Raw genomic sequence first — 71,317 nt, forward strand, 5'->3', positions numbered from 1 at the left:
CTCTTTCTTTTCTTCCTTCCTTCCTTTCTTTCTTTTTTCTTTCTTCCTCCCTCCCTCCTTTCTCTTTCTTTCTTTCTTTCTTTCTTTCTTTCTTTCTTTCTTTCTTTCTTTCTTTCTTTCTTTCTTCCTTCCTTCCTGCCTCCCTCCTTTGTTTCTTTCTTTCTTTTTTCTTTCTCTCTCTTTCCTTCCTTCCTTTCTTTCTTTTTTCTTTCTTCCTCCCTCTCTTCTTTCTTTCTTTCTTTCTTTCTTTCTTTCTTTCTTTCTTTCTTTCTTTCTTCCTTACTTCCTTCCTTCTTCCTTCCTTCCTTCCTTCCTTCCTTCCTTCCTTCCTTCCTTCCTTCCTTCTTTCTTTCTTCCTTCCTTCCTTCCTTCCTTTCTTTCTTTCTTTCTTTCCTCTCTTTTTTTCCTTTTCTTTCTTCCTTTCCTATACCTATCCCCCTTCTGCTTCTTATGCTAGGGAAATTTCCTTCTCAGGTGTAAAGGGGAGTATTTTCACATTGTTTCTCAAGAGGAGATGGAGGAGTTAAGCTTCTGGGTATCTCTCAGGCTCTGAGCAACAACTGTTTGTGATGGCAAATCTCTTTTCATTGCCGGTTGGCCCCACCTGCTCCTGAGCTGCTGTTTCTCCCTCTTGCCACATATTACTGGTATCTTGACCCTGCCCAGAAAGGGATCAGACCTAAATCAAAGTCACCTCCTTTCCATAGTTGTCTGCTACAGAAGAGACTAGAAAATCACCACTTTACAAAGAAAGGGACTCAGAATCTGCTCCCTAGGTCTTTTTCCTGATCTCTGGGACCTGTAGAAGATTCAACAAGAAGAGTAAAGGAAGCAAAAGTCCCCTTTGGCTGCAGGGCAATTCCAGTTTCAATTGTGGCAAATATGCCATGAGCTGCATGTGTGCATTTTTGTAGTATATCCTGGTTATTTTTTTTTGCATTTCTTAATTCTCACTTAGTTTACTTGGGCAATTTTAAATTTTCTTTCAGCTCTTACTTGAGTTTTGGTATTTCTTAGCATGGTTAATTTTTTCTTAATTTCTTTATATCATCTATCCATTTGAAGACATCTCTTCAGACAGCTTCTGTGGTCTTCATTTTTCACACTGATAGCTAATTCACTCTGATGCTTTTTCATTTTATTGATATTCTTCTTTGCCTTGTTTATCTTTTATTTTGGTGGACTTTTAGTTTCTTTTGCATTTTTAAAGACATTTCTCTTTTGTCTAGGGAATGAGGGGTTACAGTGCTGTGGAACCTGGCTTTCTTTCTTTTTTTTTAAATTAAGATTTTTAATTTTTAGTTTACAACACTTAGTTCTACATGTTTTTGAGTTCCAGATTTTCTTCCCTTCCCCCCAAGATGGCATGGAATCTGATATATCTTCTACATATAGGTTCACATTAAACTTATTTATACAATAGTCAAGTCGTAAAGAAGAATTATGACCAATGGAATAAATCAGGAGATAGAAGAAACAAAATAAAAAAAAAAAGAGAAAAAAAAAAGAAAGCAAATAGTTTGCCTCAATCTGCTTTCAGACTTCATTGTCTTTCTCTGGATATAGATAGCTCTTTCCATCAGGAGTCCTTTGGAGTTGTCTTTGAACCTTGTATTGCTGAGAAGAGCCAAATCTATCAAAGTTAGTCATCACAGAATCAATATATCTGTGGTTGTGTACAATGTTCTCCTGGTTCTGCTCCGCTCACTCAGCATCATATCATGTAGGTCTTTCCAGGTTATTATGAAGTCCTCATCTTCCCCATTTCTTATACCACAATAGTATTCCATTACATTCATATACCACAACTTGTTTAGCCATTCCCCAATTGATGGGCATCCCCTTGATTTCCAATTCTTTGCTACCACAAAAAAGAGCTGCTATAAATATTTTTGTATATACGGGTCCCTTTCCACTTGTGTGATCTCTTTGGGATACAGCCCTAGAAGTGGTATTGCTGGGTCAAAGGGTATGCACATTTTTATAGCCCTTTAGGCATAATTCCAAATTGCTCTCCAGAATGGCTGGATCAGTTCACAACTCAACCAACAATGTAACAGTGTTCCAATTTTTCCATATCCTCTCCAGCATTTGTCATTTTCTTGTTTTGTCATGTTAGCCAATCTGACAGGAGAGATGTGGTACCTAAGAGTTGTTTTGATTTGCATTTTTCTAATAAATAGTGATTTAAAACATTTTTTATATGCCTATAGATATCTTTAATTTCTTCCTCTTAAAACTGACTGTTCATATCCTTTGACCATTTATCAATTGGGGAATAACTTGTATTCTTATACATTTGACTCAGGTCTCTATATATTTTAGAAATGAGGTCTTTATCAGAGACACTGGCTGTAAAAATTGTTTCCCAGCTTTCTGCTTCTCTTCTAAGCTTGGTTGCATTGGCTACTTGTACAAAACCTTTTTAATTTAAAAATGTAATAAAAATTATCCATTTTGCGTTTTACAATGTTCTCTATCTCTCGTTTGGTAATAGTTAGTTGGCTGGTTAGCTGTTCTTCCTTCTCAAAGAGGACCAAAATGACATCACTATGCTAGAGTCAAGTTTCAATGTGTCTGACTGTGGCTGATCAGACCAATAGGAGCTCAGAATGTTCTGTCACAGGTCAGGCACAAATAGTCCATGTGAAATTTGCAGTGGATTTTCTAAATTTGCACATCCTGCATTTCCTTTGAGCTATTTAAATTCTACTTTGCTCATAGAGCACAACACCTTCTCTGATGTGGGCATGCCATGCTGAGTGGTCCTGTGCCAGTGTCTCCTATGTCACACAATCAATTCTAAAGTTATTCTTCCTTTCTCCCTAGATCTGACAGTTAAAATATTCTTTGCTCTCCTAATTTGTTTATAGTCTCCCCCTTTATATCTAAACCATGTACCTATTTTGACCTTATCTTGGTATACAACATAAGATGTTGATCTATGCCTAGTTTCTGCCATAATATTTTCCAGTCTTCCCAACAGTTTTTCTTAAATGATGAGTTCTTATCCCAGAAGCTGGAGTACATACCCTTTGACCCAGTAATACCACTACTAGATCTCTGTCCCAAAGAAATCAAAAAAAGGGAAAATATTTGTAGCAGTTCCTTTTTTGGTGGTGAAGAATTGGAAATTGAAGGGATGCCCATTAATTGGGGAATGTATGAACAAGCTGCAGTAAATAATTGTGATGGAATACTATTGTGCTATAAAAAAATGATGAGCAGGATGGTTTCAGAAAAACTCGGGAGTCTTATGATGCAAAATGAAGTGAGCAGAACCAGGAGAACATTGTAACACAGTAACAGCAGCATTGTAGCAATGATCAACTGTGAAAGACTTAGCTATTCTGATGAAGAAATTGATCTAAGACAATTCCAAAGGACCTATGATGAAAAATGCTATTAACCTCCAGAAAGAGGACAGATGAACTCTGAGTGCAAATCGAAACAGACTTTTTTTACTTTCTTTATTTTTCTTGTTTTTTTTTTCTGTGTGTTTTCTTTTGCAACATGGCCAATATGGAAACATGTTTTGTATAACTTCACGTGTACAATTGATATCATATTGCCTGTCTTCTCAAGGGGTAGAAGAGTGGGAGAGAATTTGGAACTCAAAATTTTAAAAATGAATGTTAAAAATATTTTAAATGTAATTGGGAAATAGTTGATAAAATAAATTAAATATATTTTTAAAAAAACACCATCATCCTTCCAATCACTCAAGCTTACAGCTTTAGACATCCTTGGCTCTCCCCTCTATCTCCCCCATTTCCAGTAGTTACTAAATTGTGTGATGACAGGCAACCCACTTAACCCCTCTGTGCTTCTGTGCCCACATTCGATCAGTTGCCAAGTCTACTGCTCCATCGACAATCCTCTTCTTTCCCTTCATACAGCCTTAATTCTAGTTATCTATCGCCATTACTATTGCAATAGCCTCCAAATGGTCTCCCTGCTTCCAAGCCTTTAATCTCTTAAATCCATTCTCCACATTTCTGACAGATGGATCTGGCTTGGGAAACAGATCTGGCCATATCACTCTACTTCAGAATCTTCAGGGGCCCCTTAGTGCTTCATGGATAAAATCCTAACTTCCCTCCACAAGCTGGCTCCCAGTTTTATTTTATATCATCCCCCTTGATTTACTGTTTGCTTCAGGCAAACTGGCCTGCATACTGTTCCTTGTATACAACATGCTATCTCCCCCTTCTGCACCTTTGCCCAGATGCTCTTCTGTATCAGGAACACACTTCCTTGAACCCCTGCCATCTTTCCATGCACAGTTCAGGTGCTACCTTTTGGGCAGAGCCTTTCTCGATCACACACGCACACACACACACACACACACACACACACACACCCATCCTGACCCATCCAGTTCCAGTCGTTAGTTCTCTCTCCGTCTTGAAATTCCTTGTTTTCTTGGCCTGACTCTGGTTTCTTCAGGGTTGGGAACTTCCTTTGTGTATGTTCTCTTCTACTACTATAGATCGACAAGTCAAAAGATAGCAGTTGTCTGGGGCACTAAGAATTTAAGTCACACACAGCAAGTATGTCAAAAGCAGGACTTTAATCCATCTTTCTTACTCTCAGGCCAGTTCTCTACCCTCTTCTCTAGGCTATTACTTCGCATAAACTTTCTATTTCCTTATCTGTGTATGTGTCTCCTGCCAGTAGAACATAAGCTTCTTGTGGGCAGGGACTATTTCTTCCTTCTGTATCTTTAGCAGCTTGCCTTGCACATAGTACATGTTTATTAAATGTCGGATTTTACTTGGACTCAAACATACCCCTCCAGAATCCCAGCCCCGTTCATTCGTTTAGTTCTATCCCACTGCAGCTACCTGATACCACTCCCCCCTTTTATTTCCATAGTCCAGACTTGGAAGTCATCACTGTAGAAAATTCCCAACATCTAGAATTTGAGGTCTTAGTGAGTTGCCTAGAGCACTGAGTTAAGTAATTTTCCCAGGGTCCTACAGCCAGCATGTGTCAGATGCAGTTTTCTTGTCCCTAAGACTCCAGATTCTATGCCTTCTCAGCCCCCTCAGCTGCCTCTTCCCACTGACAGATAGGAGGGCTGGAGTGGGGGAGTAACAAACTCCCCCCAAAGTCTTCCTTTCTAGAAGGCTGAGAACTTTTCTGCTAACACTTTATTTTTCGTCAGCTGTTCTTGGTTTTAACATCATGCTAGGTACCCCAAGTGGCACCCACCTTCTACCCCTCTTCTCAATTTCCTTTTGTATATTATTTTCCCCAATTAGATTGTAAGATCCCTGAGGGCAGGAACTATCTTTTTTTCTTATTTGTATCCCCCCAGCACTTGGCACAGCACCTAGCACATAGCAGGTGTTTAATAAATCTTTATTGACTATTAAACATCATGCTGCTTCTGGCAGGATACCTATGAAACTAAAAATGCTCATCACATATTTTTGTCCTTTTGACATAGACATCTGAAGTTATGCTTTTTTTTGGGGGAGGGGTTGCCTCTTGGCCATTGTCTCCAAGGAACCACCAGGCTACTTTCCCATTTTTCTATGTCGCACCTGTTGTTTTTTGGTACTAAGAATGGAAGATCTATGTAGACAGTTTTCTCCTTCCCACATCCTTTAAGCTCCCTTTTCACTTTCTAGATCAGATCTCCATTTGTGGGGAGGGGAAAAGTAGGACAGAAGGAGAAGAAGGAGAGTCAGAGAGAATATCTTGGGATGAAAAGAAGGTAGGAGCAGAGAAGAAGGAAGAAAATCTTTTATGCCAGTGCAAGAAACCAGGCCCTCTCCCCATATTCTTCTCCCCACCTTACTTCATCCAATACTACCTGGCCCATGTGGACAAACCAGATCTGGATGATTCAGGCAAAGAAGGAGCCAGTAGGTCCTGGGGCCATTTCAGCAGTCAGTAGGGGAGAAGTGATGGAGAGGGGTTACTGAGTTCACTGCAGCTGTCACTATGGAGCATGCTGGGATCTTCTATGCACTGACAGGTGATGAGGAAGATGGGTAAGGCCTGAGTGTCATGGAAGATGACAAAAATTCTAGGCTTTCTTGTGGAGTCAACAACACTGTCATAGCGCTGGATACCCCGCTCGGTGTCCCTCTGGGGTGGAACCCGTAGCTCTGGATGTCCTCTCCCATAGTCTCCTGTCAGCACTCGAGCTACAAACACCGCCTTGTGCCCCTTGGCGTCTGGGGGTGAGTACCGGTCCTGGATGGAGACCTTAGCCTGTACAGCAAAATATACCCCCTGCCCATACAAGGTGGCTGGGGCAGAGGAAGGGAAAAGATGAGACTCCAGCCCCCTGCCCTCACTGCACCCCAGAACCTTCCCATACCTCTGGGCCTGGCCCCCCATCACTCCCTAATCTCTCACACTTCTCCTTAAATCTTTCACTCTCCCCCACAACACCCCCCAACCTGTATCTCAGTCCTGCTCCTCACTCTCCAATGCACGTTATCCCTCTCACCCTGTTCCCCCAAATCTTTCTTGTAGGTCTCTCACGTTGCCTCCCTGCCTCTCACCATTGCGGCCACAGAAGCTACGATTGAAGCCATGGCTGCAGATATCAGGCACGGCTTGCCAAGAGGTTCCATGGTAGAGGATTCGCTCGACAGGATGCTGGGGACATGACTCTTCCAGGGTCTTCTTATGCAGCTCATACTGACTCTGGAGCAGGGGATGAGACACCCGCTGAACCTAAGGGCAAAAGAAAGACGCAGCCATTCAGTGAGCAATAATCTAACCAGGCCAGAAGCTTAAGGGTTCCCAGGCTGTGACCCCTAACATACTCCAAAGACCCAGAGAATGCTCCTAGAACTTTCTGGACTTGATTGGGACCAAAAGGTCAAGAAGCAATTTCCCTTCATTTCCTAGGCTATGACCTTAGATACAAATGCAGTGAGTGCCCAGCAGCTATAGTGACTTCTCTATGGCCCTAGAAGGCAGCCTTTGACACCTAGTCTGGCCAAGTTGCCTAGAGAACTTAGTAGTGGGCAGGGGTCAGGATAGGGATTGGGGAGAGGGCAGCTGAAGCATTAAGTTAAGCTCCAGACCCAGGGCAGAGCAGGGCTTTCTGGTACCAGCTCAGAGGTGATGGCAGTGTCCCAAGAGACTTGGGTTCAAATACCACCTCCAGCAATTACTAGCTGTGTCATCATGGACAAGTCATCTAACTTCTCTATGCCTAGGTTTTTTTCCCTGGTAAAACACAGCCTGTTTCTTCCTTTGAAAATTGCATTCACTGGAGCCCTACGATAGTTGCAAAGTAAACCTTATGCCACCCGAAATCCTAACATCAGCCTTTGGACTATGTCTATACTCAGAGATCATTTCTCTGGACCCTTACTCAGGAATAGGGAAACCTGGGGGGGGCGGGGAATCAGTTTAGTTTGCTAAGGGTGGTGGCCCAAGCCAGGCCAGGCTGGGGGGAAAGACCTTGAGTCAAGGCTCAGAAATCATAGTGGTAGTGTTGGGACAGGGCCATGAGATTCAAGAGAAACCTTCATAAAGCATCCATATCAGGGTGCCCCCTTGACCTTGGGCAGCTCTTATGGGACCCTTTATCTCCTTAAAGCCTCCTAGAAGCATGCCATGACCTTTGTGCCCTACCCCAGCCCTCCGACCTTGGACTTGGGGAAAAGCTCCAATTTCCTCCCTTCAACCTCCTAGCTTAAACCCCAGGTTGCCATGGGCAGCGGAAGAGAGCTAGCAGGGAGAAGGGATAATAACAGTTAAAACAATAAGAAGTAGTAATTTAAACCTTACAAACAACTTTCTTCACAACAGTGGAAAGATTATTGTTCCCATTTTACCAAGGAAGAAATGATAATAGCTAGCATTTATATTGTACTTTAAGGTTTGCAAAGTGCTTTGCAAATATCGTTATCATTTGATCCTCACAACTAGGATAATTAGGCACTATTAGCATCCCCACTTTACAGATAAGGAAACTGAGGCAGACCTTTCCAGGTTAAGAGACCTTTCCAGGATGACGCAGTTAGTGAGGCTAGATTTGAACACAGGTCTTCCTGTCTCTAGACTCCAAACTCTATAAAATTGTTCAGCTATTCCCCAATTGATGAGCATCCCCTCAATTTCCAATTCTTTGCCATCATAAAGAGCTTCTATAAATATTTTTGTACATATGGGTCCTTTTGCTTTTTCTTGGATCTCTTAGGCATATAGTGATAAACCTGGTTCCAAAGGTATGCACAGTTTAAGAGTTTTTTTGGGTATAGTTACAAATTCCTTTCCAGATTGGTCGGACTAGTTCACGGTCCCAACAACAGGGTGTTAGTGTATCTATTTTCCCACATCCCTCCAGCATTTGTCATTTTCCTTTTCTGTCATCTTAGCTAATTTGATGAGTGTGAGGTGGTACCTCAGAGTTGTTTTAATCTGCATTTCTTTATTTATTAGTGACTTAGGGTATTTTTCATGTGAATATTGATGGCTCTGATTTCTTTAGAAGAAGTTTCTTCATCTGGAGATTCCCTATACTAATGAAATCACAGATTCAGGCCCTTTCCTTGTCTTTATAGTATCATAAATGACTATGGAGAATTTGAAGGCTCTTGGGAAGCTATTGGTACAAGCTACTGGTGCAGGCAGAAGTGAGCGGAGCCGGGAGAACAGAATGAATACAAAAGGCGTGAGAACCCCGGTTAAATGACCAACCTCAATCCTGGACATTTGTCAGTCAAGTATACCCCACACTTATCAGTAGAGAGGTAAGGAACTCCAAATGTGAAATGAGGTATATGCTGAAGAAGGTGATCACTATTTTAAAATCAAACAAAATAGAAACCCTGCTCTAATTTCCAGACTACAATTTCCAGGCAGCCCCAGGCTCTCCCCGTGGTGGTCAGAGGAAAGAGGACCTCTTTTCTGATCTTCCAGACCTGGGTAGAACTGCTGGGAGCTGTTGAAGGAGATAGCTTTTATAATGGGGGAAGAGGGAAGTGCTCAGGAGTGCCTAGGGCAGGGTGGGCTGGACTTAAGGCTTACCTTGATGATGCGAATCTTGTTGCAGGAGTTGCCCAAGGTGCTGCAAAAGGCTCGGACTGTCTCCTGGAATTCCTCACTACTCTCCTCCAGACATTCCAATTCTAGTGGCTGCTGTTCCATCACCTGTGGCACGACTGATGAGGTGTGGGGGGCGGAGTGAAGGGGACCCAGAGTCAAGACATTCATCCCTTCCTCCCCCAAGGTTCTGACACTCAATTGTTGTCGTTTAGGGATGGGGAGAGAGGAAGAAGCACTGGGCATGTGGGCAAGTGACCAAGGGAGATGAAGGTGAAGGTAGTGGGGGAGGGGTTAGTGCCAGCCTTACCTTCTGCTCTGGCAGGGTCTGGGGCCAATATGTGGCTCTGGCTCAAGGGGACAGTCATCAGTGCTCTGAGGTGATTGGCAGCACTGGAAGGCTGGGGACCATAGCCACTTAAGATAGCACAATTTCCCTGCAGGATGATTGTCACATCATGGTGCCTCTCCAGGCGGGACCAGAATGCAGGGGGTAAACACTGGTCCACACCCGTCACCCTCTCCTCTCGTAGCTGTGCCCTGAGAACAGCCTCCAAAGCTTGGCTCAGCTCCCTGAGGTCCTGACCAAGGGCAACATGAACCAGGAGTCTCCCCCTGCTGTCACCACCACCACTGCCATTGGGCTCTATGTCATCCAGCAGGGACAGCATCAGTGCTTGCTTCAGAGTTCTTGTCTCCCACATTGTCAGGCTCTTCTCCTCCAGGGAATGATGCAGGGCCAATTGCAGGGCTGCCTCCTCCTCAAGCGTCTCCTTTGTTCTGCCAAGGGCTGCTACCCCCTCCTCAGACTCATGCAGTTCCTCATCCTCCGTCTCTAAGGGAGGGCATTCTTCTTCATCTGGACCCTTCAGGGTGTCCAGAAACCTCTTGATCTCCTCTAAAGGGCAGGTAGAGGGATAGAGTTGGAGAGGTGAAAAACAGGAGAAGGATAATTTGAAGCTGGAGAGGGGGGATAGGGACAGTAGGAGAGGGGAGGCTGGGTGGTGCCTGTACCCATTTGGCTGGCTGAAGTATCTGGAACAGTGCTGCTAGAGGGCGAGGGGTCATGGGCCCAAGCTGCTGGTAACTCTGGAAGGTCCATGGGGTCAAGCTGTGGGAATAGGATCAGATAGGGAGAAGCAGAGTCAGGACTCTATACACTCACTGCCATACTCCCCCAGCCCCTATGTCTCTTGGGAGCATCAACCTAAGGCCAGAACTGAGACTCAAAGATCAGAATGATGGTAGCAAGATCTGAGATTGGGGGTTGTCAAGGTGAGGTCAACAATTAGCTCAGAGGTCAGGGTCAGGGCTTAGGGGAGAGGGTGAAAGCAGGTACCTCCACAGGGTCTGCATCAAGGGCTGCATCGAGGGCTGCCACCACTTGTTGATCTACTGTGAGGATGCAATGGAACTGGACCTCCAGGTCCTTCAGGAGGCCTTGGCCCTCACTGCCTAACAGGAAGCAGGCACTGCCCGGGTGTTTCAGAGGCAGCGTATGGCACTCAATGCTACCCAGAAGGCTCTGTAGGAACTCTTCAGCAGCTTGGCACAGCTCCAGTGCCCCACTGAGCTGTGGATATAAAGAAAAAAAGTTCAGAGGGAGACTGTTGATTTGGGGGGAAAGGAAAGCTCCCTCTTTCTTCAATGAGGTGTGTCTGCTATCAGAGCCTCTGATGTTACGCTTGTGAGATCGTAAACCTATTCTGGTAGGACTCTGGGAGATATCTCCCCTGGATGGGGGAGACAGAAGAGATATGGGAGAAACCAGGGAAAGCTAGCTGGAAATAGGAATCTGAAATCGGGAAAATGCAATCAGTCCCTTCGCACAGAACCCATTCACAGCCAATCTTCAATGACCCCCTATTGTTTGTAGTACTAAACAGAAATTCTGTCTGGCAGGGTCACACTTGCTCTCACCTACTTTTCAAAGACTCCCTAGTGTCCTTCAAAGTACAAATCAGGGGCCATTCCTAATCCCCCAATTGATAATGCTCTCTACCTCTTGTAACCATTTTGTGGGGCAGCTAGGGGGTACAGTGAATATAGCACTGGCCCTAGAGTCAGGAGGACCTGAGTTCAAATCCAGCCTCAGACACTTGACATTTACTAGCTGTGTGACCTTGGGCAAGTCACTTAACCCCAACTGCCCTGCCGTCCCCCCTCCAAAAACAACAAAAAAATCATTTTGTGTCACCTTGTAGTTACTTACTAAGTGTTTGCTTCCCCCAATAGGATGAATATAAGCTCCATGAGGTCAGAGGTTTGGCATTTTTGTCTCTGTATCCCAGTGCCTAGTGCAGTGTTTGCACATAGAGTAATTTGTTGAATTAAATGGAATCTCTTCTGTCACATTTCAATGTTCCAGAATAAGAATTGTCTATAGCTTTCCTGAAAAGTGTTCATCTAATCTTTGCTTGAAGAACTTCAATGATGGGAAAATCACTATATTCCCCAAAGCAGCCCAACCCATTTGGGGACAGCCCCAGTTGTCAGAATTTCCCTTACATTAAGCCCAAATTTTCTTTCTTTTTCAGTGACCTACAAGTTGGAGGTTCCTCTCAAGTAGGAAACAAGAGGGTGGTGAGTGGATAGACTTTGTAGTGGGGCTTCCAAACATGGAGAGATTAGAAATTCCCACCTAGCAAGGAGATGGAAAGGTGGTTCCTGTCTCTGTGCCCACATGGTTACTTCCGGCCTAGATAATTCATTAATAGTAATAGCAACAGCTGACACAAGGTTTGCAAAATATCTTATATATTATCTAAATTGAGCCTCTCAACAGCCTTTCCAACAAGCAAATTAATAAATACAGAAGAAATTACAAGTAATTAGGTAACACAATATAACCAGGTGAAATCAGGAAAGGGATCCTGAAAGAAGTAGTATTTGAGTTGAGCTTTGAAGAGAGCTAGGTGTTACAAGAGATGGAGGAGAGGATGGGGTATCTCAGGCACGGGAGACAGCTCGTCCAAAAGCATGGAGATGATAAGTGGAATGTTCTGGACAACCCCAGGTAACCCTATAGTTCACACCAGATGGAAGCAAGATCAAGAAATTCAGTCCCTAGAAACGCACCCCCAAAAAGTCAACCAGTAGCCCAGAAGTCATGGGAAAGGAGCCCACCAGCCCCAGCACATAAAGTAGCTTCCAAGTGTGACCAGACCAGAGTCAGGCCAGACATACATGTAGCCTGCAAGACTCTGTGCCTGGAGGTAGCAAGTGCAGAGGACCCTTGAGAAAACCCTAGGGTGGAGACTTGGAAATCCATGGGAATGACCTACACAGCAATGCTTAGACCCTCAGGCCCAGGGACTTGGATATCCCTAACACTTTGTCCTGGGATGCCAGAGGGCCCTGAAGGTCCAGTATTCTGAATATCAAAGGTCCAAGGGAGCCTAACCCCAGGAAGAGGAGGTCGTTGAAGGAACCTGGGATGAGACCAAGTGAGGATAAGCCAAACACATGGCAGAAGGGTGAAATTTAGCCCTGGCACAAAGCTATAATCTAAGAAGTAAAGCTGGAGAGATGATGAAATTAAAGAAAACACTGACTAGAATAAAAATGATTGAAAATCTAGAGATCTCCAAAAGAGAGAGTAATTCTGTCACAACTGCAAGCAGAAATTATAAGAGGAAAAAGTATATTTTCCCCAGAAGACTACATAAGTACTCAGAAGAAATGAAGCAAGAAATAAAGATAAAATAAAAATTTTTGTGGAAAGAATTGGAAAGAGAATAAGTAGCTTAGAAGAGAAAGTGATAAACTTTACCCAAGAAATGGACTCCCTGAAAACTAGAGCAGACCAAAAAGAAATCAATAACTCCACAAGATAGCAAGAAATATTACAACAAAATAAAAAAGTAAAAGATATCTGATACAAAAATAAAAAACAACTGACCAGGAAAAGAGATCAAGAAGAGAAATTTTAAGAATCACTGGACTCCCTGAAAACTATGAGTAAAAAAGATAGGAAGAGGGGAGGGCTTAGGGGAGGACAGATAAGTTCAGTTTTGTACATGTTGAATTTCAAATGTGTACACTGACAGAGGTGTCAAACTCAAGTGTGAGTCCAATCAGATTAAAATGTAATTAGGAAATGTTTAACAGAATATTAAAAATACAACACAACATAGATCATGTCAGTTTGTGGTTTTCTAAGTCAACATATAGCCAACAGGGGTTAGTTTCTATTTAAGGTTGCTACAGGATGATATCCAGTTCAAGATATTCAAAAGGCAATTGAAGATGTGAGACTAGAGGTCAGGAGAGAGGTGGATTAGTAGATTTGAGAATCATCAGTATAAAGATGGTAATTGAATCTATGAGAACTGATGAGAAGGGTATACATACAATCATGGAGGAAGGGCTGGGAGAACTGAGCATCAGATAAGTAAAATCTTGCTCATATCTGAAACGGATAAAGGAGGGTTGAAGGGACCCACAATTTGGTGAAGAAATACATCCTATTCAACCAGGAAACAATCAAGGACAGCTAGGAGGGAAGACTAACAGGGAGGATAATACAAAGGGAGGGAAAAACAAATTTCTTTATCTTGAGGGGGGTAGTACTTAACAGGGTACTTAGCATGGAAGGGGGAGGGAGAAAAGAACTATAATCTAAGGATGTGCCTTAAATTGCCTCCTGCAAACTAGTAAAGGGTTGAACATATTAATGTAATGGAATATTATTTGCGTAAGAAATGATGAGACATTTCAGAGAATCCTAGGTTAATATGAATTGTTGAGAAGTGAAGTGAGTTAAACCAAGAGAACAATTTCTACAAGGATAGCATCATTATAAAGAAAAACAACTTTGAAAGACAAGAACTGATCAATGAAGCAGCCTGACCACCCCCAGAGCCCAGGGAGAGAGTGGGTAGACCACAGGCTGCCATAGAAAGAATTGGGAAACCCAGCAAAGGAGATAAAAGAGTCAAGGACCACTGTAGTGCTGGAACCTCTTTTTAGCTGGTCTATTCTCCTAAAAGATGTCACCGCTCCCTATAGGCTACCAGTATGCTCAGAATAGCCGAGACACAGCATCAGGAGAAACTCACCTGGAAGCCAGTGACATCAGGGCCATCCAGTGTGGAGAGGGTTACTTCATCAAGGCTAGTAAGAAACTCCTGATAATAGAGTTGCAAAAATCGCAAGGCACCTGGCTCCATGGGCAGCAGGATCTCCATGGGCACCACTGCTTTAACCATCTCTTCCCTTCCCTCTCTTGGTACCACCTTCTTGGGCACTGTGTGCCCCACCGGTTCTCTTGATCTCTCCATTGGCACAGTTTCTTCGAGCACTGTGCTCCTCAGGGGTTCTACTGCCCCTGGTCTCTCTACAGTCACTGACTCCTCTGGTGTCTCCCTAGTCCCTGTCGCCTCCATTTTCCCCAAAGGAATTGTCCCTATGGCACTCTCCACAGGCACTGTTACCCCTGGTTTCTTCATAGCCATTGCCGTTTCCAGTCTCTCCACAGGCACTATTTTTCCAAAAGTCTCTCTGAGCACTTTCTCTCCTGGTGTCTCTATGGAAATCATCTCTCCTAGAGCCGGTCTCTCTCCTTCCTCTGGTTTAGGCTCAGGCTCAGGTTCAGGATCCAGGACATCATAGTGGGGGACTATGTTTAGCTCTGAACCGCAAAGCTGGTGATAGTGGTTCAACACTCGCTCTGCCACTGGGAGGGGGAGAAAGTCCTTCAGGGGCGAGCACCGCTTGGGATTTCATGCTAACGGAGACTTAAGTGACAGATAAGCAGACTGGGAAGGTGGGGTATTGGGGTTGGGAGAGAAGCTGGACTCCAGCTAGCATATGGACCTGCTCCTCCCACGCAAAACCGGATCTGGGGAATCTGGAGCAAGTGAAGAAGGGGTACTCACCCTCCCACTGCTGGAAAGTGACAACAGTTCCCTGAGCCCTAGGTAGGGTCCGTAGTCCCTCCAGGGCACCGCCTCCGCTGCGGCGCTCATTCTCCAGGTAGAGCTGAAGCAGAGTAGGATCTGGAGGCTGATCTCTCCCCACAACCCTTATAGCACGAGCTTGGGGCACCCAGGCCAGTGACACCGTTGTACCGTCCAGTGTTTTCCCACTGGACCGCGAAGCCAGCTCTTCAAACTCTGCCATAGGGAAGATGGCCAGGCTGGAGGACTTTGGAACAATTCTCCTCTTCTCTCCCTTACCAGGCCCCAACTCTCTCCCCACAGCAGCACCCCTGCACATACCCTCCCCGCTGTCTTCTCCATATTTCTGAACCTCTCCCGTGTCAGCCCAGCCCAATCAGACCCCTCACCTGCTTCTGAAAGAGTCATGGGTAACTGTACCAGGACCCGGTCTGGCCGGGGGCTGGCGAGGGCCTGACACTCGCCCTTGGTGCTCAAAAGGCTCTCCACATAAAGTTCCAGGAGCTCTGGGGCTGTGTCAGGCCTCAGGCCCAGGAGCAGCAGACGCTGAGGGGCCCGGGGTGGAGAAGGCATCACACTCACAGCTGTGCCCTGCAGCACATGGCTGGCCTGAGCCAGGACTCGCTGGGCATCTGGAGTAAAGAAGGGGGAGGTCAGGGTTCCTAGCAACGGAACACACACACACACACACACACCCGGAACACACACCCGGAACACACACACACACACACACACACACACACACACACACACACCCGGAACACACACCCGGAACACACACACACACACACACACACACACACACACACACACACACACACACACACCCCCGACTCATTCCCCATCACCCTTCCAGCCTCGCTCCTTCTTACCCTCTGGCTTTTGGAAGGTGAGGATCCCGCCTCCGTCCAGCCGCTGCCAGCCTCGCAGAGGGCCGCCTCCCGAGCGCCGCCGGTTCTCGAAATACAATGTCACTAACTCGTCAGACACGAAGTGGGGCAGACCTCGGACCTCCACCTGCGCCTCGGACTCCAGCTCAGTCATACTCCCGGCGTTGGTTTGTGCACCAGCCCCCGTGGCGCTGTCTGGCGCTCTCCTACCAAGCCTAGAAAATCATAGCCGCTTCCTCCCCCTTACAAAGAAACGAAACCAAAAGTTAAAATTTTGGTGACAAGTACCCGGGGCGGGGCAGAGTTGAACTACGTTTCGTTTAAGGAGCAGCTGGTGGTGCAGTGGACAGAGTACTGGGTCTAGACTCAGAAAGAACTGAGTTTAAATCCTGCCTCAGTTACTTATTAGCTGTGTGATCCTAGGCCAGCCACTTAACCTTTGCCTGCCTCAATTTCCTCATTTGTAACATGGGGATAATAGCACCTCCCTCCCAGGGTTGTTCTGAGGATCAAATAAGATATTCTTAATGAGCCTAGCACATAGTAGGTGCTATTTGAATTCTAGCTATTATTGTATATAGACGTGGAACTGGCAAGGACCTCCAGAAGTCATGCAGCTCCACCCCTCATTTCACAACTGAGCCCGGGGAAGCCCTAAGAGGTGAAGGGATTGCTCAAAGTCTTTTAGTAAGTGAAAACTACAGTTTGAATCCAGGACCTCTAATTTCTGAGTCTGCATAGCCTTCTGTAGCATGCTGAAACTGTGCTGTTGAAATCTATTCAATGCAAAACTCATGGAGAGCCATGTTTATCCGAGGGAGACTTCATCAGGAGGTTATTCCAACGGTCTCACCCAGAAGGGATTAGGCTCAGACTCAGGCTAGTTAAGCAAAGTTAGGGATTTTGTGGAGGAAGAATTGACCGGACTTGTCAATCGATTGGGTGGTGAGGGAGAGTGAAGAGGCAAGGATGATTCTGAAGTTGTAAGCCTGGGCGACTGCAAGGATCACAGGACTATAGGTTTAGAGCTGGAAAGGATCTCAGAGGTCACCCTCTGATTTTGTAGATGAGGAAATGGAGGCCAAGAGAAGTGGGGTGACTTGGTCATTCTGTGTGACCACACAGGTAGTAAGTAGCAGAAGTGAGATTTGAACCCTGGTCCTTTGGCTCTACATCCAGTACTCTTCCTGTTGACAAAAAAAAATAGCGAAAGTTAGGATGAGGGGTAGACTTAGGGGAAATGAGAAGTGAGTTCTGTTTTGAACATATTCCTTACATTTGAATTGCCTACAGGACACTCAGGTGTTATACAACCAATAATTATGTGGTTATATGGAATTAGAGGCTGGGAGAAAGATGAGAGCTGGATCACATCCTATTCACCTAGGCATTACCTACTTCCCCCACCCCCTTCACCCCCAACCCCTACACACTTCCATATCTTGCTCCGGAATCAGATCAATGTTACCATTGCTTTTAGAAAATGCATGTTTTAATGTCAGTTTCCTGCACTATGATCAATTCACTGTCCCCATGAGACTTCAGATCAAACTTCCCTTCTTTGGCCACCACTCTCCTTTATGTGTTGTCTCTGTCTGTTAGAATGTAAGTTCCTTGATGACAGGTACTGCCTCTCTCTTTGTAAATTAAAAAAAAAATTACTGATATCTTTTGTTTTCCCATTGCCTAAATTTCTTCTAGCACTCCTTTCCCTTACCTCTCCCAGAGGGCCATTCCATACACCAAAGAATATTTTTAAGAAAAAGAAAAAGAAGAGAAAAAAAATCAGCCAAACCAATCAATACATTAAATGGCCATACACAATGTTCCACAACCATGGGCTTCCTACCTCTGAAAGAGCAGGGGAGGTGTCTTCGTACATCTCTTCTCTCTGGCCATGCTTGTTCTTTGTAATTCTGTAATATTCACTTTCGCTTGTTTTGTGGTTGTTGTTTTTTTTTTTCATTTAAATGGTAGAAAATTCAACAGCGTTTTCCCAGTCCTCGTCTTCCCTTGGTCTCTCTGCAGTATTTGACATCGTTGACCCCCCACTGCCCTCTGGAATCTCTCCTCAATGGCATTTGTTGATCTGCTCTTTATGCTTCTCTTCTACAAGCCAGACCATTCCTTTTCAGTCTCCTTTATAGGACTATCATCCAAATTCTATCTTCCTCGTATGTGGGTATACCCCAGGGCTTTGGCCTGTGCCCTCTCTTTCTTGGTGTTCTCATTAGCTCCCGTGAGTGAGGTGATTGCAGCCTGCACCAGGGCGTTGACAGTGTCAGAGGAGAGAAGGGGATTTATGCAAGAGATGTTATAAATCTAGGAGTGACAGGATTTGATAATTGATTTGATAGGGGAGTAAGAGAGCATGAAAAGAAGAGCATGGCACCTAGATGACAAAGATAACGATGATGATGACAATGATAATGACAGCTAGCTTTCATATAGCACTTTAAAGTTTGCAAAATGCTTTGAAAATATTATTTCATTTGATATTCAGGACAACACTGAGAGGTAGGTACTATTATTAACCCTATTTTACAAAAGAGGAAAATGGGGCAAAGGATAAGTGATTTCCCCAAGGTCACACAGCCATTAAGCATCTGAGGCTGGATTTGAACATAAGTTTTCCTGACTCCAGGTCCAGCACTTTATTCATGGTACCACCCAGCTGCCTCTAGGTTTCAAAGCTGAGTGACTGTGAAGATGATGGTTCTCTCAACAATAATAGGGAAGTTAGGAAGAGAGGATGGTTTGAGGGAAAAGAAAATTAGTTCAGTTGTAGACATATTGAGATTCAGATGTCCAAGGGATATCCAATTCAAGATGTCTAATATACAGTTGGAGACATGAGACTGGAGGTCTTGAGAGAGATTAGGTGGGAGAGGGGTTAGGGCTGAACAAGCAGATCTGAGAGTCATCTGAATGGAGATGATAGTTAAAACCATGGGAGTTGATAAAATCACCAAGTAGTGTATAGGGAGAAGAGCAAAGGGACCAGGAAAGAGCCTTGGAGAACATCCACAATTAGCAAATACAACATAGATGAAGATCCAGCAAAGGAGACAGAGAAGAAGTGGTCATACATGTAGGATGACAAGCAGGTATCATGAAAACCTAGAGAAAAGAGAGTATTAAGGAGAAGAAGGTGATGAACAGTGTCAAAGGTTGCAGAGAAGTCAAAAAGAATGAGGACTGAGAAAAAGCTTAGCAATTGAGAGATCACTAGTAACTTTGAAGAGAGCAGTCTCAGCTGAATAATAATGTTGGAAGACAGACTGCCAAGAATTAAAAAGAGTGAGAGGAAAGGAAGCGGAGGCATTTATTATAATTGGCCTGTTCAAGGAGTTTAGGTAGGAGAAATATAGGATGGTAGCTAGCAAGGATGGATGAATCAAGTTAGTTTTTTGAGGGTTGACATGGCCATGTTTGCAGGCAGTGGGAACGTAACCAGTAGGCAGAGAGCTATTAAAGATTAATGAGAAAACAGGGACGATAGAGGAGGATAGAATGGAATCCCTTGTGAATTCAGAGGAGGTTCCCTTGACAAGGAGAAGGCCCACCTCTTCATGTAAGACAGGAAGGATGAAGGAGATGCTGGTGGAAGGCATCTGAGTGAGGCAGGACAACGAAAAGGGGAGAAGAGGGAGCTCTTGGCAAATGGCCTACATTTTTTTTTCAGTGAAATATGAGGCAAGGTTCTCAGTCTGGAGGTTGGTTAGAGCTATGAGAGGTTGGAGGAGGGATGAACAGCTTTGGAAAAGCCACTGTGGTAAATGGGATAGTGAACTGATCAGGAAGGCATAAAAGGATTACCTTGCTGCAGTGAAGTCCCAGCTGAGCTTACGTAACATAAACCTGTAGTGGACCCAGTTTGGACAGTTTTGTGATTTTGTCCAGCTTCGTTCAGTAGCAAGTGAGTAGGAAGCCTATGCAGTGGATGGTGGGATCAATCTAAGGCTGAGATGTGCAAGGATAAGGTCTTTGATAGGATAAAGAGGAAAGAGACTTGAGAAAAGAGGACAGGGTAGAGTTGAACTGAGGGTTCAAGCAAGTTGACCAAAGGGTCAAGATGGGGAAGGGAAGAGATTGTAGCCAGTACAGGTGGGAAAGAACTGTGTGGTGCCATGATTGGAGGTCACAGTGAGGAAGAACAGGGGTTAGAGTTTCAAGGCAGAAGGTAAGGCAGAATGATAACAGATTATGATGAGATAAAGGAATTTCAGAGTTTATTAACATGGAAATGGTGTATTTGTGACAAGAACAAGAGTATGAGCATCTTTTTGTGTCGCTGAGGTAGGGTGGAGGTCATGGGAAATGAATAAGTTGCAGAATTGGAAGGTTAGGGAGTTTGAGGGAATATCACTATGTATATTGAAGTTCCCTAGTATGAGGGCAGGAGGTGGAGAGGGAAGACTGTGAGCCAGGCCTTGAGGAAGGAAGGGGAGTGTCCTAGGGGTGGGGAGATTACAGCTGCCAGAATCTTGATTGAGTGATAAATATTGGATTGAATGAACCTCAGTAGAGGGAGTGTCTGGAAGTGGCAATGAACTACAAGAAGTAATCCAACTCCCCCACCACGATCAATGAGTCAGGAGTGCAGCCAGTGCTGAAAAAGGTTGCCAGGGAGGCTGTGTCATCAGGTGAGAACCATTAAATAGATGGAATGAGAATAGAAAAGATTCAAGATGAAATCTAGTTTGTTTCCCAAGCAGCAGCATTCCAGAGAGTCCAGTAGAAGGGTTGAGTGGCTTTAGAGTAGAGGGTGAGCATGAGATTAGATTGAGGAGAATGGGAATAAACCTTCTGGAGGATGGGAATAAACCTTTTGGAGATGTGACCTGGCAACTACCTCCACAGGTTCTGAAAATCTGGGACGGAAAATTACCACCACCATAATCTTGTTAAATGGTTCAAAATCAGAAATCAATATAGTTTTATCCGTGGAAATAATATTAAAGAAGATATACTACCATTTGGTTTGCCACTGGAGCATAGGATCTTTCTATTCAACTTACAGCTAAGGCCTTCAATGTATGTTGATCCTCCAGTTAGAAACTCAGCTCTTTGAGAGCAGGGACTGTCTTGCTTTTCTATTTGTATTGCCATTCCTTATCAAAATGCTTTACACATAGCTAAGCACTCAATAAAAGCTTTTTCATTGCTTACATTGATTTTCCAGCAAGGGAGTGCAATATACAAATCGTCCACTAGATAGCACTATACTCAAGCCGTCAGCCAAGAAATAGCTGTAGAGTCTCTAGTGTTCTTGCGTCAGGTTCAGTTGTCAGGTCCTGGATTGAGACTAAAGGATAATGCGGCCATATGACTCCAAATTAATAAAACAGGAAAAATCCATGGCTTTACCCCAGTCCTGGGTCTGCAAGTTATTCTCTCAGTCCAAACGATCCCCCACAATCATAGAACAAAATCTCCCTACCGTCGCCACACAGTTGGATATGGAAAAAATTAAAGAAAAGGTTAAATATTCCCACATGGGGCACTCCACCCCTGATTGGTCCAGCTGCCAGCACAGCCTCAGCCCAGCACAACCACTGTTCAGGGAAACAAGCCCAGGAAGAAAAAGCTAGCCAACCCACCAACTGCCAATCACCACAAGCACTTCCCGGGCTCCCCTACCCCCCAGGTCATGGGAGGGCTTCCACATCTGTGATTCTGCCTGGGACTTGGATAACAGAGAAGATAAGAAGATGCTCCACTTTCCCATTAGCCGAGTAAGAGTCTCACCTACTAAGTCACCCCCACTCTGATCCCATTAGCTTCTGGAGCCTCAGGATCATTCTTTATCACTTCTGCAGTGCTGGCCTCAGGCAGTATCTGTGGCTGTAGCTTGGTAGAAGTGCAAAGTTGCTTGTGTACCACATCCAGCATGGCAGGCAGGAAGTCCCTCTAAAGAACAAGGGGTAAAAAGGGGAGAAAATCATTTCTAGGTGCCAACATCCAGGTTTTGTTTCCCTCTTCTCATTATGCAGCTTCCTGGCCATTGAAAGAAGGCATCTAGGGCATATTTTTTAGTGATGGGGGAAGGGCACAATGAGCAGTAGAGATACTATTCTAGATTTCTCTCTGCTCCTCAAAATGACATCATCCTGGGTCCTGGGATAAACAACACTGTGAGTGTTGTTTACGAGGACAATAGTATGAGAGAGGGTAAGAAAGCATGACATGATCACCAGTTACACCTGGAATGTTTTCCCCTCTCACCTCTACCTCTTGGAACCCCTAATTCTCTCCAAGGCTCAGCTCAAGTGCCCCCTCTGACAAAAGGCCATTCCTGATTCCCCAGTTAATAATATCCCCTGTCCCATATTCAGGGAAGCAGAGATGAAAAAATGATACAGCTCCCGACCCCACTGAGCTCACAGTCATACATCAAAGATGGATCAGAAACTAGGAGCATAATTAGGAGACTGTCCAGGTGAGAAGTAAGGGACTAAACTAGTGTGGTGGCCTAGCAAGTGGTGAGAAGGGAACAGCTGGGAGAGATACTGAATCATAAATAAGAATAAATAAGGTATTGATCATTGATTGGCTATGGGTGGTGGGTTCAAAAGAAATGTCAAAGATGGCTCCGAGGTTGTGAACCTGAGGAACTGGAAAGATATAGTATCCTCGGCAAAAAAAAAGAAAAGAAAAGAAAAAGAAAGTTGGAGGAGTGGGGAAGGTAATGAGGTTTGGACATGTTCGGTTTGAGGTGCCTACAGAACATCCATGGAGATGTAGCCTATTAGAGATGAGATGTCCAACAAACAGTTGATGATGAGGGCTGAAAACTGAGGAGAGAGACTAGGGTTGGATTTGTCCATGAATGAATGAAAAATTACTTGCTTACTGCATGCAAAGCATTGTACTAAGTGCTGAGGATACAAAAGAAAAGTAGGACAGTTCCTGCTCTCGAAGGGTGCAGATTCTAATGTGGGGAGATAACACATATAGAAGGTTTTAGCTACAAGAGAGATAGAAAGGCCCATGGTCTCTAGGGTGCAGTGGCCAAGCTGATGGTAATACATCTTCTTTAGTATTATTTTCATCAACAAAACCACATTGCTTTTCTGATGTTGAACCATTTGATAGAGCCAAGGACTTTGGTGGTAAGAACTTCCTTTTCTGGGTCTTCAGTAGCTGTGGTTGTTGGGAAGAAAGGGGCTTCATTTGGCACCTGGAGAGGAAATTACCAGGTCACATCTTCAAAAGGGTTGCTTCCCTGGACTATGATTTTGGGAGCAGACTGCAAGAAAGGCTGGTGCTGGGGAACTGTTGCTGTTCTTGGGGCTTTGGGGCTCAGGGTACAGCCCCGTTTCCACTTGTGTCTAAGAGGAGGTGGTGGTCAAGGTGGTCTGACCTTCTTGGCAACTGAAGGTGACCTGTCTGCTCTGCCAGTGAGACTCGGGCAGCCGTTAGTGTTGGTGGGCTTCCTTTCCACATGCATTGCTCCCCTCAATGATGGTTGTCAGGGTGCGGATGGAAGCAGGAGATCGGAGGGGTCATCTGCATAGAGATAATGATTGAATTCATGGGAAGTGAGGAGACCACTAAGATCTAAGATATCACTAAGATAGAGAAGAGATACGGGCTCAAACCCTTGGAATACCACTAGTTAAGTGGCAGTACAGATATTATGATCTAGCAAAAAAGACTGAAAAGTAACAGATGCATAGAAGAAAGACCAAGTGCGTAGAGTTATAAAAATTCAGGGAGGAGAAAGTATTCAGGAGGAGATGGTCAATAGTGCCAAATCCTGCCAAGGGGGAAGGAAGGAAAGAAGGAGGGAAGGCAGGAAGGAAGGAAGGAAGGTATGAAGGAAGGAAGGAAGCATCTATACCATGTGCCAGCAACTGTGCTAAATGCTTTTTAAAAGTACAAATATTATCTTATTTGATCCTCACAATAACCCTGGGAGGTAGGTGCTATTATCATCCACATTTTACATATGAAGAAACTGAAGCAGACAGCAGGTAAGTTATTTTCCCAGGGTCACACAGCTAGTAAGTGTCTGAGGCTACAGACCCAGTACTCCATTTAGTGCAACACCTAGTTGGCTCTAGTTAGAAGAATAAGGATTGCTAAAAGGTCATTGGGTTTAGTAATTAAGAAGTCATTCATAACCTTGAAGAGGGTTTTATTTGATAGTGAGGTCAGAAACCAAATTGCAAAGGGTTCAGAAGTAAGAGGAAGGTGAGGAAGTGGAGTCAACAAGAGGAGATAGTTTTTGTTGGGGGAATAGGGTAGGACTTGTGATGTCATTACTGTAGGGAATTCCCAATGAGGAGCTCTACCAAAGTAGATCGATCTATAACTGCTTTGCCACTTAGAGAGTCTCAGAGTTATCTAGGAAGCAGGTTTCATTATCAGCCTTCTGGACTCAGCATTGCATCAATCAGACTTCTTCAGTCTTTCAAAGCTGTAGCCCTTTACAATATGGTAGCCACTGTATAAATTATTTTGCTTCTGCTCACTTCACTCTGCATCAGTTCATGTAAGTCTTTTCAGGTTTCTCTAAATCTTTCCCTTTATTTCTTACCACATAACATCATTCCATTACACTTATACACCCTAATTTGTTTAGCCATTCCACTGATGGGCATCCTCTTTATTTCCAGCACCTCGCTACCCAAAATAATTCTGCTATAAATATTTTTGTACATATGGACTCTTTCCTTCTGTCATTTATCTCTTTGGAATGTACCTATAGTTGTAGTATTGTTAGGTCGGTCAATAAATATTTTAAAAAATAAAATAGTCAACACTTCACAGATTTTCATGTCATCCTTGCACAGGGGCCACGCTAATCTTCTCTGTATCATTCCAATTTTAGTATATGCACTGGCCAGGAGAGCACTCAATAAACATTTACTAAGCACCTGCGCTGAGAAGAGGATATAAAGAAAGGCAAAAGACAGTCCCTGCCCTCCAGGAACTCAACAATCTAAAGGGTCAAAGAGTATGCCAAAAAAAAAAAGTTACTTTTTGGGTATATGGTTATATAGTTTATATTTACAAATTCCTCTAGAATGTTGCTGGACCAAGTTATAGTCCAACCAGCAGTGCATTAATATAATGGTCCACCCATAGCCTCTCTAGTCATTGTCATTTTCCTTTTTTGTTATCTTTGTCATTCTGATGACTGTGAAGTGGAACCTGGGAGTCGTTTTCGTTTGCATTTCCTTTATTATCAGTGTTTAAGCTTGGGATTTAAGCTTGGGCTTTTGCATAAATCTCTCCTCACCGATGGAAAGGATGACGAGCCCTACACATCCTAGACTCAACACAGGCCAGGCTAACACTGGGGAGGAAGCAACAGCAGGTGCCAAGTGGCAGTTGTTGCTCAAGCCCAGAAACTGAGTGCAGATCCATTGTGGACTGAGGAGGAAACCTGCGCCTAGAGGCAGCAGACCAGGGCAGAGCAATCACAGGCCTGAAGCTGTGTTTGAGGTAAGGAGCAGGAACTGAATGAGTAGCAATAGACCTCTTAAATTCAGCCCCTACTTTAGTCTGAAGCCTGTAGCTGGAGAGACAGAAGACAACATGACCAGAGGAGGTTTATATGGGAGAAGGGGTCCTGAAGACAGACTCAAAAGGCCATAAAAGATTTCTGAAAAGTCCCAAACAGAGAGGAACACATAGATCACAATCTGACCACAAAGAGGATGCTAGGAAGACCCTAGCTACAGACCCACTGACTAAAGGCAGACCCTCTTGAAGAAAAGTGGCTATGTCAAGGGCAGGCAGCAGACTCGGTCCTGGACCTGACCCATATTTACTAACATGTATGGTTCCACCCTCTACTCTCTGGGTGAGGCTGGGGCTGGGGTGCAGTGATAGGAGATAGGAGACATGCCCAGCACGGAGGGAACACAACCCAGAAATTAGGGATCAGGCCTGAGGGTTCAATGGGCATAGGGAAGAGCAACTAGGAGACAATTCACATTCATATAATGCCTCAAAGGTTTCCCTATGATTACCTTGTGAAAGGGAAGAAGGGCAGAAGGGGGTGAGATGGGAAGGGATGAGGTCAAAGGGGCAAGGGGAAGAAAGGGTAGGGGTGTTGGAAGTGAGGGGAAGGGGCAAGGGGGAGTGGCAGGGGGAGGTAAAGGATGGTTGACAATGGCGGCATAGAAAACATGAGAACAAAAAAGGGAAGGCACTAGGGAAGAGGAGAGGAGACAAAGGAGAGATGGAGACGGAGAAGAGGCCAAGGGGGACTGGAGGTTTAGAGCGGGAGGAGGGGCTCGGAGGTCATCCAGGTCAGTCCCCTCATCTTACAGGATGTGCCCAAGGTCACAGAACTAAGAAGGCAGGATTCAAACCCAGGTCTCCCGGCTTCAAACCCAACGTTTTCCATTCTAACAGTCACCTCCTCAAGGAGGTGGAGGGGGTGAAGAAGGGAACAGAGGAATGGGGTAAGGATGGGGGGGAGGGTGATGAGGACCGGGTGAATGAACGATGGGGTCGGGAGAAGGAACGAGCCTAGAGCTGGGATGGGGCGACGGGGGGAGATGACAAGAGCAGCAAGGGCACAGAGAGGGTACCCAAGCCCTAGCAGGCGAGGGGCCGCCCCACCCCCCCCAGGGGGTGGGAGGCGGGGCCCCTCCCGGCCCAGTGACGTCACACAGCTCCGGAAGTGCCCGCCCCACCCCCACCTTCTGGAGACAACCGGAGCCTCGCTCCCTCCGCAGCACTAGCCCAGCCGCCCGCAGCTGAGCCTCCACTGCCCCTGCTCGGAGCTCGGGGCTCCGGCCCCACCCCCGGCCAGGCCCGGCCCGGCCCGGCCCGCCCCCGCCCCCTGTCCCGCCCACCCGCTTCCCAATAGCAGCAGCCGCGGCGGCAGCAGCGCAGCCCGGAGCCTGGGGCGCAGCCTGGCCGGAGAGCCAGGCAGGTAGAAGGACGCAGGACCGCGGAGCGACGGCCGCCGCCGTCGCCCCCGACCGTGACCCTGACCGTGGGCATCGGGTGAGTGCGAGAGGCGCGGAGGCGGCCCTCGGCCCCGCGGACCCCACGCAGCCCCGAGGCCCAGCGGCCTCCCCGCCCCCAGCCCCCCTGCGCGCCCCTCCCCCCATCGGGCTCGCCCGTCGCCCCCTCCCACCGCCCCTCTTCTCTCCCCTCCCCCTGACAGTCCTCTCTCCCCTTCCCACTGCTCCTCTTCTCTCCCCACCCCTCTTTGCCCCGGTCCCTGACAGTGCTCTCTCCCTCTCCCCACTCTTCTCTCCCCCCTCCTCTGACAGTCCTCTCTCCCCTCCCCCCTTCTTTCCCCTCCCCTCTGACAGCCCTCTCTCCCCCACCCCCTCCCATCGCTGCTCTTCTCTCCCCTTGCCTCCCCTTTTTGCCCTCCTCTCCCGACAGCCCTCCCTCCCCCTCCCCCTCCCGTCTGTCTCTCCCTATTTCCCTCCCCACCTTCCCTTTTCTCTCCCCTCCCCCTGACAGTCCTCTCTCCCCCTCCCCCTCCCATCTGTCTCTCCCCGTCTCCCCCCTCCTCTCTCCCTTCTCCTCTGCTACCTGACCCCGTCTTCCCGTATCTCCCCTCCTCCCACTCCCCGTCTTGTCTCTCCTCCCCTTCCTCATCCATCCCGTCTCCCCCTCCTCTTTCTCCCTTCCCCCTCCTCCCCCTCCTGTCTCTTCTCTCCATCCCTCCTCCTCGTTTCTACTCCCTTTCCCCCATTCTCTAACCCCCTTCCTCCATTCCCCTTACCCTTCTTTTACTCCCTCGGTCCATCCCCCTTCTCCCCTTCCTCCTGCTGCCTCGTACTCCTGCACCTTTCTCCCCTTATGCCGCCTGGCCTTCTACACTCTCCCGCATCTCCGTCCCCACTTTCTCTCGTCCCCTCCCTCCTCCAGGGCTCCTCCCTTCTGCTATCTCTCCTATCCCCAGACTGCAGCTTGAGCCTCAAAGACCCTCTGGACGCCCTGCCTCTCGCCGATCTCAAACCCTGCTGTTTGAACCAAAGTGGTGTTGGGGTGGGGGTGGGTGGGGGTGCAGTCTCAGCTTCCAGAAGCAGATGGAGGGGGTGGGCAGCCTCTGCGGCATTCGGGCCTTTGGCCCCGGCCTCCTAACCCCTGCTTCACTACCCCGCCTGATCCCTCCCCATCTCTGTTGGCCCCGCTAATTTTTCTCACTTTCCTCTGCCTTTTCCCCAGGGAGGAGGATGCTTTCAGGGGCATTTAAGTTAGAATACTCTTGGCTGGAAAGGGTCAGAAATCAGGAGTGTAAGACCTTTGCCCCTTCTGCACCCCAGTCCCTTACTCGCAGATGCTGTGGGGATTTCTGAGGCTGGAAATAGTCCCAGTAGCCCCGCCCTCCTAAAGCTGCTTAAGGAAAGAAGGGGTGAGGGTAGGCTGGCTGTCCCTAGGGCCTGGGCTTCAGGGCCTGCCTTCTCTACTCCAATCATTTCCCTCTGGCATCTAAAAGCCAAAAGGGGTCCACAGCATTAACGTCTATAAGATTGGACCCTGGGTCACCTAGGCCGAGGTAGTGCCAACCCCTTCCTCCCCCACCCCTTAGTGACTTGACTGAACCGGGTCTCAGAGGTCATCTAGTCAATCAGTGTCCTTCCCCCTTGCCCACATTTTACAGATGAGGAAAATGCAGCCTTGCAAGGTGAACTAGTTTGAGGTCATTCCCACAGCTGGTTAGTGGGGACTGGATCCCTGGTCCCCTCACTCTCAGGCTAGGCCTTCTCCTTCCTGCCCAGAGGTTGTCATGGAGCTTCACTGCGCCTGATTTCACCTCGTAGACACGAGATAGGAGGGGGCACTAGTGTATGCCTCAGGGAACCCGTGTGTCACTCCTTTCTTTCCCAGTCACCTCTTCCCTTTTGTTCTGGGAAGGCACAGGACCAGAGTTCTTTCTGTCATTAAGGATGGGGGCGAAGGGGGTGGTTGTTCTATTCTCTGGTATGTTTCCTCTAGGGATTCTAACCCACAGGGCCTCTTTTCAAAGGCCCTGAACACCTCCAACCTCTCCTGATTTGGGTTTGGGGAGTTGTTTCCTGAGGGAAGCCAGGATCTCCTTTCTCTTTTAGTTTTCTCTTCCCCAAATGGCTGTGTTTAGAGACTGGGGCCCTAGAGCTGACTATAAGCATTCTCCCACAGATAGCTGGATTTGGGAATCTGTGCTTTTGGTTTGTTAAATTTATTCTTTCTTCTCTCTCTCTCTCTCTCTTTCTTCTTCTTCTTCTTCTTCTTCTTCTTCTTCTTCTTCTTCTTCTTCTTCTTCTTCTTCTTCTTCTTCTTCTTCTCTTCTCTTCTCTTCTCTCAGGTGGTGATTGTCAAACCTGCCAACATGTCCCATGAGAAGAGTTTCTTGGTGACCGGGGATGTTAATACCTCTGCCAACCCTGGATACCCTGGGGCATCTCAGTCTCCAATGCCCCCCTACGGTCAACCACCTTACCCCGTGGCCCCACAGCCCACCTTTCAAGCTGGTTATGGCCAACCAGGGTACCCTCAGGGGCCCTACCCTCAAGGGCCCTATCCCCAGGGCCCTTACCCAGCAGGGGGCTACCCCCAGGTTGCCTACCCAGCAGGAGGTTACCCCCAGGAACCCTACCCACACAGACCTTTTCCCACCAATCCTTATGGACAACCACAGAACTTTCAGGCCCCCAGCTGTGAGTAATGGGAAATGGAGAGATTGAGGTGTGGGTATAGAAATAGGGGCTTTAGACTTGACCTTCCTTCCTTTTCATCCTCCCTCCCCCAGCACCAATTCGTGGAAACTACCATGGGGAAGGGCCCCCATCCTATTATGACAACCAGGACTATCCAACCACCGACTGGGATGATTTGAACATCCGTAGGGCATTTATTCGAAAGGTGAGGAAATTGAAATTCTTGTCTGTGGTGGGGAAGTGGAAAGGAGGAAAGAGGGGCTTGGGAAGGCGTATAAATCTAAGGGAGGAATATTGGGTAAGGAGCCTCAGGGTAATGCCCTGCCTCTATCCATGGTGGTCTCCCCAGCCCTGGGACTATACTACTAATCCTCTCTCCTCATCTAGGTGTTCCTGGTCCTTACCCTGCAGCTGACTGTGACCCTCTGCTCTGTGGCTGCATTCACCTTTGTGGATGAAGTGAAGGTCTTTGTCCGGACCCATGTCTGGACCTACTATGTCTCCTACGCCTTCTTCTTTGTCTCTCTCATTATCCTTAGCTGCTGTGGGGAGTTTAGACGAAAGCACCCTTGGAACCTCGTTGCCCTGGTAAACCCCTAGATCCCTAGTTGCCCAGTGATGAGACCAGCCCACTCTGACCTGCCAAACTTAGAGACCCTCAGGAGGTCCAGAGATTCCACACAGACTTTTCTCAAGCATAGGATTCCTCCATTCAAACCCTAGATCAGGGTTTCCTAACCTTTTGGGCCCCTTTGGCAGCCTGGTGAAGCCCATGGACCCCTCCTCAGAAATGATCTTTTTTTTTTTAAGTTTACAGTAGGAGGAAATGCTAAATTTCAGGTAGAGGTTAGTAAAAATAAAGGTGTAACTTTCCCCCCATCTAAGTTCATAGAACCCATGAAACCTATCCATGGGCCCCAGCCGTTGAACCCCTGCCCTGGACCCTAATTATCCTCAAGATGAGACCTTCTGGGCAATAGTAACCAGGGTTACCTTCACTCTCCTCCTTGTCCCATTAAAAAAGATCACCTGATTCAGGGCCTGCTGCTGGGGCTAGGGGTTTACCAAATGCCATCTTCTTCTCTGCCTATGCCCTCCCCAACAGTCTGTCCTGACCCTGAGCTTGTCATACATGGTGGGCATGATTGCGAGTTTCTATAATACGGATGCTGTCATCATGGCCGTGGGCATTACCACCGTGGTCTGCTTCACTGTGGTCATCTTCTCCCTGCAGGTGAGGTGGATAGTACATCCTCTCCTTCCCCTCCCCTAGCCTGTCTTGGGGTTCTGGCACTCACACTCCTTTTTTCCACTCCCAAGACCCGGTATGACTTCACCTCCTGTATAGGAATCCTCCTGGTGAGCACAGTGGTACTGCTAATCTTTGCCATCCTCTGCATCTTCATCCGCAACCGGATCTTGGAGATAGTCTATGCCTCCCTGGGAGCTCTGCTCTTTACCTGTGTGAGTAACAGGGAGAGTGCCCAGGGGGAGGGAACTATGCATCAGGCCCCTGGGTGCACGGGCCCTCCCTTCTGAGACCTTACGGCCTCTCTTTTTTGTCTTCCTCTCCAGTTCCTGGCAGTGGACACCCAGCTGCTTCTGGGGAACAAGCAGCTGTCTCTGAGCCCCGAGGAATATGTGTTTGCTGCCCTGAACCTCTACACAGACATAATCAACATCTTCCTCTACATCCTTGCCATCATCGGCCGGGCTAAAGAGTAGCCCTGGCTGGGCCCTGCCTGGCCACCCACCCCTCCCTTCCTTCTTTGTGTTCTCCTTCCCCCTTTACTCCTAAGTCTCTCCCAACTCTCTTCCCTTCTCCTTTCCCTCTCTAATCTCTCTTCCCTCTTTCCTTCTTTTTTCTCTCTCCTCAAGTCTGGGTGCTGCTGCCTCATGGGCAAGGGGCAAGGCAGTCTGTGCTCTTCCCCTTCTCCTTCCCTAGGGCTGAGGCTGAGGCTCAGGGAGCCCCCTCCCCCTGTATATAATTGTGCATATATTTATGTTCAAACCATAGCCAAGACTGTGGTGGCCCTGTCCGTGTCCCCAGCACGGCTTCACCCAACTCCAGAGCTTGAGGGGAAGGGACTGACTGAGCCAGGCCCCCTCTCCCTTTACCACACTGCATGAGCCCTGCCCTCTGACCCTGCCTGTTCCCTAAGGTTGGGGCAGATTTCAGGCTTCAGGGAAGAGGAATGAGCCCAAGGTCTGAGGGTGCACGTCTTCCCTCAGCACTCCCACCCATTCATCCCCTCAGCCTGGCCCAGAGCAGCACCCTTCCTACTCCCTTGTCCCCCTGCCCTGCTTTGGGGGAGGGGGATGCCTCCCCTGGAAAGAGCATCAAGGGGAGGGGGGACTGGATGTATTTCAACCCTCCAGCTACTGTCAATAAAGCTCTAATAAATGTGATCCTCTCTCTCTTTCCTCTTTTCTGGCCTGTGCTATGACAGGGCTTGGGGAGTCCTTTGCTTGGCTCATAGCAGTACAGTCCATGAGGGGAGTGTCATACCATGGTGCTCTTCCCTCCTCCCTACATGGTCAAGGTCCCTGGAAAAATCTGTGGTTCCAAATCAGAGGGGCTGGTGTTGGCAAAATCCAGGATGAGGGTGGTCAGAGCCAGGAGGGAGAATCCCAGTGGCATTGAGTGGTGGGTGCAGGTTGGAAGCTTTGCAGTTCACACTATTTGGAGGGCTGTGTTAAGGAAACACTTGCAGGATTCTAGGAGGGGAGACTGGAGCCCTGCCATGCAAGGCCCTCAGGTCCTCAGGGAACACAGAGAGGAACAAGAACCCTCACCTTGGAGGAGGCAGTCCCTGTCCTTAAGCCCCTGGCTGGGGTGGCGGGGAATCCCTGCTCCTCATACAATTAGTAGTTACTGAGCATCCACCATGAAAAGGCTCATGTTCTGCTATTTCTGGGGGTGTGAGGGCACAGATAGACAAGAACTAGTCCCTGCCCTGAATGGGAGTTTAATCTAGTCAGGCTAGAGGTCAAATAATATTTCTGTAGCATTTTAAGGCTGTATGTTTCCCTCACATTCCCTCACAATAGTCCAGTGGTTCAAGTTGTAGAAGCAACCCTATATTGTGGATGAGAAAACTGAAGCCCAGAGGGGAGAAAAGATTTTTCATTTTCTAGTAATCATGGAAAACGAGGATCTTTCCAGAAGATAATTAATTCCTGGCCACCCTCTCCAGCTTTGGATACCACTGTCCTTGTGCCCAGGACACCCTGGCCCAGGAGGAGGGAAAGGAGGAGCTTCTAGCATGCTCCACATTTCTCATCGCCAATTCCAGATCCTCCCTCTGCTGCCTTGATCACTCAGCAACCTCCCTCCCTCTGAGCTTTCACCCAGTTCTTTCTGCCCTAGGTCTTTGTTGCTGTGATCTGCTGGCATCCAGTCGCTTGGACTCTCCTTTCTCAATTCAGCAATTCAACAAGCACATGCTTTATTAAGCACATGCCATATAAGGTATTGAGGATACAAAGAAAAAATGAAATATAAAACCAAACCTGATCCCTGCCCTCGATGGGCTTACATTTTAATGGGAAATAACCTATAAATAGACAAAGGCAGATAAATTTGAGGCCAGAGAGTACTAGCAACTAGGGAGATAAAGAAAGATTCAGGACATGGCCCCTGAGAAGCTTGGCAGGGGAGAAGGAAGGAAACAAGCATTTATTAAGTGCCTACAGTGTGCCAGGCCCCAGGCTAAGCACTTCACAAATATCTTGTTTGATCTTCACAAACCTGGGAGGGAGATGCTATCATGATCCCCATTTTGTAGTCGAGATAACGGAGGCTGTCAGAGGTTGATTAATGACTTTCCTAGGATTCCAGAGCCAAATAAGTATCCGGGGCTGGATTTAAACCTGGTCTTTCTGACCACAGTTCCCCTTTGCCACACTTAATTGCTGGTGGGATGGAATTGAGGCATTCAGAGAGGTAGAAGTGAAGACAAATGGGCATGGCAAGGAAGTATGCCTATAGAAGACGGAATTCTAAGTTTGGACAGTAGCAAATAGTTCAGTTGGGCTGGAACCCAGGATTTCTTAGGTGGATTAATGTAAACTAAATCCGGGAAAGTCGTGCTTTCTCGCTCTTTGACCCTCCGCTCTGACTCTCCTCTCCACCCTCAGCCCAATAGTTAGCCCTATGCTGTTCCACTGCTCTCAAATCCATGGTCCCCTTGTCCCATCACTGCATTTCTTACCAAACCTCAGCCCCCAATTATTCCCACCGTCTTCCTCCTCTACTCCTACTCAGTAGCTGGTCAATGCAGCTGGAGGAAGCCTCACAGCTGTGCTGACAAGGTCCATTACATGTTCATGGGATTCCACTTCATCAGGGCTAGACCTTCAGTAAATCCAGCCTTTTATTTCTCTTTGACTGATCTCCCGTCTAGCTCCCCACAGAAATGATTCCAAACTTTTTTCCTCCTCAAGTTTCCCACACTTTCTCCTCCTTCCCTTCTCACCCATTACTGAGAAAACTCAGGCCATTTGATGGGAGCAACCTCTTCTCCCACTCTCTTCAGCTGAAAACCCCTTGATGCCAATTCCACTTTCTCAACCAGTCTGTCAGAGACAGTGGTAGTCCTCACCCCAGCCAGCCCTCTTGTTTTCTCCTCAAGTATCTTTAAACATCCTCACCTCTCTAAACTTTAACTGGCTCCTTTCCTTACTGTCTTCCAACATGCCCAAATCTCCTATATCCTTAAAAAATCTCAACTGTTCCTTCAGATGATCATGCTGTATCTCAGCTCCCTTTCTCAGCCAAACTCCTTGAAAAAGATGTCTAAACTTGCTGCTTTCCACTTCTTTTCCTCTCACTGACTCCTCAGCCCTTTGCAGACTGACTTCCAAGCTCATCCTTGAACTCTTTTTCCCCAAGTTACCAACGTTATCTCTTAATTGCCTATTCTGATTGTCTCTCAAGCCTCAACGTTTTGGACATATATACTGCATTTCACATTTTGATCACCGTAGATGTTTTCTTTAGTCTCTCTTGGTTTTCTCTGACTATTCCTCAGTCTCCTTGGCTCTGTATCATGCCCTGTAACTGTGAATGTTCCTCAAGGTTCTTTTTTTAGGCACTTTCTCTTTCCAATGCTTAGCATGGTACCTGGTACATAGTAAATGCTTAGAAAATATTTGTTGACTGATACTGCACTTTCTTGGTAACTTCATTAGCTCCAATCGGTTTCAAAAATTATCTCTATGAAGGTGACCCCAGTTCCACAAATCCATTCTCTCTCCTGAGCTTCAGCCCTGCATCACCAATAGCCTACTGGACATTTTAAATTGGATCACAAACGCAATATGCCCCAAACTGAATTCGTCTTTCCCCCACCAAACCTTCCCATCTTCCAAAGTTCCCTGTCTCTGTCCAGATATCACCATCCTTCTAGTCTCTGGGGTGAGCCTTCATAACCTCAGGATTATCCTCAACTCCTCATTCTCCCTCACCGTTCCTATTCCATCAAAGCCTACTGTTTCTACCTACACAATATTGCATACATCCAATCCCTTCTCTCTGCTCGCACAGCCACCATCTTAGGCCAGACCTTCATCTCTTCTCACCTAGATCATGGCAACAGCCTCCTACCTGGTCTCCCTTCCTCCAGTCCATCCTGCACACTGTTGTCAAAGTAATCTTCCTTAAGTGCAGATCTGACCCTGAATCATTCCACTTCAATGGCTGCCTCTAGGATAAAATAGAAACGACTTTGTTTAGCTTCTAAAGCCCTACACAACCTGGCCCCAACCTACCTTTCCAGCTTCCCTGGACAGTCTTTCCCTTGAACTCTGTGATCCTTCTTCACATGTAATACTCTCTGGTCTTTACCTTTGCACTGGCTGGCCCACATGCCTGGAATGCACTCCTTCCTTACCTCTGCCTAGCAGAACCCTTTTTCCTTAAGACATAGCCCATGTATGTACATGTGTATGTATACCCACATATTACATATATATATACCTACTATATATATAGATACACACAAAACGTATGTATATGTGCATATGTATCTACATACATGTGTATATATCTACTCACATACAAAATGGGTTTGTATATATACATATGTGTCTATACATGTATATGTGATGTCCTTCATATATGTCTAATATAGCAATATGCATATGTATGTTTGTGTTTATATATGTGTGAATGGCTTCAATTTTCCCAGTGAAGTCTGAAGTGAGTTGCACTGAAAGGGATATAAAATATATATAATTTGTATTGTTGTGTATGTATATTTTTTTGTATACCGAGTGCCTAGGGCAGTGCTTGGCACATAATAGTGCTTGTCAATTGACTTGCCATTTGAAGGGTAATCTTCAGCTAGTGAAAGCTGCCTAATCTTTGTCATCATAGAGAAAATGGGGAGCCAATGAAGATGCTTGAGCAGAAAGGGGATGTTGTCCTTTGGTAACTGTTTAGAAGGTGGATTACAGGGGGTGGGGAGTAGGGAGAGAGAAGAATGGAAGCAGAAAGACCAATCAGGCTAGTGTAATAGTTCAAATGAGAGAATCTGGGTTAGAACAGCATGAGGAGAGAAATGACATAAATAAGATACATGGTGGTGGCATCAACATGACTTGACATCTGATTAGATATGGAGGTTGAGAGAAAGGGAAGATTTGAAAATGACTCAGTTTGTGAGCCTAGGGGAATGTTTGAGGAGTCTGATGCCTTGCTTTACAGTCTTTCTCTATACAACTGCCCTTGGCCCCTTAACTAGGGGATATCGGTCCGAGCTGTCCCCTCAGACTGGCTGGCCTCCCAGTTCAGCCTCCTCCTCAGCACCTGCACTTCATTCCACCTCAGCCATCCACAGAAGAGGTCATGCTTGAAATGTCACCATCACCCAAGACTGCTGCCTCCATGTTCTTGAACTTTAATATTCCCATCTCTGATTATAATATCCTGTCCTTTCATCTCTCCCCATTCTTTAAACTTACTGCAACTTCCATTCATTCCATTCCCCATTGTCTGCTTTCTCAATCTATCCCTCTACTCTGGTCTCACTTCCCTCTCTTCATGATCTTGGTTCTGTCATTGTCCTCCACCCTGGCATCCTTTGCCCCTCTTGCTTTCCTGCTAGCCCTCAACCTTGGGTGACCCTACATCTTCCAATTCTGTTCCCACTCCAGAGCTATTGAATGCTGCTGGAGGAAGTTATGCATCTAGGCCCATGATAGATTCATGTTGTTTGACCTCAGCCAAGCCCTCCTGTTTCACAGTAATCCTTTTGTTCTTTCCTGATGGAATCAATTGTGATCTCCACACCTTCTTTGCTGTCCGTAACACATACCCTCTACCTCACCCCTCGCCTTCTCCCTCTCAACATAACTTACTTCAGTCTTTACTGAGAAAATTGAGACCATTCACCTTGAACCCTTTCCTCTATTTCATACCTTAAAACTCCTCTACTTCTTTGCCATTCTTTCCTCCTTTGCCCTAGTGAGGAAGAGTGACCTTCTTCTGTCAAAACCAATCTCTCTACTGGAGGTCCTTTCCCCTGTCACCTTTTCTGAGAGCTTGCTCCATTTTTCATTCTCTCTCTTACACTCAATTTTCCCCTTTTGCCTGGCTCATCCCCTGCTGCCCTACTGCCTTAAAAGACCTTCATTTGATCTTGCCATTCCCTCAAGCTGTTATCCTGTATCTTCCCTTCCTTTCACAGTCAGACTCCAAATGTCATTACCTCTGCTCACTCACTTCTCAGTTTTTAGCATCAGGCTTCTAATCCCATTGCTTTACCAGATTAGAAGCTTCTCCCTTCAAGATTGTCAGTGACTTTCTAACTGATAAGTTGAATCATCTTTTTCACAATCTTCATCTTCATCGACTTCTCTGGAGCTCTTGGCATTGGTGACCACTGTCTCAGCCCTTGACTGAGGCTATATTTTAACTCAGATCTTCTTGACTCCCTTGCTCTGCTCTATCCACTGCACCACCTAGCAGGCTTTTGCAAGTAATATTATACTTATTGGTTGTTAATTATCAAAAAAGCATTCAATCACACAGAGCAAAATGTTCTCTTCCAGCAGAGCAAAAAGCGTCTTTTCCAATGAAGCATTTCCTAGCCATATATAGAAATTATTCAAGATTCCTTGAAAGATATACAGAGATAAATTTGCATGATCCTCTGACCATAAATATCAGGCAAACCCCCAAACAAGGAGACATCTCTGCTCCCCAAAGGTGTTCACTACTGTTATAGAGGCAACTCAAGATGGAGTCCCAAATTGAAGAGGAATTCCTAATGGATAGCAAAGTCTTCTAGATGCTCCTGTTTATGGATTATATCATACTAGTTGCAGCAAGCCATAGGACATTGCAGAACCTCCTAGATTAGATCTCTAGACATTCAAAAAAATTTGACCTAACCATCCAGAGAAGAAAAAACAAATGAATGAAGAACATCTATTGTCCAGATGATGACATGCAGTTGGACATGCACAGAACTGGTCCATCAGTGTATATAACTTGGATGGTGCCCTGCAAATGGAGCTGGACCCAGAATTGAACAGAGGAGTAATTGCCTTTGTGAAATTGCCTTTGAGAAATCAGTTTTCATCTTACCCCTCAAGGCTCTTCCTGGAAAAAAAGACCCAGATTTTTAATACCAATATTCTTCTGGTGATGGTGTCTGGCTGCAAGTCATGGAATAGTACAGTTGCTGGAGAACTGAAGTTGAGGATCACTCAGATGGCTATGAAAAGGCATCCTGTGTGTGAGCAGGCTGTGGCAAGTAATAAATAAGGAACTTCAAAGAGATACCAGAGTCAAGGATGTGATCAGGGAAATATATGATCAAAAAAAGAAAATGGACTAGTCACATGCCAAGAGTGAAAGATAATAGGTGGGCAGCCTAAGTGCTCCATCGGTGAACTTGAGATGTCAGGAGAAAATGAGGGAGGCTCCCAGCATGTTAGGTGGCTCCATATGCTGAGCTTATGGAAGGATGTAGACTAGAGTAGCACAGACTAGTAGGCATAGATAGGCCGTGATCTCTATATTAGATAGATGAACTAACAAATCCATTTGACCATGAGTTAAGTATGAGTGTCAGCCTTCCATGACTGTGCAAAAAAACTACCCCATTGCTACCTTCCAAACTTTTCCCCATCTTCTCAAGCTCCAACAACACTCTTGTCACCATATTTTCAGCAGAGGGCTTAGGCTGCTACTTCGCTGAGATTCTCCTCCCAAATAAACTCACCTTTTTCTAGGCCTCCCTGTTTTTGTCAATGGAACCACTAAACTGCCAGTTCTCCAGGTTCCCCACCCCCAAAGGTCATTCTTAACTCTTCTCTCTCCCTCATCTCCCAAATCCAATCAATTGCCCAAGTCCTATTAAGTTTATCTCTTGTATCTGACCTCTTCTCTCCACCACCTGTCCACTACCCTCAGCACCTTCCCCAGATTGTTGTAGTAGCCCTTTATCTGTCCCTCCTGCTTCCAGTTTCTCTCTTCTCAATCCTTCCTCCACACAGCTGCCAAAATAATTTCCCCAAGGTATATGTACTAGCAGTGGTAGACCTAATGAGCAGTGGTATGCTGGTAAATGGAGGCATCTAGGTGGCACAAGAGACAGAGCACTGGGCTTGGAATCAGGAAAACTCATCTTCATGAGTTCAAATCTGGCCTCAGACATTTACTAGCTGTGTGAGCCTGGGCAAGTCACTTAAACCTGTGCCTCAGTTCCTCATCTACAAAATGAATTGGAGAAGGAAATGGCAAATTACTGCAGTGTCTTTGCCAAGAAAACCTCAAAATAAAGTCACAAAGAGTCAGATGTTACTAAAATGACTCAACAACAACAAAGTACTGGCAAATGTTGAATTAATGACACTATGAATAAAATGTATACATGGCACACTTTTAAGTTTAATCTGCCTCATTAATGTTTTCTACATCACTTTATTAAGTCCAAACAATCAACAAAACAATAAATCAAGACCTCGTTTGTAGTGTTTAATGATTTCCTTTCCTCTATCTTGGGCCTCTGGTTCCTGGAAGTTTTGGATCTCTGCTGGTGCTCCAGAGGCACACAGACCTTCACGTATCTCTGACTTCTAGGGGCTCAGAAGGGTGTGGTTGGTTGCCACAGACAAGGACCCTCAAGTAACAGAACCATCAGAGACCAGGAGCTAGGGCCTGCTCCATGTCTAGATAGCTTTAGTTAAGGTCCTACTGATCCAATCAATAGGGCCCTTGAATACCTCATCCTCAAGGCACTAGTAGCAGTAGAAGGCTAGCTCTGGACAGAATTCTAAACCATCACAGATCCTAAGAAATAGTACACCAGACCAACGGGGGTGGGGGAGACACTTACTTCTGGACATTTCAAGATTGGAAGTTGAATCTTGACTCCATGTAGAGAGTAGAAGATTCTGGATGTGTCTCATTCTCCAAAATCTTGGGATAAAAGTGCTTGAGTTCAAGTCATCTTCTATGACCTAACCACTATGGTATTCTTTCTCTGCCACCTGGGTATCAAAACAATAAGACATTCCAGGACTCTGGGAGCCAAAGGAAGTGGAGGGCCCTTAACTCATTTGCAATCATCACAAAATCCTAGAGCAGGGGGTATCCAAACTTTTTTGATCACACAGTCCTTTCAGTAGGAACTTTGGGGTGATGCAACTCAAGTATGTGCATATTGACTTATTTGTAAATTATATATATATATATATATGTATGTATATATACTATTGTACTAACATTTATGTGTATTATAAAACACAAAAATGAAATTAAAAAAGAACGAGATAAAGATGAAATAATACTTGATCCTAGGGTCAATGGGGAGCCACTGAGGTTTATTGAACAGTGATATTGTCAGACATGCTTTATAAAAGTCACCTCACCAACTTTGTGAAGGATGTATTGGAGAGGGGAGAAAGTTGAGGCAGGGAGATCATTTAGGAGGCTATTGCCTCAGCTGGTGACCATGTACAACAATGGAACAGATAAGAGAGAAGTTGAGGTAGAAATGGCAACTGATTGGATGTGGGGTCAATGTGAGTAAGGAGCCAAGAATCTTACCATGATCAGAACCTCGGTGGCTGGAGGGATGGTGGTACCCTCAACAGTAATATGGAAGTTTGGAAGAGGAGTGGGTCTCAGCTCCTCAAGGACTAAGACGATGGGGTCTTTGGTCTGTCAGCTCATTCTTGCTTGTTCCTCCTGTCCCAAGACAAAAACTTACCAATTACAGTTTCAGAGCACAAATCTTGTCCTTGAAGGGCACCTGCTCCAGCCATTAGGTGATTGGTTATAACTGTCCTGAAGGGCCTGTGCCCTTCTGGGTGGGTTGGAGTTGGGGAGGATTACAGAATCAGGATAGATGAGGTTATGTTGAAGACAAGCTCCATGACTGATTATCACAGAGAAGATGGAATTCCACCCATCTTTTCATTCTCTGGTTAATCATATACCCACAGAGCACTCTCGGAACCTGAGCCACCTGAAGCTCACTGCCCTAGAGGTTAGAGGCCCCTATCAACTAGTCATTCCTTATTTAACCCTCTTCCTTACATCCATGCTATGGAGGTCAAATGACCAGCTCTTGTTCCCCTTATCCCACCTTGAGTCAACACCTACTGAGGCCAAAATCCTCTCCCCATTCTACCTTTCCCCACCTCAGCCGCACCCCCACTTTTCATAGTCCACATTTTCCTCTATTCTCAAATTCTACTGTATTTTTTGGAATCTTTACTCTTTAGTTAAGCATCCATCTTTGTCCTGGATTTCTAAATTTCACAGAAAAAGGAAATCCGGCTCCTATTCCCCACTTCTCTTCCAAGACATTGCATCCCTTGTTACTCCCTTCAGTACTGAAAAGAAAGCACACAGTGGCTTGCATTCTAGATTTAGTGGAAGCAGATTTCCAAGGATTCAAAGGAAAAATGGTAGGATCCCATGAACTAAAATTCTACAGAGAAAGTCAGCCCAGGAGAGATGGATTCTCAGAGGAATGAAATAACAAAGAGGAAGAGAAATGGGAGGCTTTTGAAAAGACCAAAATGATGTTGGCACAGATAATCCACCAACCCACTTAGATTTTTACAAGATATCTATATTGGGGCTGTGCTCAGCTGGTTATTCAATTTTTAGTGTATTTATGCTTCAGAAATCAGCAAACACTGCAAATCAAGGCCTAATTTATTGTTTTTCTGATTGTCTAGACTTAAGAAAGTGATGGAGAAAAATGTTAATAATGCAGATAAAGCTTACAAGTGTGTTCTTTCTCTCTCATACACACACACACACACACACACACACACACACACACATACACAGACAGATTTTTTTTTTTTGAAGAGCCAGTTGTTAAACATTTACCAGCACACCATTGTTTTATATATGACTGTTCTCACTTTTTGGAATTGGACCATTCAGCAGACTTCTATGTAAATAGATTTTTATATAATGTGAATTTGACTATGAATGTAGGAAAGAGAGGGACAGAGAGAGGTAGGAAGGAAGTCATCCTTCCCCCCTACGGAAGGAGGGCGGGCCAGCACATGGTTCAAAGACACATGGGTACCAGAGACAGAGAAGTGAGAGCTGGAGGAGGAACACCCAGGCCAGCCACATGAGGCCCTGGTGGGAACAAGAAGAAGAACATGGCAAGGGGGTTGGGGCAGGGAACAGACACATGGGTGTCAGACAAGTACATAGACAGGAGAGAGTGAGTGATAAAAGGAGCCCTGACCATCTCAAACCAAGCCTCCAATGCTCTATCTTCTGGCTTTTTCCCTTGGGGCCTCTACCTACCTATCTCTCCCAACCTTAAAAAACTCCTACTTAATCCTATCATCTCAACTAAGTTCTGTTCTATATCTCTCTTCCCCATCTTAACCTCCTTGAGAAAGCTGACTATACTAGGTGTCCTCGCTTCCTCTGCTCTCACCTGCTTCTAAATTCTTTGTGATATTTCAACCTCATCATTAAACTGAAATTGCCCTCTGCAAAGCTACCAATGATTTCTTAATTGCCAACTCTAATGGCCTCATCCTTCTTGACCTATATGCAGCCTTTGACACAATCAGCCTCTCCTCCTAAATAAATTCTCCTCTCTTAAGTTTTTGTGATACTATTCTCTTCTGCTTTTCCTCCCATCTGACTGTACTTTTTTCAGTCTCCTTTGCTAGATCTTCATCTTAGTCACATCTGCTAACCATGAGTGTCCCATAAAAATCTATCCTTGGCCCTCTTCTCTTCTCCTGTTATGTTAGCTCACTTGGTGATCTCATCAGTTCCTGTAGATTGTCATCATCTCTAGGCAGATAATTCTTAGATTTATATGTCCAGCTCTAGTCTTTCTCCTGAACTCCAGCCTAAATCTGCCTTCTGGATATTTCAAACTCAACATGCCCAAAACAGAGACCACCATCTTTCCCCTAAAAACTCTCCCCACTCTCCCACTTTCCTACTACTATCAAAGGCATTGTCAATCTTCCAGTTATTCAGGCTCATACTGTAGGTATCATCTTTGGGTCTTCACTTGTCCTTACCCCACATATCCAATCTGTTGTCACATCTTTATTATTCCTCCTGTTGGGAGAATTCCTGACTAGCCACCAAGCCAACACAGGATCCAGACATTAGGAAAACTGCAGTTTATTCACCCAGAGTATGACATACTCCACCAGGAAAGAATGGACATGTGTGTGTGTGTGTGTGAGATAATTCGCAGATGACATTTCCATATTCTCACCACCAAAGCTACTAAGCCATAGATACCAACCTAAGAGAAGCTGTGCTTATGACCAAAGATGATACTCACCACTTGTTACATAGCCATTCCCACTAGACCAAGGAACCACCTTCATGAATCGGTCAGTCAATAAGCATTTATAAAGTGCCACCTATGTGCTTTATCAGATAAAGATAATGGGACAACTTTCTTGAACTATCAAAGCCCTAAGAATCTTCTTTCTGTAGTCATCAAGCACATAGAAATGAGGTGTTGAAAGAGACAGTTTGCTTTGTAGTAAAAAAAAAAGCAGCAAATACAGGATAAAGTGGAGTCAGTTACGCTAGCTCTCAACATACCACCTTTAGCTCTTAAAAAATCCTCTTTAGACACTACTTTCACAACATCTCTGTATGTTCCCTTCTCTCCACTGACACAACCACCATCCTCGTTCAGGCCTTCATTACCTCTCATCTGGTCCATAGCAACCCTAGCAACTGGTTGGTCCCCTTCCTTCAAGACTCTCCTCTAAGACTCCAACCCATTCTCCACTCTGCTGCCAAAGTGATCTTCCTAAAGCCCAATTACACCTAGTCACCTCCCCCTACTCAATAAACTCCAGTGGTTCCCTATTATGTTCGGTATGGATGTAGGAAAGAGAGGGACAGAGAGAGGTAGAAAGGAGGTCATTTTACATAAAATGTAAAAAGCTGTGACCGGCACTTAAAACATTGCAGCCTGGCTTCTTCCTGCCTTTCTAGTCTTCTTATAACATCTTACTTCCCTCCAGGTGTGCCACAATCCATCTAAGCTAGTATAGTTGCTGTTCTGCACAGCTCTGAACTCTGCTTTTGTTCTGGCTGACCACCATTCCTAAAATGTTCTATCTTCTCACCTTCACCAATTGACTTCCTTCAAGATTTGGCTCAAGTCTCCCCTTCTGCAAGTGACCTTTTCCAGTGTGTTTCCTATGGTATTCCCCCACCCCATCCCAGGGCCTTTGCTTCAAGATTAACTTCCTTTTACACTATATCCATATTTTGCATGTGCATAGTTATTTGCATGATCCTTTTGCAAGGGTGTATGGGGTGTTCAGGCAGGACTGGTACCTCTGGTGTGAAGGCTTGCTGAGCCCTTTTCAAGGCTACTCATCTACGTTTGGTATTCACCTGCCACCCAGCTCTCACCTGTGGCTCCAAGAAGCTGTAGCATGCACAGCGGCCATAACCCAGTAAAGAGAATCTAGGCAATGGGCTAATCCAGGTTGAAGGTAACCAACAGACCTCAAACCCATCGGTGAGGTAGAGAGATATCTATCCCAAGCATGTGAAGACTTCCCCTGGCTGAATGGGCGGATGAGAACAATTTGTTCCAATGGCCATGAAGGTGGCTGAAGCAGGCACCATGGAGCATTCAAGTTTGGTCAGACATTAAAGATGCCAAGGTCACCCACTGCATCCTAGGCCATCTCCAGTCATCTTGACTTTTGTCTTGACACTGGATTTCAAAGACTCTGGGAGAGTGAAGCTTTGTGCAAGTCTGCCTCACTTAAATCCAATCCAAACCCTAGGCAAGACATTAACCTCTCAATGTCATTAGTCCTCTTCGAAAATGAAGCTTGAATAGCAAGAACAAGCCCACAATCTGGGGTGGAGGTGGTAGCCTCACCATGCTTCTGGGAGGGTTTTTTGAAGGTTTTTTTTGCAGAGGGGAAGGGGACTGAGTGCTTAGCTGAGGGGAAAGAGAAGAGAGAGAGCACATAGCAATGTACAGTAAACTTACCACAGGTTTTTTTGGAATGTGGATTTCTTTCAGAACTGTTTACCTAAAGTTGAACTGTGAAATGCAAATTTACATAAAGTGATTAATGGTCTCTGTGTGTGTGTATCCTCCCTGTGATAACATATGTATATGCACATGCAATGCATATGAATATGTATATTGTATACATATGTGTGTGTGTGTATATATGTATATACACACACACACACACACACACACAGAGTTGTCATAGGATGCAACCCCACATATAACAAGTTGGAGAGATGGATGCCACATGTAGCAAAGTTGCATGGATCTGGGGTCTTACCACACCTCATCTTGTATGTCATTGAATCTCAATCTGCCATTCGATTCATTGATTTTTATTTAATTTTATCCTCCTAAGCTCTCTAATGATCTAGAGAGAAATGTTGTGATAAGTTATTTCTCATTAATAAATGCAATATTTTTCATTAATTGACTTAAGTGCCCACTTTAGCTTATTAAATATTAACTATTTCATGAAATGAAGAAGCTTCCTTTCCAATAGTAATTACTCTTATTTATAGTTAAATATTAAACTTGCTAAATATATATAACATTTGACAAATGGCATGAGTAATAAACATAAGGCATATATAACAATTTGCAATATTTTGATTATGACCAGTGACATATCCTGAGTGACCTCAAGCCCTCAATATGATATCAATGAACTTCTTGTCACTTGTGGAAACTTTAAGTTTTACAATATTCAGTTTTTCAACATTTTTGTTGCTATTCAGACATATCAGTCATGTCCAACCTTTGTGCGAAGATACTGGAGTATTCTAGCTGCCTCTAATGTAATTATCTAGTAAAATCTCTTCTCAAAGTCCTTTTTGTAAGATAAAGTTGAAAACTTCTTCCTGAGAAATGATCTCTACATCTCTTTTCTCTTGAAGAAGGCAGTACTCCGACTACAACAGGAATCAATCTCTTCAGTTTCTCCCACGCTCTCACTCTTAACAATCTGTCTCTGTAGTTTATCAAATAGAACCTCACTGATCACAGATTAAAATACACCCTTTTTTTCCTGACTCCATAGGGAGAAGCACTTCCATTTCAGATATTTCTCAAATGTCACTTCAAAACTCTCAGAACAAACTCTTAATAGAATTCTCTTTATAAAGTTTCACTCTAACATCATATCCCTTACAAGAGTTCTGATGAGGAAAAAGTTTTACATCACTTTTCTCCCTCTGCCTTTTGCATCAATTCTTCAAAAGTCCTCACTGATCACAAGTTCAACACACCCCCTTTTCCCAAACCCATAGGGAGACACACTTCACATTAAGCAATTTTCTCAAATGACTCTTTAAACTTCCAGCACAAACTATTTTTTTCCCTCTCATCATTTTCTTTGAGTTCTATCTGGCTCTTAAAGCTACAATAACAATATGTAGTCTATGAGAGATGCATTTGAAAGAAGGGTTATCTATAGATGTTGGAAATATAGCCAGTGTCCTTCCTCTACCAAAGTCTGACAGAAAAAATAAATCGGTGAGCCACCAGGGAAGACGCAAAAATGTGTATGGAAATTCAGATTGCCGAGTCCTCACTTTCCTTCTTCCTTGACTCTTGGGAAGATTTCTGGTAGCCATTCACTGAGTTTGAACACTGAAGACGAAGAGATAAGGGAGAAAGACTGATTCTGGAGCTGAAAGCCCTGCCACAGGACAGGATGACACAGTCTTGTAAAAATACTGTCAGGGACAAACAGAAACGGACAGTATTAGATTCAGGGAAATAATAGAGAATCACACTTTAAAGTGGGACAAAAATGCCCTAGGATACATTTAGATATGGAAAGGCACTTACAGGTTGTGGAGTCCAACCTCAAAAACTTTGACTCAGAGATCTCACTGACCTAGGCACAAATCCCAATGAGGTCAATGTCCCATATACTTATTTTGTGGAATTGGGAACAAAGCAGGTGGCCATCAGTTAGGGAATGACCAAACAAGGGGGCATGAACATAAGGAACATATATTGCTGTGCTTCGAGGCACCATGAATATAAAGAATTCAGAGAAGCATTCAAAGGCATATGAACAAAGTAATATAAGCAGAACCAGAAAAATAATTTTTTTCCTTTAATTCCCAATTTAAACATTTTTTTAAAAAAATTCACACAAAAAAATTCTTTCTTGCCCACCTTCCTATTTCCCTAGTAGAAAAAAAAGAAAACCTTCATAACAAATATCCATCATCAAGTGAAATAAATTTCCACATTGGCCATGTCCAAAAATATATGTCTTACTCTACACCTGTCAGGAAATGGGTGGCGTACTTTACCAATAGTCCTCTGGAATCTTGGTTGGTCATCGTATTAATAAGAGTTATTCATTCTTTCAAAATTGCTCCTTGTTACGATGTTGTTGTTTACTGTGTAAATTGTACTCCTGAGAACCAGGAAAATAATATAGAAAGGATTACCACAATGTAAATATATAGAACAAAAAATGTAATTTTAATGGAAAAGGCTGGCCACAGAGAAGAGATTGCAAAATGTACATCCTTCCCCTCTTTCTAGATTTAGGGGACTAGGTGTGTAGAATACTGCTTTTACAGAAAGACTCCATTAGTTTTTCTGAGAATTTCTTTTTTTCCCTTTCCTTTTTATTCTTTGTTTCGAAGGATATTTCACTAGGTAGGGAAGAAATGAAGGAGATGGAAAAACAAGAGATATAAGACATTTTAAAATTTAATTTGAAAGTTAGAAATAAAACATTTTCTTATCTTTTTTAAATTTTTTATTTGTTTATTTTTAGTTTTCATCATTCACTTCCATAAGATTTTGAGTTCCAAATTTCCTCCCCATTCCTCTCATCCCTCCACCCCAAGACAGTGTGCAATCTGATATAGGCTCTACATATATGTTCATATTAAACATATTTTCACTAAAATATTTTCAAAATTATAGAATATAGGTAAACATATATATTTAGATTATATAAAATGATTAAAAAAAATAGGTGCCAAAGCTAAGAATGAGCCAAAGTTGGTAAGGTAAGATAAAAATAAAAAGAAGTATTTACTTTTAAGTTATATTGGGGAGAGGGAATAAAGAAGGGAGAAAATTTGTTTGTGGTGGATGGGACAAAGATCACTCTTTGCCAATGGAGAGAAAGCAGAGCTGCTCAGGTCCTGCTTTCTCTGCCAAGGAGAACGACCTTTGAAACTATAAAAATGTACCTTTTTTTCAGCAAAAGCTAAAGATAGGAAGGGCTGAATAGGCAGGGACCTTGAAACAGTTTGAGAGATTTCAAGCTTCAAAATAAGCTTTCCACACCTTGGTAAGGATCTGAGACTTCAATTGTATATGATGAAGCCAGCAAAGCCTAGGAACTTTGTCCCTAGCCATTCATCTGCACATGACAGGCAACAGGAATATATCTAATTGCCCTAAGACTGATCCCCACAAGTCAAGGCGGAATACCTTACTTTGACTTTCAACCGGGAAGGACTGTTGAACGAGAGAGACCGAATTTCTACCACCTCCTTCCTGGAAATGAAAAACCTCACAGTAATGACTCTGAGGCAATCAAAAAGGAGAAGTTAGTTTAAGCTAGGCTAAAGGTCGTTGCCCTAGAAAAAGGCTGACCATCTTTCATTCCTCTGCTTCTGATTCTCTGGATCTCACCACCATGCCTTCTCACCCTTCTCGCTCTCTGTGGTCTTCTCATTCTCAAACGTCTCTCCACCTTGGAGGCCCCCCTCTCCCATTGGTGGATTTTTCTTAGAACCCCCATTTTGGGTTTTGAGAAAGGGCGCAGACCAGCCATCGTTTATTGCTCTCCCAGCTGGCACTCCATTCATCATCACTATGCCCCAATGAGGATACCTTATTCCTTCCAGCCCCACTTTTCAGCTCCCTTTTATGTGTATTATTCCTCCATTAGAATACAAGTTTCTGTCTTTCTTTTTGACTGTATATGTCATCCCAGTGCTTAGCACAATGCCTACACATAGTAAAAACTTCATATGCTTGTTGAATTGACCTAAAGAATACTGTAACACTCTAGCTAAAAAGAGGGCAGTATCACCCAGCCATGCCAGTCAGTAAAGGAGATTAAGAATAAAACAAGGGAGAAGATTGTGGAAAAATAGTCAAATAAAGCAGGAAATTACCTGGTTCTGCCTAATACCCCTCCAAATAACTTAAAACAATGCCTTAAATTGAATTTTAAAGAAGCAGAAATAATAAAAAGTTGGGTTACAGCAAGTTGTCCAGCCTAAGACAACTTGGGAAGATATTAGGAAAGATCTGACCTATGGGATGATGATCTGGCCAGGAGTGAAGAGGTGTAGTTACAGCCTGTCAACAAACAGCAAGCTTTGGGGGGCAGCTGTGTTGAAGCAACTGCAGCTCTGGGAACTTTCACCTCAGGGATGGTAGGGGTTGGGCAGCTGATCAGGGGAAGACTGGGTGGCTGAGAGCCTCCACTGGCCCAAGACAAAGCTTTGGTTGTGGCTACAGAAGAGGAAGAGTGACCACACATTGGCGAGTGCAGTCAAAGGGAGAGAAGGGGTCCCTCCTTGTGGTTCCCAGATAGAGAAGGACTGGTTGTGGTCACTTACAGTAGAGTCGTGTCCCTGGTTTCAGTTCCAGGGCTGAGGGGCCAACTGACACTTGTAGCCTCTGTGGAGGCCAGTGGTATGTTTCAGGGATCATGGGGAGTGAGAGCTTTTAGAGTGGTAGTGCTGTTGCCAGGGCCCTGGTCATAGCGTAGGGGTGGGAGGAGTACTTGAGGTGGCTCATAAACCAAGGCGCAAGCCAGGCCCACCACATCTGGCCTTGGATCATAGCATGTTGGAAGAACCAAAAAGTAAAAAATGACCAGATAGAGCTCTGAAAACAATGACACAAGAAGCCTGAGACATTATCTTGAGAGAAATTATTATTTTTCTATTGTATTGATCACCAATTATTAAATTAGGATCAAAGTTTTTTCTTTCTATTTTCTCATTCAGGGACCAGCCCTTAACAGTCAGTCTCTGAAGCACGTTGCTGATGGATGAGATTGCCCACATCCTCCGGGTATATGCTCTGCAATCTTAGGTGGGACACCACCCAACTATAAGACTCAAAACAGCAACTTGTGAGGCTTCAAAGAAAAATGTAGAATGGTCACAACCCCAAAAGAGTTCTTGGAAGAGCTTTTTTAAAAAAAGAACTTTTATTTTTTTTTAATTTTTTAAAAAGGACTTTAAAAATCAAATAAGAGGTAGAGGAAAAGTTGGGGAAAGAAATAAGAGTCAATCAATTGGAAATAGAGACCCAAAAACTTACTGAAGAAAATAGTCCCTTAAAAATTAGAATTGGGCAAGGGGAAGCTAATGACTTAATAAGATTCAGAAATAATAGAACAAAAACAAAGGAATGGTAAAAATAGAAGAGAACATGAAATAGCTCATTGTAAAAAACAACTGACATGGAAACAGCTTAAGGAGAGATAATATAAGAATGTTGGGCTATCTGAAAGTTAGGATAAAAAAATCTAGATACTATACTTCAAGAAATTATTAAGGAAAATTGACCTGAAGTTTTAGAACCGGAGGATAAAATAGAAATTGAATAAAGATCCACTGATGACTGCCTGAAAGAGATCCTAAAAGGAAAATTCATGTGAACATTAAGTTTCAAAGCTCCCAGGTCAAGGGGACAATATTACAAGCAACTAGAAAGAAACAATTCAAATATTGTGGAGCTACAGTAAGGATAACACAAGATTTAGCAGTTCCTACATTAAAAGACCAAAGGGCATGGAATATGATATTATGAAGAGCAAAGAAGCTGGTTTAACCAAGAAAAATCTAGCTGCAAAGCTGAGTGTAATCCTGTAAGGGAAAACATGGATATTTAATGAATTAAAAGACTTTCAGACATTCTTAAAGCAACAACTAGAACTGAATAGAAAATTTGACTTTCAAATACAAGAATCAGGAGAAACATAAGAAGATAAACATGAAAGACTAATCATAATGGATTTAATAAAGTTAAATTGTTTACTATCTTATATGGGAAAATGATATTATAACTCTTAGGGATATTATTGTTATTAGAATAGTTAGCAAGAGTATACATAAATAGAGAACTTGGGTTTAAGTTATTTATGATGGAATGATCCTAAAAAATAAAATTGGGTAGGGAGAGGCAAAGTGTAGCAAATTATTCTATACGAAAGAGTGAATGGAAGAACTTTTACAATGGAAGGATGGAGGTGGAGAATGGGCAGTGGGTGTGAATATATGATGAAGTAATTGACACAAAAAGACAAAGACATGGGGCTAGGCAAGTCGTATAGTCAGGCTATAGACTGATTTTAATGAAGTTACTGACAGTATTTTATACAGGTTAATTTCTGAGTCATCCAGACTTCAAAGAAGAGTACAATAAAGCATTGGTTAAGTTTTTTTTTTATCAATTTGTTCCTGGGAGCGAGACACTATTTTTCCTCAAGGCTAACCAAATTGAAACATTTAAGTTTTCTCACTTATAGATAACCAGGCTGAAACATTTCTGTCATCTCCCATGTAGATAATCAGCTACAAAGGCGGGTTTTCTTTGCCAAGTCTTCTTATCCTAAAACTGGCCTTGCTGTGCATAGACCCATTCTCAATCGACCCTGCCTTGCAGAGGTCTAAGAGGCCTAAACAGGATATAGCTGGCTCCCTACAAGTGGGAACCTTATTCTCATCAGAACTGGATTAAAGAGGGAATAGCATATACATCTAATTGAAAGTCTTCTTAACTTACAGAGAAATAGGAAGACAAAGAGATAGGACAAGGGAGGGACTCTTGAAAAGCTGTGCGGATTAGGGAGGCAGTAGTCAAAAGCAAAATAGACTTCTGAGGAAAGATGAGGGGGAGGGGAGACACACACACACACACACACAGAGAGAGAGAGAGAGAGAGAGAGAGAGAGAGAGAGAGAGAGAGAGAGAGAGGGAGAGGGAGAGAGAAGGATTAAATAGTGGAGGAAAATAAGATGGAGGGAAAAGTACAATTAGTCATTATAACTTTAAATGTGAATGGAATGAACTCAATCACAAAATGGAAATATAGTAAAATGGATCAAAAACCAGAACCCAACAATATATCGTTTAGAAGAAACACATTTAAAAATGAGAGACACACATAGAGTAAAAATAAAGGACTGGAGTAGGATGTATTGTCTTCAGCTGGTTAAAAAAAAGCAGAGGTAGCAATCATTACTTAAGACAATGTTAAAGCTAAAATAGATTTAATGAAGAGATAAGCAGAGAAACAATATTATGTTAAAAGATAACACAGACAATGAAGTAATATCAATACTAAACATATATGCTATATGCTAAAACAAATGCTATAGTATCCAAATTTTTAAAGGAAAAGCTAAATGAATTATGGGTGGAGATAGATAGTAAAACTATAATAGTGGGGGAATTCAACTTTCCCCTCTCAGAATTAGATAAATCTAACCCCAAAAGTAAATAATATGAATAAAATCTTAGATAAGCTAGATATCTAGAGAGTACTGAATGAAAATATAAAGGAATGTACCTCTTTCTCACCAGTTCATGGCACCTTTACAAAAATTGACCATATATTAAGGCATTAAACTTTATAGTCAAATGCAGAAAAGGAGAAATATTTAATGTATCCTTTTCAGATCATAATGCAATAAAAATTACATTTAATAAAGGGCCATGGAAACACAGATTAAAAATTAATTGGAAACTAAATAATCTAACTTAAAGAATGAGTGGGTCAAAGAATAAATCATAGAAACAATAAGTAATTTTATTAAAGAGAATGATAATAATGAGACAACATACCAGGACTTATGAGATACAGCAAAAACAGCAATCAGAAGGAAACGTATATCTTTAAATACTTATATCGGTAAAAGAACAGATCAGTGAATTGGGTATGCAATTTAAAAAGCTAGAAAAAGAGAGGCAGCTAGGTGGCGCAGTGAGTAGAGCACCAGCCCTGGAGTCAGGAGGACCTGAGTTCAAATCCGGCCTCAGACACTTGACACACTTACTAGCTGTGTGACCTTGGGCAAGTCACTTAACTCCAATTGCCCTGCCTCCCCCCCCAAAAAAAGCTCAAAAAAGAACAAATTAAAAATCTCTAATTAAACACCAAATTGGAAATCCTGAAAATTAAATGCAATTGAATTAATAAATAAAATAGATAACCAGGCTGAAACATTTCTGTCATCTCCCATGTAGATAATCAACTACAAAGGCAGATTTTCTTTGGTTGAGTTGGTTCTATGAAAAAATAAAATAAAATAGATAAACCATTGGTTAATGTGATTTTAAAAAAAGAGAAGAAAACCAAATCACTAATATCAAAAGTAAAAAGATGAAATTAAAGCAATTATTAGGAGTTATTTTGCCCAATTTTATGTCAATAAATTTAGCAATTTAAGATTGAAATAGAAGAAAACTTACAAAAATATAAACTGCCCAGATTAACAGAAGCAGAAATAGATTATCTAAATAAGCCTATTTTAGAAAAAGAAGTTAAACAGGCCATAAATGAGCTTCCTAAGAAAAAATCATCTATGCCACATAGATTTACAAGTGAATTCTATCAAATATTTAAGATCAACTAATTCCAATGTTAAATAAATTATTCAAAATAATGGGCAAAGAAGGAGTCCTACCAAACTCTTTTCATGAAACAAATATGGTGCTGATACCTAAACCAGAAAGAGCAAAAACAGAGAAAGAAAATTCTAGACCAATTTCACTAATGAATATTGATGCAAAAATCCTAAATAAAATACTAGCTAGGAGACTATAGTAATATATAATAAAGATTATGAGACCAAGAGGGATTTATACCAAGAATGCAGGGATGGTTCATTACAAAGAAAATTATTAACATAATTGATTATATCAATAACAAAAGCAACAAAATCATATAATCATATGTATCAGTAAGGCAATAATAACAATGCTGATGATAATTGTCAAAATGCCTATATAGTTCTGTATTGCAAAGTATACGAGACTCTCCACATAGAAGGTAGAAGAAGTAAACCATTTATTCAGACACCAGAGAACCATATCCCACAAGCCATTTATCCTATCTATCAGAGCAGTAAAACATTCAATACACAATATCACAACATGGAGCCTTGCCATCCCAAAACCTCTTCAACCCCCTGCGGGGGTCTTCCCAAAAACAAATTCACAGTACAGCTAAGTCAGCCTGTTCAGTTTTAACTATCACAACAGCGGCCATTAGCAGCCATAACTGCTCTCTCTCTCTCTCTCTCTCTCTCTCTCTCTCTCTCTCTCTCTCTCTCTCTTTCTCTCTTTCTCTCTCTCTCTCTCAATCTCTCTCTCTCCCTCTCAGCATTTCCTGTGACATAACTTCTTTTCCCTGTCAGGAAGCTCCTCCTACCACATGTGACTTAGGCTTCCTGTGACATAAGCCAGTGACATAGCCGATTAATGGGTAGGAAAGATCTTCAAATCTAAATTGCTATTACATTGTATCAATAGATGCAGAAAAAGCTTTTGATAAAATAAAACACTCATTCCTATTAAAAACACTTGAAAACATAGATATAAAGGGATTTTTCCTTAAAATAAGAAGTATCTACCTAAAACCATCAGCAAGCATTGTCTGTAATGGGGATAAGCTAGAATAAGCCTAATAAGAACAAAAATGAAACAAGTATGCTCATTGTCACCAACATTATTCAATATTGTACTAGAAATGCTAGCAATAGCAATAAGAAAAGAAAAAGAAACTGAAGGAATCAGAATGGGCAATGAAGAAATAAAACTATCTCTTTTGCTGATAATATGGTGGTATGCTTGGAAAATCCTAAAAACTACATTAAGAATTCAATTAAAAAATTAGTTGAAACAATAATTTTAGCAAAATAACCGCATATAAAATAAACCCACATAAATCATCAGCATTTCTATATCTCACCAACAAAGTCTGCAGGAAAAGACAGTAAGAGATATTTCATTTAAAATAACCATAGACAATATAAAATACCTGGGAGTATACCTGCCAAGACAAATCCAGGAACTATATGAACATAATTATAAAATACTTTTTATACAAATAAAGTCAGATTTAAATAATTGGAGAAATATTCATTGTTCATGGGTGGGCCAAGCCAATATAATAAAAATGACAATTCTGCCTAAACCAATCTACTTATTCAAGTGCTGTCCCAATTAAACTACAAAAAATTTATTTCATTTAGATAGAAAAAAATAATAAAATTCATTTGGAAGAAGAAAAAGTCAAGAATATAATAGGAATTAATTTTTAAAAATGTAAAAGAAGGAGGTCTAGCAGTACTAGATCTTAAACTTTACTATAAAGCAGTAATTATCAAAACTATCTGGCACTGCCTAAGAAATAGAATGGCAGATCAGTGGAATAGAATCAGTATATATTATCATAGTAACCTGGTGTTTGATAAAAGCAAAGATCTAAGCTTGGGAATAATAATTTATTATTTGGTATAAAACATAAATTGCTGGGAAAACTAAAAGCAGTCTGGTAGAAACCAATATTTTACACTGTTTACCAAGATAAGGTCAAAATGGATACATGACCTAACAGTGCTTCTTAAACTATGGGTCGAGATCCCATTTGAGGTAAAAAAAAAAAATTGGCAACAGTAAAAGGTTTCTGAATGTTCAACAATCAAAAATTAATTCAAAATCAAACATAATTAATCCAAGGTGTTTCTGGCAGTGCTTGGCCGTGGCTTCACTGCAGCCTTCATTCTGAACACATGCACACTTTGCCTTACGCATACCTTCACACCCACACAGCACCAACAAACACTGCTGAAACACGAAAGGGGGCAGCGAGTGGAAAAAGTTTAAGAAGCCCTGATGGACATAAAGGGGGATATTATAAGTAAGTTAGAAGACCATGGAGCATACTACCCATCAAATTTATGGATAAGAGATGAATTTATGAATAAACACGAGGTAGAGAACATCGTGGGTTATAATGTAGATACCTTTGATTGCATTAAATTGAAATAGGTTTGTACAAATAAAACCAATGTAGCCAAGATTAGAAGAAAGCAGAAAAGGTGTGTGTGTGTGTGTGTGTGTAATTTTATATCTAGTTTCTTGGATAAAGGCCTCATATCTTAAATATATAGAGAACTGAATCAAATTTATAAGAATATGAGTCAATTGACAAAAGGATATGAATAGGTAGTATTTGGAAGAAGAAATCAAAACTACAAATAATCATATAAAAGTGCTCTAAGCCATTATTGATTAGAAAAATGCAAAATAAAACAACTCTTCAGGATCATCTCACACCTATCAAAATGGCTAAAATGATAGGAGGAGGAAATGACAAATGTGGGAGGGGATGTGGAATAATTGGGACACTGATGCACTGTTGGTGGAATTGTGAACCAATGGTTGTGATCCAACCATTTTGGAGAGCACTTTGGAATTATGCCCAAAGATTTATAAAACTGTTTATCCCTTTGACCCAGCAATACCACAGGTCTATTTCCCTGTCTGATCAGGGTAAAAGGAAAACAGCTATACATCCTAAAATATTTATAGCAGCACTCTTTGTGGTGGCAAAGAACTGGAAAATGAGGGGAAGGGAATGGCTGAATAAGTTGTGACATATGATTGTAATGGAATACTACTATACTGTAAGAAATGATGAGCAGGTTGATTTTAGAAAAGCATGGAAAGGCTTGCAGGAAACAATGAAGAGTGAAACGAGCAGAACCAAGAATGTTGCATATAATAACAGCAATATTGTTTGAAGAGTTAAGTGTGAATGACTAAGCTATTTTGAGTAATATAATCATTCGAATCAAATATGAAGTACTTATGAAGGCAAACAATATCTACTTTCAGAGAAAAAAATTGATATATGGTTCTACATACATATGTATCTCAAATGTTGGCCTTCTCTAATGTGGGCTTGGGAAGCAGGGAGGGAGACAATTCAAAACTCAAAGTGTAATAGAAAATGAGTTTAAATTTAAATTTAAAACAAAATAAAAAATAAAACAAAAGCTTTATCCAATCAGAGAGCAAGTTCAGGGAGTGCCGTGGATCAGTCTGTCCAGTGTAGCCCTGTGCCCTCAGAAGAGACTGTTCCACTCAGTCCAGCCTGGCAGCAGCTGCCCAATATCTGAGTGACCTGCCTGGCCTGGTCCAGTAGTAAATTATTGACTGAGAAACCTGACTGGTCCAGGCCAATAACGGATTTATCAGTCCATACAAGACAGTGGATCCCGTAAGGAGTAAGTCTAGCTGAGTTGCCATGGTTTTTCTAGCAGCCAACTAAACTGAGCAGTGAAACAATTCATGCATCACTGACACTGTGCCCTGTAGTGAATTCCACAAGGGTCCCCTAGAGTAAGAAAGGGTATTGAAGTTCTGGAATTACCAGTTGCATTAGCCAAATATGTTCCCTACGTGTGTGCCTCAAAACTGTACTGTTAAATTCATATCCACTCTTTCCCTCATGGACTCTGTATTTGTGGGAGATTGTATGTACTCACTATGTACTCACTTCGGCAGCATATTAAAATTAGAACAATGAAGAGAAGGTTAGCATGGCCCCTGTGTGAGGATGACACAAATTCATGAAGTGCTCCATATTTTAATGCTTAAAATGAATAAATTAATTAAAAATTAAAAATTTAATTTAACAATTTTTTTAAATGAGTAAGCTGAAAAAAATAATTAACTGAATCTACCAGTTGATTGTTAAGCATGCTGTCAGGGAAATGTAAAGGGAGGGAATAAGTTTTTATTAAGCACCTACTATGTGTCATGCCCGACGCTTTACAAATATTATTTCATTTGATGATGTAGTGGAGTCTTAATAGCAAGTGTTAGGAAGATTTTCAAACCCACTCCTCTGGAGACCCAACGTGCCACAACTGATGTGGTTTGGGCAAGTAAGCCCAGAGAGGCTGTTTTACACATGGGGCTCATGTGGGATATATTTGGATAACTCTTACATCTGCCGGGACCCATTGTAGAGATTCTCCACATTGTACTCTTCTCCCAATTTTTCTTCTGCCTCTCTTGATTTTTAAAATTCTTTTTGAGCTTTTCCAAGAGGACTTCTTGGGCTTGAGACCAAGTTCATATTCTCCCTCGAGGCTTCACATATTAGGCATTTTGACATCGTTGTCCTCTTTTGAGTTTGTGTTTTGATCTTTCCTGTCACCATAATAGCTTTCTATGGTCAGGGTTCTTTTTGGTTTTTGCTCATTTTTAAAAGTTGAGCTCTGCTCCTGGGACACAGGGGCATAGTCCCAAGCTTCTTGTGCTGGGGGCTTTCTGTGCTGGGGCCTCAGGTGCTTGGAGTTTGCCCACTACACTAGGGTGACCCAACCTAGTTGTGCCTGTTGTGCCAAGGTCCTGGGGTTGGCAATTTGCCTTCTGCACTGCGGCTGGAGGCCTCACAGCTGGCTGGCTGTGCCACTAGCCTACTGAGCCAGGACCAAGGGGTGTCATTGCTGATCTGTGCTGTGGCTAAGAGCTTCCCACTGGCTTGCTGAAATAGCTTCTGCCCTGGACTGCGCTCCCCCCTTTCATCCAAGTGAGACAGACCTTTCCTGAAGTCCTTCTAAGTTATCTTAAACTGGAAAATTGTTTCATTCCATCTTTTTGTGGGTTCTGTCACTCCAGAATCTAGAGGCCTGATTTAACATTGTTTCCAAAGGAAACTGTAGACAGCCCAGGCAACTTCCTGGCTTCTCTCTGCCCTCTTGGCTCTGCCTCCCTTCTTGGATGTTTCAATTTGCAAGGGTCTGCTAGAAAAAAAAATTGCATTTTTGTTGTTCTAGACTGCATGTGGACAGTCAATACTTTCAAGTGTGCTTTCTTTACAAGTCACACCAAATCCCTTTGAGATAGCTTTTTGCATAGTTGAATATATTGATATATTAATAATAATACTGCATACATTACAGGATCCAGTTTGCCAGTCCTGGTGGGGTTGGGGAATGGAAAATGATTGAACAAAAAATGGCTAATTGGTAGTTGATACTGAAGATAAGTAAGGGGAAGTTGTCTTTGATAAATTTAAGTCAACTGACCCCAGATGGACTGTATTCTCAGAATGGGTAGCTATGATTGCTGAAAGAACTGGTAGGCATCATTGTCAATGATATTTGAAATATTTTAGAGAGTAGAAGAGACACTGTGGGTCTGGATGACAGACCTAGAAAAATAGCTCAGAGTACCACTTGATAGCTAAATTAGATATTGCATGTGGAGCTAATTCAAACCCCTTAGCTAGATTTTTACATATGTGACCATAAAAATGTATTAATACCCCAAGTGAATTTGTTGCTTTTCAGTCGTTTCAGTCATGTCTGACTCTTCATGACCCCATTGTGCAGTTTTCTTGGCAAAGATACAGGAGTGGTTTGCCATTTCCTTCTCCAGCTTATTTTACAGATGAGGGAAACTGAGGCAAATGGGGTTAAGTGACTTGCCCAAGGTCACACAGCTAGTAAGTATCTGAGGCTGGATTTGAATGCAGGTCTTTCTGACTCTAGGCCTGGTGCTCTATCCACAATGCCGCCCACCTGCCTCTAATATTCCAAGTGAATACCATCCCTAAACAGATATTTATTGTTCCCATGTGTTGGCCATGTGCTTATGTCATATATGGAGTATTAATTAACAAGACCACAGTAGTATTCTCTCCCTCTTAAAATTAATTTGTATATACTTTGAATTTATTATGCACATCTCTTATTTCCCCAGCAGAATTTAAATTCCTTGTGGGCAAGAACTAGTTCAATTTTGTGTTTCTTCCTTAGCCCCTACCATAACATCTGGTAATCTGTAGACACTTAATGTCTGCTGAATTGAGTGCCACTCCTCTGCTAAAAAGTCTTTAGTGATTCTCCATTGCCTCCAGGATGAAGATGAAACTCACTAGCCTGCCCCTTCATAATGTGACTCCAGCTTCCATTCCAGACTTATCTGACGTTTACTCCTTTCACTCACACTTATTTCAGCTTACTAGCTCTTTTTCAAACTCTTCATTCAGGAAGGTGCCAGGTTTCCATGGTAAAGGTGGGCAAAGGTCTGTAACCCTCCAGGGAGGTAAGGACATAATTGGTTATGCTGCAAGAACAGAAATGGATGACTTATGAACACAGTTACTACAAGAGAACTATGGAATTACAGAAAAGAGTCGGGGCCTGAACGGAGGACTCAAACACAGGAAAATGCAACTCTGATTGACTTTGGACCATCTCTTTGTGTCTGGGCAACAGAAATAAGGCAATAATACAGCACCCCTGGTGACCAAGACTCAAAGGGCTTGTAGAAAACCTGATGAGAAAGGGGACCTTTGACAGAATAATTCTTCTCGGACAGGCAAAGATTCCAGGGATCAGGGGTCACAAATTGGTACAAAAGTATCACCAGAGAGGCTGTAGTTGTGGTGTATGGTCATTCATGTACTGAATGCATTCCAGAAAATAGTTTAGTGCTGGTATTTTGGCCATTGAATTTCAAGGAACTTGCTTTGGAAAACAAGGTTGAGGTCTTTGGCCAGAGGGCACTCAAAACTTAAAAATACCTCAAATAATAATACCTCAAAATGTTCCTTGCTTGTACATCGAGGAGCATGCCATTGGGAATGTGATGTCATGACTTGCAAGTAGATTTGATTTAAGTGAGGGAAAAAAAACCTGATGATTCAGAGTGAGCGTAAATAGCAACTGTTTCTTTTTTGGCCAGAAACTCTGAGGGTCTTCCCCTCCCAGATTGATTTTTTTTAACTAGGTAAAAGAGGTCATTCTTTGCCTTTTTCTCATCTAGCTTTAATCACTGAATGGGCATTGCCTCAGACAAACTGAGACCTGGGAAAGACCTTAGCTTAAAAAGACCAATGTCTCCCACTGCATCCAGAGCCATTTCCAGTGATCTATATCTTGCCACTGGACCCAGATGGTTCTGGAGGACAGAGTAAGGCTGGTGACTTTGCACAGCCCTCCCTCACTTAAATCCAATCCTCTTGCAAGTCATGACATCACCTTCCCCACTACGTCATGGTCCTCTTTGACAGCAAGGATGAAGGAGAATCAACAATCTGTGAGTAGTAGTAGCTGACTCCTTGGGGACCCAACTGAACAGTTACAGTTGGGCAACACAGCTCCTTCCTTCCTTCCTTCCTTCCTTCCCTCTCTCCCTCCCCTCTCTCTGTCTACATAATCATACCCTTACCTGTGGGTGCTTTGCCCAAAGGAATATAAATTTTGATTGCTGAAACCTCACAAAATATCTTGTAGTTTATGAGCTAGATTTCTTTTTTAAGGACCATGTGTTAAACCCAAATCACTCTGGCTCTCATTAATTGGCCAACAACAGGCCCCAGCCCAAATTTCAAAGGGTAATGATTCAGATAAAGGGGACGCTGTATTGTCTCTCACTAATCACATGAAACTGAGGCAGATTGAAGTTCAGGCAAGGGGAAAAGCTGAACTTAGAGGTTAATCTTTTCTGCCTGGTGCTTCAGCTGTGAAGACCCCCAGGACAAAGACAACCCACAGTGTTTGAGAAGGTTAGCCTAGGCCATCTACCCATTCAGGTTTATGAATGCAGCTGTACTGGTCCAAAGATGCTAATGGTCAGCCCAGACTGGCAGATTCTTAACCTGGGATAGGTGAATTTGTTTTTTAAAAATATTTTCATAGCTGTGTTTCAATGATTTGGTTTCCTTTGTAATCCTAAGTATTTTATTTTATGCATTTAAAAACTTGATTTTGAGAAGGAGTCCCTGGCTTCCTCATGCGGCCAAAGGGTGCCAGGACACAAAAAGGTTAAAAACTAGACTATAGTTCAAGTTTAGGTACAGCAAGTCACAGCAGGTCCAGAACCATCAAGCCAGTGACAAAACTAACATGATAATGCAAAAGGACCATAATTGGTCACACATGTCCTAGATGACACCATTAATATATATGTATGTGATCTATGCTGTGGCTGTAACAGAATGTGCTGATATATATTTATTCACGTAACAGTTATCATTGCATTTTTCTGTTTTCTTTTTTTCGCCATGTACTAATGGTGCTCTAGGTCAGGACTACTAAAATAGTGCTGATGGTTTCAATTCAAGATTGAGATGAAATGAGACACTTACAGGCTATCTAATAATTAATAAAAGGACATTTACTTCGCAATAGCATAGGAATGATATTCAGCAATGATACCACATTAATTCAGTTGGGTGTAGTTTCTCTGCTTCCATATTTGTTGTGGCAGTGGACCATTTGGAAGTGTGTGTCAAGACTGAAGGAGGACCCCTTATTAGAAGCTACATTGCTGATTTGAATCATAGTCTTCTGGACTAATTCAGTTTCAATTATATTTTCAATACCATTTAAGGAAAAACTAGCTTAGCTTGAGTGGGGTAGATGTTGCTCCTATAAACATCATCCCTTGGTGGCAAGCTCCTAAAGGTTATCTAGAAGATCAAATGACCTTAGGGCCATTACTGGACAAGCCTGACTTTGGACACGTGAGAAGTCTTGCGTAGGCAGCCCTGGAGGAAGAGCTTAGCACAGGAGAAAAAAGTTACCAACAAAGGCAATAAGGAATATAATGTCTCCTTAAAAGAGCAACCAATTGTTGAGGAGAATGAAGACTAGAATTCTCAGACTTTTCTTCCTTCCTTTGGAAGGACTAAATCCTGGATCTTAGTGATTTGGTCTACAAGGTGGATGCTGCCAAATCTTTTCCATTCATAGCAAATCTCCTGATGGCAACAATAAGCAGAAATAACACCGGGAAAATGAAGTACAGAGCAAATGGTGAAACTTCTGCCCTAATTGCTGATGCTCATCACTGGTCAGGATCATCTCTGGTTGGTCGGGTTTTGTCCTTCATGCTCAAAGAGGACCAAAATGTCATCACCATGTTTGGGTCAAGGTACAGTGTGGACAACTATGGCTGATCAGACCAATACAAGCTTGGAAGGCTCTACCACAGGTTGGGCACAAATAGTCCACATGAACATTTGGAGTGGAGATGTCTCTAAATTTGCCCATCTCACATTTCTTTTGATGATTGGTAGGGCACCTTTTCTAGCCTCTTCTTCATGCCAGGAGGTGAGCAGTACAGTCCTTAAAAAAGACTGCTTAGAAGCCCAGGAGACTGCTGAATTCCACTGCTACTTCAGTCCAGTGAGATGATGACCCCATGGGCTGGGCTACCTGTGTTCAGGGTTGTGGCTACAGCTCCCAGTGCACCCACACCTGCTGCTTCATCACTTGCCCGTCACCACATGACTTTGAGGTAAGTAAAATGATATAGGTAATGTCTTTTGACTCATGCATAAACTGATTTAAATGAGGCAGAGTTGTATGCAGTCCTTGGCCTCAATCTCTCTTCCAGAGACATCAGAGTCCAGTGTCAAGACAAAAGTCAAGACAACTGGAGATAGCCTGGGATGCAATGGATAACTTTGGCATCCTCAATGTCTGACCAAACTCTAAGCACCCCACAGCACCTGCTTCTGCTGTTTTATTGCCATTGGAACAAATTGTTCATATCCACCCATTCCACTAAGGGAAGTCTTCACATGTTTGGGGTAGATACTCCCCTAACTCACCAATGGGTTTGAGGCTGGTTGGTTACCCTCAGCTTGGCTTAGCCCTTCTGCCAAAATGTTTTACCAGGGTGTGGCCACTGTGCATGATACAGCTTCTTGAAGCCACAGGTAAGAGTTGGGTGGCGGGTAGACACCACAGGTAGATGAGCAGCCCTGAAAAGGGCTAAATAGCCTTCACACCAGAGGTACTATAACTAAGTAGTAGTCTTCCATGACACCCATATACCTCAGTTGTTTCAGTTGTGTCTGACTCTTTATGACCCCATTTGGGTTTTTTTGGCAAAGATACTAGAAAGGTTTTCCATTTCCTGCTCCAGCTCATTTTACAATTGAAGAACTAAGCTAGGAAGTATTTGAAGTCAGATTTGAACTCAGAAAGAGGAGTCTTCCTATGGGCTTCTCAAAAATTTGTGTGACACCCACACTGTGCTCACTCCCCCAACTACCTCTCATAGGCAGGTTGGGTCCCCAAAGGGCCACTGACACCTTCTCTCTTTGGGGTCCTAGGGGTAACCCTAAGAGTTGTGGAGTGCTTCATGAGTCCTTATCTGGTATATTCCCCACTATCCATCAATAAGTAGAAATCTGTCAGACTCTAGAAAAGGGTTTTATTTACTGAGGAAAACAACAGTATTTACAAAAAAAAAAAGATTCCCCCATCCTGTAGGGTACTCTCTCCTTTCTCACACAAGGTTCTTGGGGAGAAATGATTCAACCAATGGTAGTGAAGCACATGTGTTGAAAATGTATGTGGCCAAGGAGTACTTCCTGACTCCTTGAAACAACCTAGGGTACCCAAAATTTCTCCAAGAATCTTTGAAAGATCTAGGGAATTCCAAGTGGAGGACTGAACTTATTCCTCACTAGGACAAGCAGGTTCTATTTGAAATGAAAGAAAACAAGATTATATAAACCCTGAACACTTGGAGCCCAGGCACTCGGGATTTATTCCTTGAGGTTTTTAGGGCAACAGGTGAGCCTATGGGTCCATAACAATCTCAGGTAGCAAGCAGTCTAGGTCTGCTTTAAAGGAAAAAAAGAAACATTTATGAACTGTCATAGTATGCCCAAGGCAAACTGCTAGGTACTGGTTGATCTTGCATAAACGAGGACAAGAATGATACAACAGATATAAGTACATAAACATTCAAATGAGCAAAAGTTGACTTAAAAGAACTGGTCTGACTTGTAAAGAGAACACATAGGAAAACAAAACTGCTAATTCTTCTGTAGTGGATCTCTAAATCTAAAGTGTCCAGTAATGGAAGTCCCAGGTAAAGAATATCTCCAGTGGGTCTTTGCAAATACCAAGGGCCCCCAAATTATCCCAGATGAAATTTTAACATGCACCCTTCTCCCCTCTGCACTCACTTTTCCAACTCCCACTTGTGTTGGGCAGATTGGGTCCCCAAAAGGATTAGAAAACAACTCATTTGGAAAGAGATTTATAGGATTGGAGCCCTTAGAGTTATAAAGGACCTTAGTGCTCATCTAATCCATCAGCCTGAGGCCCAGAGAATTTAAATGGCTTCCCCCAAAATGGCATTTAATTAAATGGCAATTTAAATGGCATTCAAAAATTTAAATGGCATTGATACTGAGACCTAGAGAATTTAAATGCCTTGTCTAGGTAAGGTTTCCTGGCAACTAAGTGGCACAGTGCATGGAGTCCTAGACCTGGAGTCAGGAAGACCTGCATTCAAATCTAATCTCAGATACTTACTGGCTCTTACCTGAGCAAATCATATAACCTCTATTTGTATGTTTCTTCAGTTATAAAATGGGAATAATACCTTCTAGGGTTGTAAGGATCAAATAAGAAAATATTTATAAAGCCCTTAGCACAATGCCTGGCACATAATAGATGCTTAATAAATGCTTATTCCCTCTTCCTTACCTTCCTTTTTTCTGTCCTTCCTTCCTTAGGATCACACACACATAGGTACAAAGTCACAGAAATAGAATTTGAACCCAGGTCTTCTGACTCTAAATCCAATATTCTTTCTACCACATTGTTCTACTTCTCCAATCATGAGGGACAAATCTCAAGATATCAAGACAAAGAGAACTTAGGTCCATTGGAATACCAGGAAAATTAAAGAAAAATAATTCTAATCACTATATTTTAAGAAATTCCCCAAGAAAAGCTCGGAATAATTATAAAAAACAAGTACCTGCAAAGAGAAAGAGTCCATTGACTAGACAAGAAGAAGCTCCAATTCTCTCAAAATATTGTTAAACGTGGTAATTATAAGAAAAAAAAACCACTTAAGCTGGAAGATGAAATAATAGGCCTGACCACATCACCCTTTATAAAATCTTCTGTTGATTCAAGGATGAAATAAAACTCTTCATCTTAGTATATAAAGTCCTTTCTGATCTGGCTCCAACCTAATTTTCTATGTTTGCTTCGTATTACTACCTTTCACACGCCCAGTGTTTCAGTCAAACTAACCTAGATGTGATTTCCTAAATGTAGCATTCTAGCTTCCCACTTTGGACTTTTATACTGGCCCATGCCTGGTGTAAAGGGGGTGGAGAATTACCTGGAATGCACTCTTTCCTCAACTCTGCCTCATAGAATCAAACTTTTGCTTTCTTGAAAGTTCCGCTGCTACAGCAAGCCTTTTCTGATTCTCCCTAGTTAAGTGTCCTGATGAACTATTAGGGGTCTATCCCAAGAGGAGTGAAGGAATAGGGCACTTAACAACTAAGAAAAATCAGAAATGGGAAGAGAGACACATAGAAGGTGAGTGAAGTTACACTGAGTCATTGGCTCTTCCTGCTCAGTGGTCGAGAAGAGATTGTTTTGTCTTCTCAGAGGGTAAATCTTTTAGAATTGAGACACATATATGTCTGTGGAGTTGCTCTGCCAAAGTTTCTAAGGGAGGTCCAGTGCATGCTACCTGAAATGACTCCTATAGACCCATTCCCACAACATGAGCTCCCCTGGGTTACAACTTCCAAGTAAACCCCCACTACACATAAATAGAATAAAAATGAGAAAACAAATGGGGCACAATTAATGTAATTTCAATTTGACCTGTACAGTATAAATAAATTTCTAACATTGGAAATGGAGAAATGGTCATTAATAATGAATGAATGAAGGAACATTAAATGCTTACTATGTGCCAAACTTAACATGTGCTAAGAATACAAATATAAAAGTAAAGTAGTCCTGCATACAATGAGCTTGAGTCTTGATGGAAGGGAGAGACAATACCTATAAGGAAGTGGTGGCCAGGGAGGGGTGTTTTAGTCTGGGAAGTCCCAGGGATGGTAAATGGAGTCAGAAGAGTTGATTGATACATCCTTTCCAGTAGCAGCAGTAACATTGATATGACTACAGTTCCCAGAACAAGATTTAGAAATAGGAAGTGTGAATAGCAGGAGGTGGGGGTGGACTGTGGTGTGTGTGTTGCAACAGGGCAGATGACAAGATGGACAGATGGGATTTGAAGAATGGCTGTGGCCAGCTGTGGTTTGTTCTTTGATCTTGAAGAGGACCATGACATCAGGGAGATGATGACATGACTTGCAATTGACTTTTATTTGAGTGAGGGAGGACTGTGCAAAGTCACCAGTCTCATTTTATCCTCCAGAGCCATCTAGGTCCAGTGGCCAGATAATGATCAGGACCACTAAAGATGGCCCAGGATGCAGTGGGAGACTTTGGCCCTTTTAAGGTAAGGTCTTTCCAGGTTCTCATTTTGAATGAGGCAACACCCATCCAGTGAATAGGTCTCTTTAAGAAGTGAATCAAGGGATGGCCCTTTCAATAAAAAAAAAAAAAAATCAAACTGGGAGGGAAAGACCCTCAGAGTTGCTGTCCAAAAGAGAAACAGTTACTATTTACATTTACTCTGAGCCCAGAGGGCCCAAAAAATAACCTGTAAGTGGTGCTTGGGCAGGGACCTATTGTTGTCCTATCCACAAGATCCACAAGAATCACAGAGGATAACAGATATGGAACTGCGACGGGCACACCTAATCTAACCTCATCATTTTACAAATAAGGAAACAGACCAGGTTGGTTACAGGACTTTCCAGTAGAACACACCCAGTAGAAAGATCAGAATCAAGATTTGAACCTTGAACCTTTGACTGTAGAGACAGTGATCTGTTTTTTTAAATCTAGTTTCAAAAAAGAAATCGAGCTTAAGAGACAGTAAATAAAACGGGCATTCCTATACGCATAATAGAATAAAAAAGGGAATTGTATATGAAACTCCAAATCCCTCTTCTATATAGCTTTATTTTCATTTTAAATATATAGTAAATTCAGTGTGTAAGTTGCAAAGATGTCCTTCTCTGTAACCTCTTTTCATTCACTTCTTTTCCTTTAGTTTTTTTTTTTTGGCTACTATATCTTTATCTCTCACCTCTTTCCTAACTAGTCTCCAACTTGAAAAATAAAAACAGAAGCAACATGCTTTTAACAAATAGGTATAATAAAGAAAAACAAATTTCCACTATTGCTATGTCCAAGAACATATGTCTTATTCTGCATCCTGAGTCCATCACCTCTCTGGCAGGAGATGGGTAGCATGCTTCATCATTAAGTCCTCTGGAATTACTCTTGGTCATTTTTTTTATAATTAAGTTTTTTTTTTATTTTTAGTTTACAATGCTCAGTTCCACATAATTTTGAGTTCCAGATTTTCTTCCCTGCCCCTCCCCAAGATGGCATGGAATCCAATATGTCTTCTATATATAACTTTGCATTGAACTTATTTATACAATAGTCAAGTTGTAAAGAATTATGACCAATGGAATGAATCAGGAGAAAGAAGAAACAAAACAAAAAAAAAAAAAACAAACCAAAAACAAACAAAAGAGAAAAAAAACAAAAGGAAAAAAAAGGAAAGCAAACAGTGTGCCTCAGTCTGCATTCATACTTCATAGTTCTTTCTCTGGATGTAGATAGCTCTCTCTATCATGAGTCCTTTGGAGTTGTCTTTGCACCTTGTATTGCTGAGAAGAGCCAAGTCTATCAAAGCTGGTCATCACAGAATCAGTATATCTGTGGTTGTGTACAATGTTCTCCTGGTTCTGCTCTGCTCATTCAGCATTATATCATGTAGGTTTTTCCATGTTATCATGAAGTCTGTATCATCCCCATTTCTTATCGCACAATAGTATTCCATTACCTTCATATACCACAAGTTGTTCAGCCATTCCCCAATTGATGGACAGCCCCTTGATTTCCAATTCTTTGCTACTACAAAAAGAGCCACTATAAATGTTTTTGTACATATGGGTCCTTTTCCCACTTGTGTGATCTCTTTGGGATACAACCCTAGAAATGGTATTGCTGGGTCAAAGGGTATGAACATTTTTATAGCCCTTGGGGCATAGTTTCAAATTGCTCTCCAGAAGGGCTGGATCAGTTCACAACTCCAACAGCAATGTAACAGTGTTCCAATTTTCCCACATCCTCTCCAGCATTTATCATTTTCCTGTTTTGTCATTTTAGCCACTCTGATAGGAGAGATGTGGTACCTAAGAGTTGTTTTGATTTGCATTTCTATAATTAGTAGTGATTTCGAGCATTTTTTCGTATGCCTACAGATATTTTTAATTTCTTCCTCTGAAAACTGTCTGTTCATATCCTTTGACCACTTCTCAATTGGGGAATGACTTGTATTCCTATAAATTTGGCTCAGCTCCCTGTATGTTTTAGAGATGAGGTCTTTATCACAGACACTGGTTGGAAAGATTTTCTCCCAATTTTCTCCTTCCCTCCTAATCTTTGTTGCATTGGCTTTTTATACAAAAACATATCAATTTAACATAATCAGAATTATTCATTTTGCATTTTGTAATGCTCTCTATCTCTTGTTGTGTCATGAATTCTTTGCTTTTCCATAAATCTGGTAGATAAACTATTCCTTGCTTTCTCAAATTGCTTATAGTATCAACCTTTATTCCTAAATCATGAACCCATTTTGACTTTATTTTGGTATGTGGTGTAAGATATTGGTCTATGTCCAGTTTCTGCCCTACCATTTTCCAATTTTCCCAGCAGTTTTTGTGAAATAGTGAATTCTTAGCCCAGAAGCTGGATTCTTTGGGTTTATCAAAGAGTAGATTGCTATAGTCGTTGAGTACTGTGTCTTGTGTACCTATCCTATTCCACCGATTCACGGCTCTGTTTCTTAGCCAGTACCAGGCAGTTTTGATGACTGCTGCATCTGGTATGGCTAGGCCACCTTCCCTAGCATTTCTTTTCATTAGTACCCCAGATATTCTAGACCTCTTGTTCTTCCAGATGAATTCTGTTATTATTTTATCCAGCTCTGTAAAACAATTTTTTGGCAGTTCTATTGATATAGCACTGAATAAATAAATTAATTTAGGTAAAATTGTCATTTTTATTATATTATCTCAGCCTAACCATGAGCAACTGATATTTTTCCATTCATTTAGATCTGACTTTATTCATGTGAAAAGTGTTTCATAATTATGTTCATATAAGCCCTGTATTTGTCTTGACAGATAGACTCACAAATATTTTATAGTGTCTATAGTAACTTTGAATGGAATTTCTCTTTCTATCTCTTGCTGTTGGACTTTGTTAGTAACGTATAGGAATGCTGTGGATTTATGTGGGTTTATTTTATATCCTGCAGCTTTGCTAAAGTTGTTTATTATTTCAAGTAGTTTTTTACTTGATTCTCTAGGATTCTCTAAGTAAATCATCATATCATCTGCAAAAAGTGATAATTTAGTTTCTTCTTTGCCTATTCTAATTCCTTCAATTTCTTTTTCTTCTCTTATTGCTACAGCTCACATTTCTAGTACCAAATTGAATAGTAGCGATGATAATGGATATCCTTGTTTTACCCCTGATCTTATTGGGAATGCATCTAGCTTATCCCCATTACAAATAATGCTTGTTGATGGTTTTAGGTAGATGCCATGGTTGGTCATTTGATCAGTGTTTTTGCAGGTGCTGGAAATTTTTTTTGCCAAAGGGAAGAATGTAACCCTGGTTGGGGACTGCACCACACCCCCCAGATATGTTATCATGGAGACTGTAGGACTTCTTCATGATTGTAGAAACTTACTTGTTGTTGTTGTTCCATTGTGTCCATCTCTTCATAACACTGTTTGGAGTTTTCTTGGCAAAGATACTGGAGTGGTTTGCCATTTTCTTTTCCAGCTCATTTTACAAATGAGCAAGTGAGGTAAATGGGTAAGTGATTTGCCCAGGGTCACACAGCTAGTGTCTGAAGCCAGATTTGAACTCAAGAAGTTGAATCTTCCTGACTTCAGGTCCAACATTATGCCACTCAGCTGCTCCATGGTTCCTTGAAGTGGTTTGCCCCATGGTTACAGAGCTAGTGAGTATTTTAAGAGGGATTTGAACTCAGATCCTTCTGGACCCCAGGGAGTCCCAATACTTCCACTGCTATGGCCTCCAGCCATCCCTCCTATTTCCTGACTTAGTGGAATATTCAAATTATGTAAGTGGCTACCATTTAGTTGATCGCATATCTCTATTTGGAACCATGCTCAAAATTAACATAATGCCTATTTTCAAACTTAGGTTAAAATAATAAGTTGTGAATTTATGATGGTCCTTGGAACTCTTTTTTTCTTTGTACCTCCCCTGTGTCTGGCTAATTAGAAGCCATATAATTCTGTATGTACACTCAACTGTACCCTCTAATACATAGCCAAGAAAGATTCCCCCAGAGAGGGTGCCAGCCTACAGAAGTTATTCC

At 42.9% G+C, this 71,317-nt stretch overlaps 2 protein-coding genes and 2 non-coding genes across 4 annotated transcripts; 2 read left to right on the forward strand and 2 right to left on the reverse strand.

The window, feature by feature from the left end:
* Positions 1 to 5,356: 5,356 nt before the first annotated feature.
* PARP10 (poly(ADP-ribose) polymerase family member 10) lies at positions 5,357 to 16,042 on the reverse strand. The gene is made up of 10 exons (XM_036744696.1): positions 15,797 to 16,042; positions 15,314 to 15,556; positions 14,904 to 15,140; positions 14,085 to 14,701; positions 10,364 to 10,597; positions 10,039 to 10,135; positions 9,335 to 9,922; positions 9,010 to 9,143; positions 6,525 to 6,699; positions 5,357 to 6,266 (listed from the first exon to the last, which is right to left on the reverse strand). The coding sequence occupies exons 1-10, from the start codon at positions 15,966 to 15,968 to the stop codon at positions 5,902 to 5,904; spliced, it is 2,862 nt and encodes a 953-aa protein (XP_036600591.1). The 5' UTR covers positions 15,969 to 16,042; the 3' UTR covers positions 5,357 to 5,901.
* An 8,528-nt stretch (positions 16,043 to 24,570) lies between these two features.
* LOC118835012 lies at positions 24,571 to 24,675 on the reverse strand. Its single transcript, XR_005009379.1, has one exon. It is a non-coding gene; the product is annotated as a U6 spliceosomal RNA (small nuclear RNA).
* A 1,808-nt stretch (positions 24,676 to 26,483) lies between these two features.
* Positions 26,484 to 31,851, forward strand: GRINA (glutamate ionotropic receptor NMDA type subunit associated protein 1). Its single transcript, XM_036741831.1, has 7 exons — positions 26,484 to 26,788; positions 29,091 to 29,442; positions 29,535 to 29,647; positions 29,830 to 30,030; positions 30,548 to 30,676; positions 30,763 to 30,906; positions 31,018 to 31,851. Exons 2-7 carry the CDS (start codon positions 29,115 to 29,117, stop codon positions 31,165 to 31,167), a joined length of 1,065 nt encoding a protein of 354 aa, XP_036597726.1. The 5' UTR covers positions 26,484 to 26,788; positions 29,091 to 29,114; the 3' UTR covers positions 31,168 to 31,851.
* A 25,646-nt stretch (positions 31,852 to 57,497) lies between these two features.
* Positions 57,498 to 57,599, forward strand: LOC118835042. Its single transcript, XR_005009405.1, has one exon. It is a non-coding gene; the product is annotated as a U6 spliceosomal RNA (small nuclear RNA).
* Positions 57,600 to 71,317: the final 13,718 nt, after the last annotated feature.

Source organism: Trichosurus vulpecula, chromosome 1, assembly GCF_011100635.1.
Source record: "Trichosurus vulpecula isolate mTriVul1 chromosome 1, mTriVul1.pri, whole genome shotgun sequence".
In the NCBI taxonomy this organism is placed as follows: Eukaryota; Metazoa; Chordata; class Mammalia; order Diprotodontia; family Phalangeridae; genus Trichosurus; species Trichosurus vulpecula.

What these genes read in the sequence shown, in the direction of transcription:
- PARP10 (XM_036744696.1), bottom strand. Translation starts at nt 15,968, where the DNA reads ATGACTGAGCTGGAGTCCGAGGCGCAGGTGGAGGTCCGAGGTCTGCCC. An exon ending in TACTTCAGCCAGCCAAATGG is followed by an intron (nt 9,923 to 10,038) that starts GTACAGGCACCA and finishes CCTGCCCTTTAG; the next exon opens with AGGAGATCAAGAGGTTTCTG. An exon ending in TAGCTTCTGTGGCCGCAATG is followed by an intron (nt 6,267 to 6,524) that starts GTGAGAGGCAGG and finishes CCTCTGCCCCAG; the next exon opens with CCACCTTGTATGGGCAGGGG.
- GRINA (XM_036741831.1), top strand. Translation starts at nt 29,115, where the DNA reads ATGTCCCATGAGAAGAGTTTCTTGGTGACCGGGGATGTTAATACCTCT. An exon ending in CTTGGAACCTCGTTGCCCTG is followed by an intron (nt 30,031 to 30,547) that starts GTAAACCCCTAG and finishes CCTCCCCAACAG; the next exon opens with TCTGTCCTGACCCTGAGCTT. An exon ending in GAGCTCTGCTCTTTACCTGT is followed by an intron (nt 30,907 to 31,017) that starts GTGAGTAACAGG and finishes CTTCCTCTCCAG; the next exon opens with TTCCTGGCAGTGGACACCCA.